Genomic DNA, 72,089 nt, shown 5'->3' with positions numbered 1-72,089 from the left:
ATGAAATGTGAGTTCCACGAGAGGTCTGAGTCAAAAAGAATACCTAAGTATTTTACGGTGTTCGAATAAGGAATGGGAGCACAGTGGCAGGCGACGCATTGTGATGTGTGAAGTAGAAGAGGAATGTCTAAAACGATAGTCTTAAGTGGATTGTGAAAGCAAACTAATTTTGTTTTTGAGACGTTTATATCGATTAGATTTTTGCCAAACCAGTCCATTAATTGGATGGAGCATTTCTGTAGCATTTTCATTGCTATGGGAAAAGAAAGATGACTCGTTAGCAGAAGAGTGTCATCAGCATATTGATAGATGGTACAGTTTGAGATGGAGGTATACATGTCGTTGACGTATATATTAAAGAGAAGAGGGGATAGAATCGAGCCCTGAGGCACACCTGCTTTTAGGGAAATTTTGTTGCTACATATTCCTTCTATTGAAACCATTTGTGTTCGGTCTTGTAGAAAATTTTTTAACAGGGCCAAAAAAGGCCCTCGGAAACCAACAGCTGAGAGCTTTTGTATTAAAATGGAATGGTTTACAGTGTCGAACGCCTTGGAGACGTCGAGAAAACATGCACATGTAAAGAGGTTAGATTCGAAACCTAAATTTATGTTGTCTGAGAAAGCTTCGAGAAGATGTTGAGTACCACGCCCCGGAATAAATCCGTACTGAGTGGGAGATATGATGTTGTATTTATCCACAAAGGAAGCCATCGTTATATAAATAAATTTTTCTAATATCTTAACCAAACATGGCAGAATAGATATTGGCCTATAGTTTTCTATTCGGTCTCGTTGTCCTCCTTTGAAAAGAGGTTTAACAATGGCGGTCTTGAGTTCGATAGGAATTGAACCAGTTAGGATTATTTTGTTGATGATAGCAAGAAGTGTGTATTTTATATAGTTGAAATTTCTACGAAGATCGCTGAGGCGCATCCCATCGTATCCTGGGGACTTGTTCGGTTTCAAACTAAAAGTTATTGTCTCAAGGTCGGAAAGGGTCATTTGTGGAAGAAATGCCGACGCCATATTTGAGTTAGGGAGATGAGAAGCTGATGACTCATTTTCTCGGGCTTTGCCTGAAAATGTTGCGAAAACATTGTTGAAGGCACGAGCCGTAGCCATTGGATCAGGTCCAAAAGAAGCGTTGAATGCATTCCCTTTTAGTTGTTTGGAAGGAATTCCACGTAATTCATTTATCAATGACCAGGATTTCGCAGGATTGTTTCGAGATTCTAGCATTTGTTTATGAAAGTAAAGACGCTTTGCTGAACGAATCAGGGCGCTTACTCTGTTGCGAATAGTTCTGAACTCACTTAGGAAGTTCGAGCTCTGTGGTGATCGACGACATTTTTTCCAAGCAATTTCTTTCAGCTTTATGGCAGATAGTATATCCTTATTTAACCATGGCAGGTTTGCTTTTCTTTGTTTTATGAAGATAACCTTTTTTGAGTTCTCATAGAACTGCCTAAATAGCTTAACAAACGAGGGGTATATGTCCAAGTCTGTTTGTGTGAAAGCCTGCCAGTCGTAGGTGGATATATATTTGTCAAGTTTTTGATGGTCAGTAATTTCAACTCGACGCACTTTATTTTGCATTATTTTTGATGTAACGCCAGGAAATTCTATGTGGCATGCCACGAAGTAATGGTCCGATAGTTTTTGAGTTATGACTGCTGCTTTTGCATTTGGTAATGGCGACCTTAAATTAATGTGATCTATCAAGGAGGTAACCAAATTGCCTCTGAACAGTTCCTCCCTTGTAGGACCAAAAATTGACGGCTCGATGCCATGATCTGACAAGAGAGTAAGATATTCGCGCACAAGGGGTTTCGAAGACTTCAGTAAATCGATGTTAAAATCTCCTACTAGACAAAGGGCTGCTTTATCTGGCAGAGCTGATAGACATTCTTGAAGCTCGGCTAAAAATTCGGAAACTTTTTCAGAGGGTGGTCGATAAAAAGCCAGCAAGCATAGATCGGAGACTGGTGTAAGTATGCGCAGTGCTATTGATTCAGATGACCGAAACGCTACTTGTATATCCGAAAAAATTAGCTCTTGTTTTAAAAAAACTGCGATTCCACCGCCGCGTCTATTGTCGCGAGTGTAAAAAATGCTTTTGAATCCGGGCAAGAAAAATTGGTCTGTATTTTCATTAGAAATATTGATTTCTGTTAGAACAAATGCGTCAGTTATTGGTAGGACAGAGTTAATAGCCAATTGAAATTCGTCCCAGTGCTTCCGGAGGCTACGGATATTAACATGAAATAAAGTGAAGGAACATGCGCTTGTTGTAAAGATTTCTAGGCAAGATTGAAGGTCGTTAAGCCGAAAAAAGCTAGCCATTCGTTTCTAGGTGATTAGCTCCAATGCTTCAGTATTAGTGATGTGAAGTGTCGTGAATCCGTGGCTTTGTTTTGCAAAAATTTTGCCGTGTCGTACCCAGATAAACTTAAAGTTCTTCTCTTTTCCTCTAATTCGGGCCATCCAGAATAGTTTCCTGTTGGAATCTGTGAGGTTATCATTGAAATATATTCGAGGATGAGAACCGTCACTAGGTAGGGAGCCGAGCTTCCCACGGCATGACATCCAACGTTCTTTCAGAGCAACAGACGAGAACCTAACCATTATAGGAGGTATAGCAGCCGGCCTAGCAGGCCTAGCAGGCAGGCGATGGGCGGACATAACATGACCAGCCTGAAAATCCTCAACTTCAATTTTCTCCGCGAGGTCTGACATGATATCGCGAATATTTTCCTGAGTTTTCAACGGAATACCATGTATCTCCATGTTGGAAAGACGATCGACTTGCTCCTTGTCGTTTTGGTATGATTTCAGCCGATGTATTTCGAGCGCCTGCTCCGCGGTGGAAGATCGCAGGGCGCTCAGTTCTAGTTGCATGGCTTTGATGGTGTGGTCTTGGGATTTCGCTGTTGTCACGAGCGAATCGTATTGAGCGGAGACAAAATTTACGGATTCCTGCAGCGCATTCAATGAGTCTTGCATAGTGTCGACCACCTGTTTCATTGACAACAGAGCGTCGACTTTTGGGTTTAAATCATGAAGGGTGTCGACGGTGTCTTTCCAGGAGAGTAGGAGGTCTAGCTTTTTGTTTACTTTAGCCAGCTCTGACAAAAACGAACAGGGGTCTGATTGAGATGACGTTGTTGGATTGGAGTCTAAGTTTGACTTCGCGAGTCCTCCCCGACATTCAAGGCAACACCATTTCTCATGTTTGGAGGCGCTCATGCCTTTAAAGGTGTTTTCAGAAACCCCCGAACATTTTTTTCCAAGGTGGCTCGATCGTGCACAATCGGCACATTTCATGAAGCGGCCGTTGTTTGGTAGAGATTCAGAGCATACAAGGCAAGTGTCGTCTGATGACATGGTGGAATGCTGCGTAGAATGACGTTGTTGCTGGTACAGGTAGTAGTTTACAATAAGACAAAAAACAAGATAAAGAATTAGCTCCAGGCTCACCCGCAAAGATTAAAAACTACAACTGCGCGTGCAACCGGGTGCAGGGAAACACTGCATCAGATGGTGCTGAATGGGCTTGCACGGACGATCCGGTAGAGATACCGAGTTGATGGTGCCGGTTCTGACCGTAAAATAGGAGGCTTGTCGAAGAAGCTTCGCACGGCCTGGGTGAGGACTTCCAGTGGGCGTTTCGAGTCGTCGGCATAAGATGTCTTGAGTTACCGGTGTCGTCACTCAGAGGTGCAGAGATGGATGATTCAAGATGGAGGTCTTGACCGGTAGCGGGCGATGGATCATTCTTGTAACTACTTCAATCGTCTTGTTGCACAGAGTTGGAGTTGCAACACCATGGGCTGGGTTTCTCCAGGGATGGAACTTCGGATGAATTACGATGGAGAGAGCGATAGAAACCAATATTTACAGAAACATTCGAGCAACTCGAAAGTGGATTGCGGTGCTTGCCCACTTCGTCTTCTTCCTGTCTATCATCCTGCATAATAATAATAATAATAATAATAATAATAATAATAATAATAATAATAATAATAATAATAATAATAATAATAATAATAATAATATTGTTATTTACCATAAAAGTATAGTGGGAGCTGAGGATAAAAAGCTGTCCGAGCAGCTTGACTGGTGTTCAGCCTCCTTTAGTACAAGCAGGGGTAAGAGAATAAAATAAAAAGAACACAATAAACTATACAATAACACAAGGTACTTCCATCACAAACGCCACAAAAACAGAAACAAAAAGAATTAACCACAGAGACGTTTGCCTACACCAAAAAAAAAAAAAAATGACTGAAAAACTGCACAAAAAAAAATTAGCAAAGTTATTTTGGCACATCTCAGTAGCACCCACATAAAAAAAAAAACAACTTATTTTTATGTTTTCGTAGATTGTGCGAAGTTCAGTGTACCTGCAAATATATACATCAATATTAAAAAGGCGATAGCTTTTTAATAGAGATAACAATGAATAACAGAGGCATCTCTCTTCCGAAGTTTAGCCGAGTTGTAGGTACTGTCCAGTTCTCTTTATGTCTTGTGGAATGACTAATGCTTTAGTGCAACCCGCCTCTGCTGCGTTGCGCGAGGACAGCGAATCAGATGTTAGTTGCACTCGTTCTCCACGGGGCGCGGTGCCGTCGATGCCGAGAAGCGCTCCGATTGCAAACCGAAACTTAAAAACTTGTCGAAGCTGTGCTGTTTTTCAGAAATCTGTAAAATACGGCGCGTGCCTTCTAACGCCCTCCAATTTTTTTACTTAGTGTTTGTCGATGATGCTCAGCAAGCTTCCAAATGAAACCATGTCCTTAAACTGAATAATAAAAATATTAATTACGCGAAAATAATTAACTACTTAATTATCCCAAACTTTAAAAACTTTCCTAAATAGGCCTCTTACCTTGGACCAAAACGACACAAGCCTTGTTTTGTTATGATGCGCAGTTTTCGCAATGTAGAATTTGTCCACCTTTCGTGATAGACCTTGTATAACTGCCTTTGTTTTGCTCATCTGCCTTCATAGAGTTAGATACTGATGATTTTTCTAGTGTTTTCATTGCATCACTACATTCATCCACAAACTTATAAATGCCATTACAAAAAAAAAATAAAAAATAAAAGAGGCTCCAATCCACGCAGTGAAGATGGTTGGCTATGGCATCACCTGCCGCGATTGCCCACTCCACTAAAGACCCTTTTTACGGCAAACGCCACCAGGTGGTGCTCCACTCTTTGACGTGCCAGAGAACTTACGGTTTATCAAAAGAATGAACGAAGACCACCTTAACACCGGTGCTTGAAATGTAGATGAAACGTTTAACCACCAATCATCCAGGTGAATGCCAAAAGAACGAAGGAGTGCGAGATCTGTTAAAATGCTTCGAGTATTCTTGTATACCAACTTGCCTCCTCCAAGATGTAATATTGTACAGCCGAAGGCCCTCGTTAAGTCTCCATCTTTGTTGTCCGTGTATCATTTATGATAGCACCGGTGACATAAGCAAGCTGAAGAGCTTTGCGAAGACTGTGCGACCGGAAGTCCCTTGGGACGCAAGCAGCAGTTCATGTTTATACCAAATGATTGACGTAATAAAAGTAATTGCGCTGTACGAAAACATTTTTTTACCTATGAAAGACTTCGTACGCTGCCGTTGCCGCGGCAGCTTATGCAACCAAAGTCTTTACCGAAAAACGCAAGCGGGGTGCGCTGCGTGCTTCGCATTGCTAGCGGGGCTAGTGACGTCGTCACTCCACATTTCGTACTCTGCCGTTGCCGCGGCAACTTATTCAACCGCAGTCTTTACCGAGAAGCGCATGCGGGGAGCGCTACGTGCTTATCAAAGACCTATAAAATTTAAAAGCGCTAACAGAGACGAGGACAAAAAAGGAAGGCGAACAGGACAAGCCCTCGTCCTGTTCGCCTTTTTTTTTTTGTCCTCGTCTTTGTTAGCGCTTTTAAATTTTATAAATCATGAACAAACTCACCCGCTTCGCCACTTTAGTTATCCAAACCACATGGTAAATGATATGGCGTGCGCGAAAGATGATAAGGCACGCGCGTGGGTTTTCTGTCGACAGACACGAAAAAATCCCACCTGCGAGTAACAGGCAGCTTCGCCGTAAAAAGGTTGTAGTATCATCCTGATATATAAGAAAGGTGTCTCTACAGCTAATATTTACAATAGCGTTAAGATATATGTTGAGGAGGCCCTAATATGCTACGCTGTGGTACACCCCAAGGCACAGATTGATCCTTTAAGCGCATATTAGTTATCTTCACGACTTGTTTTCGATCAGATAGGCACGATTTCAAAAGCAATAAGACCCGTACCCGCATACCATAGTAGTTTAGATTTTCGTGAACGGTATCACTGCATGGTCTCTACACGGCGTTCCTCGAAGGCCGTTGAGCGAAAGAAGCCATCACTCTGCTGAGGCTTTGCCGGGCTACTGATGATGCTGAAACATATGGACAGAAACAAGTCAGCCGAGCTGTCCCTGCAAACTGCAGAGAAACATTACGAACACGACCGAAACGCGACTTCAGAGGGGCATCCACACGAAGGAGAACTCCGCGGACAGTTGTTATGACGTCATCAACCCGGGAAACTCCGTCCTCCCCACCGGCGGAGCTTTCGTGCTGACAGAACAAAGCCACCGCGTAGGGTGACCACCTTCCGGCAGGCGAAATGCGGGACACCCTGAACGGGGGAAGGGGGGGGGGGGGGGGGGGGCGGGTGCGGTGCGGGGAGGGGGGGGGGGGGGGGGGGATGGCGGGAAAGGTAAAAGGAGAACGGTATTTTCATAACTCCAGAAAAAAATTTTTTAGAAAAAGTCACCATCACGCGCACCCCGATGTCCTGTGCTCTCCGAAAGCATATTATACACCTGAAAATTGTGTGGCGGTAATTAAGCTAAAATAATTTTCATTCACAGTGATATATTTCTGTGTAATTGTAATGGTAAATATTTCATTATGGATGTCTAAGTTGAAACCATAAAAATTGACTGCAGCAGACCAAAATGCATGAAAGGGAAATAAGAAATCGGAAATCTTTTTCGGCTTATTGTTTCCTGTCGATACTTACTCTTATACTAACATACTCTTACACAAAATTAGAACCTTATGTTGCTGTTTTTTCGACCCTTGCGAGGCTGAAAAAAAGCTTTCCACAACAACCCTTTCGTTTGACACAGTATGACTTGCAAATAAATACAATAGTTTATTTTTCAACTTTTGGTGAGCAATTTTTGCTCGCAATATTTTGCCATCAAGGGGAGAGGCACAACGGCACATGTGCGTCTTTTTCCTGGAAAAACGACGGTCGCTCCCCGCAGTGCTTGTATAGAGAATGGCGTACCATCGATATTCACATGTTATCAGCGACCTCCGCGCTACCCCCGTTGCCCGTTCTTCGGAAGCGCCATAATTTGCGTAGTGAATGCTACGACAATGTCAAATGCGGGACATTGTAAAAATTTTGGTATTTCTTGAGGGACGCGGGACACGCGCTCTCAATGCGGGACAGTCCCGCGAGTCGCGGGACGGGTGTTCACCCTACCTCCGCGCCTCCGCCAAGGAGGACGGCGGAAGCGAGGCGCGTGGCAGATTTCTCCTTCGGGTGGATACCCCAAAAAGGGGTAGTGCAACGATTTTAATGTTGAAATATTTGGCAATTTGTGGTTTTTATATTGTCTATCCAAGCACAAGTGACCAAAAACGCGCCACCTTGCCCCGAAAAAACTGCAATTCCACTAAATATTAAAAAAAAAAAAAAAAAAAAAAAAAAAAAAATATATATATATATATATAATGGGATTGAGTGAAGATTGACAAGTGCAGCCGTAGTAATATTGAGAACGAAGAGGGGAGAAGGTGATTATTGAATTTATTGCATTAAAGTTAGGGAAAGGGAAGGGGAAAGAGAGCTGGCGAAAAATTGGGCCAGGAGCGGGGATTGAACCCGCAACCTTCGCCTGACCGGGGCGACGCCTTAACCGATTAGACCATCCTGGCCACTGGTTTCGGCGGACTCAATTTCTGACCAGCTCTCTGTGTACTGTTTTAGTTTCGAATTCGCTTAACTGGGTAGACGACAACCGTTGCTGATTTAAGGCCCGCGCCCTTTCCGACATTTGCAAGCTGAGATGACGTGCCACGTCACTGCCGCATGTCGGAAATAGCGCGGGCCTTAAATCAGCAACGGTTGTCGTCTACCCACTTAAGCGAATTCGAAACTAAACAGTACACAGAGAGCTGGTCAGAAATTGAGTCCGCCGAAACCAGTGGCCAGGATGGTCTAATCGGTTAAGGCGTCGCCCCGGTCAGGCGAAGGTTGCGGGTTCAATCCCCGCTCCTGGCCCAATTTTTCGCCAGCTCTCTTTCCCCTTCCCTTTCCCTAACTTTAATGCAATAAATTCAATAATCACCTTCTCCCCTCTTCGTTCTCTCTCTCTCTCTCTCTCTCTCTCTCTATATATATATATATATTTGCCGATTTGCAGCCGCGTTATGCGGTTACGGGACCCACGATGACAGGTTCTTGTCCCCCTCCGCTGCTACACTCGCCATCAGCCCCGTGGCGAACCGTCTTTTGTGTCGATCACTCGCAGCGACCTTCGACGAGGCTAATCCTTTAAAAGTCGGCAATTGCGGAGGAAGCGGCTGGGGTCTCTGAAGAGAGAACCCAAGTGGAAACCACGTGATCCCCCGAGTACGTCACTCGAAAGGCGACGCGGAGAGTTGGGAAACACTTTGACTTTCAATTTGTGTCATTTTTTTTAAATAAAAACTATCGCTCGCGATAAAAACAGTTTCCTGTTCCTCGTTCCATAGGTGACACAGACTAATTTCCGCCGTTAATTGGCTAAAGTATGAAAATCGTTGTAGTCCGAGTTGAGACCTCATCTTTTTAAAAAGCCACTGAAAAAAACAAAACCAAAAAAAAAAAACATTTTTTTAGGAGTCTGGTTGGGACACGCGTGTCAAAAAAATAAACTTTACGCGATTTCTTTTAGAACAATATTGACGGCGTGAGACGCGATTTAGTCGGTAGTCAACTCCTTTCCACTTGTTTTCCTCTCGGCATTTCGGGCGAGTGGAGGAGGGGTGTAACGGCTTGGCCTTCACGGTGAGGAACGGGGGGGCGGGGGGGGGGGGGGGAGAGAGTGTATGACCACCAGGTTGAGGTGGAAAGAGTGTATGACCATTCCGTGACGTCATGGACTTTGCGCGCAGAATTTCAAATAAATCTCTTCCCCTCAATATTGCTCTAATTATTTTTTTCGCGTAATATTAATTTCTTGACACACGTGTCTCTACCAGACTGTTAAAAAATTTTTTCTTTTCAGTGGCCCCTTAATGGTAGCTGAAAAAGATAACACTTTTTGGGAATACAAGATAAGTCGGAATGGAAGACATTTAACTGCTAAAATGTGAGCAATACAGATTTTAACAAAAGCAAACTGTGGCGAACTTTGACGATGTAAGGCATGAAGGCCAAGTCTTGTAAAGGAATTGAGAAAGTATATTTACATTAAAGGTACACGTTAAGCAGTTGGGCTAAGAGCGAGTTGGTGGTGGCTGGTTGGAATGGCTGAAGGGTCGACAAAAGCTCGCGACAGGCACCAGACAGGAACGCACGAGCCGTTCGGGCCGCGCATGAGGGCGGCTTCTTTGTCTTCCGTCACCAGGCACGCTCATTTGGGGCGCGTCAAAGGTAAAAGAAAGAAGAAAAGTGGACGGAGAATACCACGCGCTCACATCCCACCGTAGCCTTAAAAGACCGAGTCTCTTGGTTTAGAGCAAAAGAAACAAACGACTCGGTTACGACAAAATAAGACGAAAAGAACGCAGAAGGCAATGGCTATCAACTAATATTTAAAAAAAATACGCAAAAGTTTACCACTAGAAGCGCTAGGCTATAGCTAAGATAAAAAAAAAAAATATGCGAAATGAGGCCTAACATTTGAAACGCATAGTCACTCTCACAGCTAACCTCAAATAAAGGTAAATGGTTGACGCTGGATTGCAAATTTAAGGCTTCAAAAGTAAGCGGAAGAAAAAAAAGAAAGAGACAAAACACACTCACTCCCCGCCGTATTTATAAAAACAGAGTCCCTTAGTTTGTGTGAAGCCAAATTCACATACTAGAACAAGAATAAGAACTTGAAAATAACATCCCTTCAAAACAACATGCATGAAACGTGCAAAACAAGAAATGCTAGGTATATGGTTAGAACCGAGAAGGACATGATATCTTTTGAGCTACTTTCAAGTGAAGGCCCGTTCACACTCTTGCAACCGAGTACGACTGAGAGAGACGAGATCGGTTTTTAAGCCTCTTGCGATCTTTTAAAACCAGCCCCGCTGCAGCGCATCCGGTCCTAAGAAATCGCAAAAGGCTTAAAAACCGGTCTGGTTTCTCTCGGTCTTACTCGGTCGCAAGAGTGTGAACGGCGCTTTCAGGTTTGACAAAGGAGGACATTTCTCACGGCTGCGCCAGCTGCCATAGGCCGTGCTCTACTTGTTCTGCTTCTTGGAGCGACTGCGTCGTACTCGTCTTCTTCGTCCTTCTCCTTTTCCTCTTCCTCCTTCTCATCGTCAGACAAATCCACTGCAAAGGAAATGATATTTATCAAGTTTCCCGAGTAACAAAGAGCACCCCTGAGATTATCTCCTCACCCATTGTAAAACCCCTGGAAATTATTTTGCAGTAAGGCCAATGTCACTAGGTCCCTTGCTGACAAAAGCAGCGGTCTTTCTGACAGTCTTTATTGGTTTGAGTACACCTGCCTTTAGCATTGGACATTAATTTCTACTAGGATCGACAAGGCTCATGGTCTATGAGAAAGCAGTGTGCCAAAACAGTTTTTGCTCAAAATGTTTTTCTCGGAGGAAAAAGAGTAACCGTAATCACAATTTTGATGGACCACCAATCCTCCGAAGAGACTAACACGACGCCACGCTTGTATGTTATGTCATGGCTAGGGTACAGGAAGGAGTGCACTGTCTTAAGTTTTGTGACGTTTTGCTCCAATTGTAAGCCGCTTGCTCTAGCCCAGTCTTGCAAAAGTCGTTTCTCCCACAGTGTTAATTGAAAAAAAAAAAAAAATTGGGTTGTGTGTGTGTTTATACAGCCTAGAACTTGGTCTGCCTCACAGGGGCGACGAGTCTCCCAGCTGTAGATGAGAAATTTAGCCAGTGCGGTACAGCCGCTAGCCTGGGGTCTTTAACGTGCACCACGCAGTAGTGATACACGACCGCACGCCGGTACGATGCTCATCCAGATCGAGACGGGCAGGGGTGGGGCTCGAACCCAGGATCCCTGGGTTCTGCAGCGCGAGCTTTCGCTCCACGTGCTCCGAGCTGGTGTGCGCTAGACCACTCGGCCACCGATCCCCCCAGTGTTAATTGGATGTCACTCTACTTAGGGTCCTGTACATAATGAATCGATTTGTTTGGCGTGCAAGCGTCACCTCAAGTTAAAACTTCGGCTACATTGCTTGAGGTACACATAACACGTGTCTAAATCGCCCCTTAGAACTTTCACATAACATTGAATGTCCCAACATTGAGCATACTTTGAAGCTTATCAAACTTGGATTACAGTCGGCGGCAATCTAAGCCAAGAGAGCCGAGTGCTAGCCGAAATGGGTAAAATGCTACATCGGGTACTTCCAGGACGCTAGACCATGGAACCTGCTGTCACGTTGTGACCCCAGGGAATCCGGCAGTTAATTCAAACTTTCCTTTTAACAGCGTGATACAGCATTGACTCCGAGCATGGCATTTTTACCGAACCAGGCGATATTGCCCTGTACCAGCTCATATTTCCATTGACTGTCACTGTACACCACTTTTACATGTTACGAGAAAGCGTATACCTAGAAATATAAATGCTTACACGTGCATGCGCTATAATTACATCCATATAAAAAAAAATCAACGAAGAAGCAATTCAGCAATTACATGACCTAACGGTTCGCTGAGGAAAATGTGGTGTCGCATGCAATAACTGCGTAAGACAGTACAGGCCAAAACAATCTGACAGCAAACCGGCGGCTTACATTGCAAGACCGCTTCTCAAGACAAGATTCCGTTGCCTCGACGACCGAAGGGGTTGTCGAGGCAACGGAATCTTGTCTTGAGAAGCGCAAAGGTCCGCTCGATGACTTGGCGCTTCTCTGTGACTTTTGTTGTAGGACCTTTCAGATTCGTCCTTTGGAATCCTGATGGGCGTCATCTGCCTGGGCTGCAAAGAGTAGCCAGCATCCCCTGTGCCAGATAAAGACAAACTTGGAATATCACCTCTCGTGAACAGGTTAACGGTTACCCTAATGGACCTTTCTGTGTTGTGTCCTAGTGCACTCTATTCAAGTCAATGAATAACACGCAGCAAAGATAATTAAATTGCTATGTTTCGATCATTACTGCTTTGGAGATGCTGTCCTAAGCAGGTGAATATAGAAGGGACTCCAGGAGGAGAAACACGGGTTGAGCTGGTGCTTACGCGCACAGTGGCAATTATTTGTGGTAGGAGTTTTAAAAATATACGGCGTATAAGAATGTGTTTAAATAACCCTGTAAATTTTATCATACGTCCAGGGGCGCGTCTTGCAAAAACGCTTCAAAGCACGTATGTCATTGATTGTTTGCATACAGTGTAACTTGAAAAAAAAATAAAGGTTTTTAAGGCAAAATAACATTAAAACATTTAGTCAGATTTGAAAGTGGAAGAAAACATGAAGGGTGAGCAAGCAAATAGTTTCAATTTAAATATATACTGCAAGTCTGTCTCAAGGGAGTGCATGAAACAAGCATTGGTATTAAAAAAAATAGCAGATTTGTTTTTTGATGACCGTCGTTTTGCATAAGGGTCTTGCAGTTTGCACAATAATGCTCTGAATCACATTTTGGTATGACATAATTTTACCAAGCAGGCAGCCATCCAGGGCAGTGCGTTCCACAAACTGGTCGTGGAGGCTGCAATTTCGCCACATGAAGTATTGTGGGTAGAGCACTGCACGGGCCGGAATTTCTAGGCCCGGCCCAACCCGGCCCGGTAGAGACACGGCCCGGGCCCGGCCCGAGCCCGACAGAATTTCTAATTTCTAGGCCCGGCCCGACCCGGCCCGGAAGAGACACGGCCCGGGCCCGGCCCGAGCCCGACAGAATTTTTAATTTCTAGGCCCCGCCCGACCCGGCCCGATGGCTGTAGCCCGAAACAACCCATTCCCGTTTGAACCCGTCCCGTTCCGACCTATAATTATAATGCAATTAAATGCAAAGGTGCAAGCGAGCTGGACAAGAATGACGAAAGTAAACCCTGGAGAAGGGGAACAAGAGGGACAAAGGACAAACATAAATCTCCAAACAAGGCTAGGTGACTGGTGAGCGACCGAAAAAATCCGCCTGGTCCGGGTATCGAACCCGGGACCTCTCCACTTGTAATGGAGAGGTCCCGGGTTCGATACCCGGACCAGGCGGATTTTTTGTCCCGGGTTCGATACCCGGACCAGGAGGGTTTTTTCGGTCGCTCACCAGTCACCTAGCTTTGTTTGGAGATTTATGTTTGTCCTTTGTCCCTCTTGTTCCCCTTCTCCAGGGATTACTTTCGCCGTTCCGACCCCTTCCCTAAACGAGCTCCCCATTTGAACCCGTCCTGTTTCGACCCATCCTTTAAACGCCCTTCCCATATGAACCCGACCCGTTTCGACCAGTTCCCTAAACGCCCTTCTCGTTTGAATTTGTCCTGTTTCGACCCATTCTCTAAACGCCCTTCTTATCTGAACCAGTTTCCGAAACACCCTTTGCGTTTTAACGCGTCCCGTTTCAACCTACTTTTATAAGGCCCTACACATCGCAACCTCTTCGCAAAAAGTCTCCATCGTTCTAAGCCTGGTCTGCGCACCTTTTCTGTTTAAGAATATGTTCTGAAGTAGCTTTACATGTCAACGCGTTCCTAAAATATACAACCCTTTCAGGCAAGCTTACGTTTAATATATTACTACTTAACCCCTTAAAACGTTTTTTTTTTTTCAAGATGGTTCCCAAAACGTGCAAGCGCGGAACGGACTATGTACACTGCGCGACACTGATACCGCGAACACGACGTTGGCTCTTTTTTCGAATTTTACTTCGAAATGGTGTTAGTAGGCACCAAAGTATACCGCTTAGGTCTGTGGCCCAGATGAGCACTTCTAAAGACTAATAGTTTTGAAAACAGCGTTTTGATTCTATGAGATAAACATAAAAACACGACGATCGCTTGTTCGCACTAATATAGTGTCGCGCTCTGTGCAATAAGGGAGTCTTAGAATAACGTACTGAATCACTTTGGGAGAGCTAAAATTAGCATCGCCATAGGTTTTACATCGCAACGCTATTTTTACGGTACCCAAAGCGCTTGCGTACGTTTTTCTAAATCTTCCTAATAGTGAACTAGATAATTTTGAGAGCGATGAATCAGACAGGTTGACAAGCATATGACTGGGACTTTATTTGGTTTACAATTTATAACACTGAACCCTCGCTCACACGGAAAAAAGCTTGAAGGTTTTCTAGCTTCAATACGTATTTTAGTTATTTTTTTAACGACGCTGTAGTGAATTTGCACTTCGCATTTTTTGTATTCAATGAACCTAAAAGATTAATAACCAAACTTCTTGCTATCAACAACAATTTATGATTTACGGCACAAGATTGCCCAGGCACGGCCCGGGCCGGCCCGGGCCGGCGCGGCCCGAGAACTTTTTTGTTCAAGCCCGAGCCCGGCCCGGGTACGAGAAAATACGTGCTACCCGGCCCGAGCCCGGCCCGCGGGCCGGGCCGGGCTCGGGCTTTCGGGCTGGCCCGGGCCCGTGCAGTGCTCTAATTGTGGGTGCTTCCTGGCCACTTGGCAGTGAGCTGAGTGATGTTGTCGTCGTCATTGCAGATGGCTTGCAGATTGATAGAGGTGTACCCTTTCCTCTTGAGGTATACCGGCTTGTCCTCTTTGGACACTTTGACAGCAATGTTGGGGCCGTCAATGCACACTAATGCCCGCGGAAATCCTGCGATGGCTAGGAACCCTGCATAAAAAGCAAAAGCATAACAAAACTGATCCTACCAGGTACCCAACAATTATGTGCAAACTGCTATTAAATAAATTGGCTACACATGAACTTACAACGTGCTTTTAAGGAACAGTGAGCAACTGAGTCGAGGTCGACTTGTTGAAAGCCAACCTGCCAAAGGGCAACTTCACGAAGGGCAATTCCGCAAATAGTCGAATTGTTAATAGGGCATTTTATAGAAGGAGCGGTTCGTCAATGAGGCCTTTTCGTCGGCATTTTTTGAAACATCATTTTTTGTTCAAGCAAAAATAATTTAAAGTGTGCCGCAAGTTTCCATAGCAAGTGTGTTTGAGTTTTAGTTTCACATACGCTGCGGATTGTGGGCTGTGTGGGTGTATGCTGAGTAGGATCTTCGAAGTGAGCTCCCAGCTCCCGGCAGTGTCAGGTAGCAACATAATGATGACAAGGCGTAAGGAAAAAAACAACAACAACAAAAAGAAACCATTTCCGTTGAACTTACCTAACCCAGTGCAATAAACTGCCTTTCAACATGTTGCTTCATCTGACGAGTTGCCCTTTCTCTTAATTGACCTGTGATGAGACTATCCAACAAACTGGCCTATTTGATGAGTTAGGCTTCGAGGGGTTGGCTTTCGACGAGTTGGCCGGATCCCGAACAACTTCATGTTTGAGAAAGTCGACATTGCTTCTTGTATATTCAATGATGGAGTCATACCCAACATAAACAGATGAATATGCTTTCTGACTCATAGAAATTTTGTTCTCTATAATACAAAATTGTGAACCTCCAAGCACACTGTCTACTTTTTTATTTTAACCAGTGATTGTTTGCTGCATGTTCACCATGAAGACATATAGAATCCACATAAAGCCTGGACGTTTCATATTCCGGTGTTCCGGACTTCAAGCTCAGAATTGTTCCTTTGACCACCAACCCGCGTGTTTTTATGCTATAGGATGCCCTGATGCATTCCAAGTACCAGGAGTTCCCAAGAAACGGGGACCGTGCTTTTGGGCTCGGGGAAATAAATTAAGCGTCGCAGAAAACTCAAACTTCTTGAGAATGTGACGCTAGCTGTTAGGATAGAACGCAAACATTTGAGAACATGACGAAGCCTGGATAAAAAGATAATCGAGAGAAACGAAATTTCTCTATTAGCCGATGTCCAGCTAAGCATAACATCTTCAAAACAAGAAATGACACTCTGGGTGCCTGTATCGATTTCAGTGAAAACAACAACAACAAAAATCTTGTCACAAAGAAAAATAATAATATCATCTTTCTTGCTAAAAAGGTTTTTCTTTCTTACTGAAATAGACGCTACATGCTCCCCACCGTGCAACGTTACCAGAACCCCTCAGTTGGAAAACTGCCATAGAGACTGCTCGTAAAAGGGGGCACCGATCCGTACTCGAGAGCCGAGCTAATGACGATCGCAACGCCGCCATTTCTTCCGCAGCGGCCACTTGATTTAGTGCACGTGACTTCTATTTTGGCTTTAATCTGCCATTCAGGCGCCCAAACATATATGGTGGAAGGGGTTTCAGGGTATACCACCCCCGTCTCCCAAGCAGGACGTGCCGTGAATTGCTACCGAAGTTAGGATGCACCTAGGTCGGGACGCGCTACCTGAAATCACCGCTGAGATATGTTCGTATAAAAACAATAATAATTGTGCCGCAAAACTTTGCAAACTAAAGATTTTAGAAAACGTCACGCGCCCTTCATTTTGTACTAAACTCCATTAAAAGTTACGACAAAAAGAGTTTTTTTTTCGTTTGTTTTTATGCAATAACATGCTTTTAAAAGTTCAAGGTGACCACAATAAAAACAAAAGTTTAAGAGTGGCGCTGTTGTCGTAATTAGCTTGGTCTCGGTGGACGCCAGCGGCCCAGGTTGCAACGGTGAGTTTCCCAACTGAGTGTTCTGTGTAACGTTGCCAGCGTGTCTTTTCTTGTTTTACCGATATTAAACTTAGGTGGACGTCAGCTCATATAGAAATTTCGATTTTGTCAATTATCGTTTGGTCAAGGTAACGTCCTGTTCTCAAGCTTTCGCGTTCTATCCTAACCACCAGCGTCACATTCTCGCGGAGTTTGTGCTTTCTGCGATGCATAGCTTTTTCCTTCCTTCAGCTGGCATATCCCTTAAGCATAGTTTACTTACACGGGCCGAAAAACACGTTTCTCGGGTTCTCGTTTCTCGGAAACTCCCTTATACTTCGTTTTGGCACGAGCCCGTGTCTTGATTTAGGGAGATTTCCACGCTTTCTCAGGGAAACGAGAAGCTCGATGAAGCTTTGTTGTAGGGTCGAAGGCGTCGAAAAGCATTGTATACACGAAACAGAGTATAGTACACCGCTCAAAGCCATCAGCGACACGTTTGTCGCCGTCCCAAGCACTGCCTTTTTACTATTATTTAACGTTGTTGAAAAACGATCTGAATGTGCGAAATACACTACATTTTATACGGATACGGAGGGACGGCGTCCCGTGAACATGGGCCCACACCGAGGCCGTATTCACCGAGTGAGGTAAGCGCTGTTGCCCGCGACGTCGCTCCAGGAAGGAGCCTCATGATAACAAATTGGCCATCAGCCAGAAGGAGGTCGCTGTGGAATAGAGAGTGCATCGATTTCATCGAAGCCTCCCGGCGAAATCACTGGAATCGCTTGGCACGTCTCCGTTGGGGCTGCCGAGCGGAGAAAATAAATGCTGGTTTGTACTCGTTATCCTCCATCATTTACTCGTTCTTGAACTGCTAACCACTGCCCCGAATCATTGTTTTTGAAGCCTGACTACACGACGTGGACGAACCACACCGACCGATCGCACGATCGGTACCGATCAGGAAGCGGAAATAGGCTGTATGAGGCGATGCGGGTGTCACGGAGGCGGGCATACGCAAAGTGGAGATAGTTTGTCGGGGCGCGCTGGACCGCGCCGTGCTGGACTTGACTGGACTGTAAAGACGGTTGTTGGGGAGCTTCTTGGCGCGGCGCGGCGGGACGTGGCGCAGTGGCCGACGAACGTCAATTTGACTTGGCGTGCGTCGTGTTCGTCGAAGTCGAAGTATAAACAGCCCTTCAAGCCGGAGAACGACCTGCAGCAGAACGGGTGTCTGAAGCGTCCACCGCCGCCGCGTCTGTGACTCTATGACGTCATCAGACGGAAATTCTATGACGTCATCAAGGGGAAATTGACGGATCACGTCTTAGGACGCGGGAAACACACCGGTCGCAGACGCGTTCTAGGCACCCCTGATAAACGATCTTGGACAAACCCCCTGGCTACATTAAAGGGGAGATGCAAAAATTCTTGTGCTTTCAATAAATACCGCTTAGAAATATTTTTTGACATAGTCGCAAGAAACGTTTAAGAAAAAAAAAGCAGCGTTCACACTCTCAAAAAAAAAAAAGAACCGTCACGTGATTTGGAGTTGATTTTTTGGCGCCAACGGTTATCCTAGCCATGCGCTGGGATTGGTAAAGCGTAGGCACGAGCTGAGTTCCAATGTAGGTTCGGTCATTCCCGTCCTTGCAGCGATTGGGCACGTGCCACTAGACGAAGGCCTGTCTAGGAATTGATTGTCACGAGCCCAAATCGAATGCTCACGGGGTGCTTGTGTCCATTGTATTAGCGGCGAGATTAAAGCCCCTTGATAAAAGCGTTTTTTACAAGTACCGCCAACCATTGTTGTGGAAGCGCGCGAGACACGTGCCATGAGCAAGTGCTCCGCCGCCATTCGCTTCCAAGGCCCGCTCATTTCAGTGCTGCGCCGCCATTTGCTTCCAAGGGCCGCTCGAGACATGGGCCTCGTGCACTCGCACATTTGACGCTACTTCCATAACAAGCGCAAACACATCGAGGGGCTTTAGGCGAGATGTTTCGGTGGCGCCCTCGTTCGGTTACGTTTCGTGACGTCATTACCTTGTGAACAACAAGTTCGATGGTGTTTGTAATGGGCATGGTGGAAGCCTGAACTCATAGCGCTCTCAAAGCAACAAAACCAACACCGTCAAAGTTGAAGTTCTTACATTCCTTTTATTTCCGTCGACCAGACATCCTTTGCTGACGTCATAGTCAGCATTCGGCCAATTGTGGTGGGCCGACCACAGCGACGCTTTCGATCGCTCACGTCGCCAATAGACGATTGCAAGCAAGGCCGTGTACTTGCTGCCCGCATGTCTCTGCTCGTGAGGACACATGCTGATGGAATTTCAAGCAGCTATGTTCACGCGCAAGCTGCACGTGCTTGCACTCAGCGGGCAACAGTCGGGGCGCCAAGCCGAGTTAAAATAAAGCCCCTCTATCCTGGGAAAAGTGGCGCCATTCATTGTTATGAAAATGCTCGAGACACGTGCCGCGCGCAAAGCTCAGTGCTGCGCTGCGCTGCCATGATCTTCCCGAGGGCTGCATGTTGCACGTGGCTTGTGCATCGGCGCACCTTGCGCTACTTTTGAAACATGAAGGGGCTTTTCGTTAAAATATCGCCACCGAGGGTATGGCAAATCTTGATGACGAAATCATAAAAATTGCATAAAAAAAAGAAAAAAACAAAAAAACACGCTGTCGAGGTTGGGTTTGCGACGCGTAATTCTAGTTTTTCTATATACGAGCTGTATTAGAGCCTTGCATCATTTTTTTCACGTCAGGAAGGCGTAGGCAAGCATCTTTGTTATGAAGCCGATCATCCAGGAGCTAGGGAGCGCGATTCTCACAGCAGGGTACCACCATCGCTGAAAGGGGCGAACGCCCACAACGATTGTCATCAAGTTCTCCGAATGAGGGACAGAAAGAAAGCGCTCTCTTTTATTCCTGGGATTAAGTGACGGCAAAAAAACGTCCTGGTCAGTGGCGTTGCGTGCGAGTTAGCTTGTGTAAAGTGAGAAACATTCCTACCCAATATCGATGCACGGCTCCTTTGAAGTGGTGTTTACGCAATAATACCTTGGACGCTTCTCATGTCACGCGGGGAGTGGCCTCTGGCGAGCCATCAATGTAAATAATGTCCGGCCTCAGCTGCGATAATACCCCACACACACGGGAAGAACCGATGACTGGGTGCGCGCTGCGCGCGATTTCCGGAACAATATACAGTCGATGAACGGAGTACTTGAGTTCTCTTATCTTCCCGTTACGACAAAGGCCGGTAATATCTCCCGTTCATCGAGACGCCGACAAGTTCAATTAATCCATCTATTATAATTACCTTCTCCCTCCAGAAACTCGCCTGCTGGAGGTCCTTGCCCTCCAGGGTGCGGTAGGCGGAAAAATCCCCAACCCTCGAGTCCACGAAAAACATAGATAACCCTACCGTTTTTGGGGGTCCAGGGGTGGCGACATCTGCGTCTGCAGCCTGGAAACTTCCACGTTCCCGCATTGTATGCCCGCCTGCGGTCTCGTATAATCTAATCTCACGCGGATCGAAGTACACAGTCCTCCGTACGTGAGTGTGTGTGCGAGTGCCGTTGGTGATCCCTCTCGCCGCCAGGCGAGGCAGCACAATACCAGCTGCCTCGCCGCATGTCTTCCTGTCGGCTGCTCTGGAGGTAAACACAACGGCTGCGGCATGATCCTCGACGTTGGATTCCTTCTGCGAGGTCCAAAAGGATGGCCAGGACAGGGAGCGTTGCTGGTCTTGGCGTCTGTCTGGTTGAGCGCGGCATGGGCTGCGCCGCTACGTCGGAATCCGCCCTGCCGGCGTCATCTGGGTGAAGCACTTTTGCTTGTCTTGCTCGCATGCGGTCGTTTGATTGAACTACGTGCCAGGATAAAATCCGGTTGTGTGTATGTTTATCCAGCATAGAACTTGATCTGTCTCAACGGGCGACGAGTCTCCCAGCTGAAGATGAAAAACTTTGCCAGTGCAGTACAACCGCTAGCCTGGGGTCTTTAACGTGCATCACGCAGTAGTGATGCACGTTATGCGCGATGCTCATCCATATCGAAAAGGGCGGGGGTGGGAATTGAGCCATTGGATCCTGGGTTCTGCAGCGGGGGCTTTCGCTCCACGTGCTCCGAGCTGGTGTGCGCTAGCCCACTCGGCCACACCCGCCCTTTTCGATCTGGATCGTGCCAGCATAATAGACCATTTGCTATATTACCCAAGCATCAAGGAGAATGCAGGGATTGGTGTTCCACGCGCCACACGCGCATGCCTTCCCCGTATTAAAGATTCGAAGTAAATAACCAAAAATAAATCGTAGACGAACGCGCGTGCAAGATGACATTTATTTTAGGTATTTGCTTTAAAAAAGTTACTACTTTTGAGGCCAGTACGTGCGGCCCGTTGAACACCAATCCCTGCATTCTCCTTGATGCTTGGGTAATCTAGCAATATGTCTATTGTCATAAATGTTGCCTGTCCTCCGTCGACTATAAAAAAAAGATTGACGTTGGCAACTGATTTAAAGTTTGTATCACTGTACAAATGAAACTAAACTGGCTTATGGTATCGTAATGTTTTTGTTTCGAGGGTTCACTTTATCGTACTCCAACTGCGGTCTCATACGTGCACAATGAATGAGTTGTCTAGTTTAGATAAAACACAAGTCTCAGAAATAAAACGAATGCCAACTTCCCCACATAAACACCCTTGAACTTTACACGTTTAATCTACTCACAGGTGTACACCCTCCGAAAGTTAGTGTTCTTTAATCGCAAATATAAACGTTCAGTCTTTGCCGAAATGTCGCGTTAGTGTTTCGAACTAGACGCCAAAGTATTCGGAGGTACCCGTTATTTTGTAAAAAAGTTATGAGCGATTTTCAGGTATTTTTAATGGGAAAATGGTAGCCGACAAAGCCCACGAATACATGGGGCTGAACTGCGCAAACTGCCGATTGTCCCATTGCAGTTTCTTGAAAATCACTTCGAGCTTTTGAATAAGGTAACGGTTAGTTCTGAAACGTTAACATCTGGTCCGGACCGCTAGCGCTACAATTGGCCGAAGACTGAGCGTTCGGCTGTTCATACCTTATTTTTGCTATGAAAAAACAACACTGGCAATGTTTTTGGGGACTTAGGCTAGGTGGCGCAAGCTACCGCCTGTTACAATAGGTAGTCGTTAACATTCATCCATCCATCCGGAGACGTTCTAGATTGTGAATAATAAATTATACGAAGGAAACACGAAGGTCCTTGTTGTACGACTTTAGTGGAAAATCTTGTTTGTATGAGAAATGTATTGGTCCTGTAAACGCATATGACCAAATAAGATCTTATAATAACATACAAAGACCTACATGAGTATGTGAGAGGTTATAAGAAATTGATAATAACTCTCTTACAACTGCTTATATAATCTTATATTGATCTTATATTTTCTTGTAAGGTTCTTATATGACCTTATATATTCTTAATTGAATAATATGTGCTTATTGAACGAATAAATTTCTCATAAGAATTAGATTTTTCACTAGGAGAGTGAACGACAAACCGCAATCTCTAAAATCGTCAGCGAAAAGCTATATTTCTTCTTTACTTTCTCGTCCTTTTACGAACATTCTCTATAAAACCTTCAGCGTAAAGGTTAGTAGTTCTAAGCTAGAAATTTCGCTTAACGTTGCCTCCCAGTTGGTTTTTTCGTCCTTAAGGTCATATCGCATTTCGCCAGAGAGATATGTATTTTGTTGTCCGGAAGAACTCGCATGAAGTGATGCTCGTACGCGTTTCATGTGGCAACTTGAGAGGTATCAACGCAGAGGTTGTTGTGAATTTTGCTACGTTTCAAGAAGGATGCCTCACGAAGCAAGGAGAGTACTGGCTTTCCTTTGGAAAGCAAAACATAGGAAAACGATATTTGCTCGCTTTGTGAGGGTCACAGTAGATATCGCTATCGTGGTGAACAAAATGGTACACCCGGGGACCTGGCTGTTATGACACACTTGACTAATTTTACTCGTGAGACGGCGAGTTTGCCGAGTTGGGTTTTAATTAATGTTTATTTTTTGGTGAAAATGAGCATGTTGAAGTAAAAGAGGATACTTGTTCTTTGTTCTAGCTTAACCATTCAGAATCGGTTGGAGTGAAAATTTAATACAACCTGAAAACATATTTTATGGTTTCTTTAACGAGCAGAATTTGCACGGCACTTCAATTTTAATCCTTTTCTCGTCAAAACTTTGCCAGTAGATATATTAGGATTCTTACGGAAAATACGAAAAGTTATACAATTTTGATTTAAGATGCTTAAAGATTAGTTATAATCATGAGCAAGGGACATATGCTTTACATCATTACGAAAATTATAGATCGAGAAAACAAGAAATACTTTCAGCCTTTCCACTTCAGTGAAGAAGGAAGCGCAGCGGAGCTGGTACTATGTGCCGTCATCTATGAGCGACGGCGGCAAACCAGACAAACGGCAGGTAGGTTGTCTGGTTGCAGCCGTCGCTCATAGATGGCGGTAGCTGTCGAGAGCGTTGTATTGAGATTTATTTGTCCACGGACGCGAAACTGGGAAAACTAGCCGTTAAGAGCTCCGCTGTAAAAATAAATATTTTTTTTTTGTTTTTTTTTTAAATATACACAAAAAGAAAACAGTGCATGTCTAATGGCTGACTCTCCTTCCGATGTCACAGGCAACATCGCCATGGAGAACTACGGGCTTTTCGAAGGCGACATCCTACTGCCTGGGAATATGACTGACGTACGTAAACCAATCCACAAACTTTGACGACCCCTAAAAATAAACTTTTGCCGCCAGCGCAGCTGACTAAGTAGGCAGCGCGCCCGCGGCCTAACGATTATCACGCTTGCCTTCCTTGCAGGAGGCCAGGGTTCGACTCCTGGCCGCGTTTACACATTCTTGTTTACGCTGTAATGTGATGTTCTGGTAAATTCGAGAACCGTCTTGCTAATTCGAGGTTAGAATGTTCTACGCGCCAAACCTTCTACGCCGCATGTTCGAGAAGCCCACGCGTGTACAAAATGGGCTCCGCCTGGCGAGCCGAGTCAGTCTCGCCCCAGCGCTCGATCCTGCGGTTTCGCCGACATCGACGCCCGCGACGCTCTGCTGTTTTCTTTTGTTCCCTTTTTGTTTTGGGCACAGGTTCGCCCCATTAAACGTCTAGTTTCTACAGTTATCATCGCCTCATCAATTGACATTCGTGACACTGTATATTTAGAGTTTCTGAGTACCCGTGGGAGCTTTCACTATTCAACAGTAGATTGCGATCTGGCTTGCATACTCAGCAAGTGTTACTATTATGGAGTCTAATTCCTCCCCGACTTTTCAACCCGAAGAAAAATACCCCGGCCAAGTTTATTCCATAAACTATATTACAACATCACACTTCGCAGAAGGCTTATTACACCTCCTCTTTATGTTTCACATAGACTTGACCCTCAACACTAAGTTTGCATCCCATATGATCGCAACAATGTCTTTCACCACACCTTCATACCATCTACAGCCTGTGACTGGAACCACCCTCGTGCTCCCATAGTTTAAATACCAAATTTTAAAACAGGCTTGTGTCATCATCTAGCCAATGCTTACTTTCATGTAATGCACTAAGAATAAATAGAGTAAAAAATAAATAAAAATGAATAGGTATGGCGGAATGAAACTAAGTTGAAAGGGGTTGAATTTGAATGCTATAAAATAAGCGGCTATGATCATAGAGTAAAAGAAAACCAGTAGTGCATTGAAGACATGTCAGTGGTAGCAGCAAATCACTCAACAAATAACTAATGTGTAAAAGTTGCCAAACTAAACTTTTTTTTAAATTTTATTTTCGACAAAGGAAAGTTGACAAGTCACCGTATTGAGTTGCGAACGAAATAAACAAACTTGTTAAAAATAAGAAGCGTGGACACTAAACGCGTCTTCTTTCTTTAGCGTTCCGTCTGCTTCCTCCTCTCCGGTCCGTCTTACCCTCGCCCTACCTTCTTGAGTTGCAACGGACTATAGGCACATATGGCACGCCCCAGCAAATGACTTAGAAATAATTTATATAATCCCAGTAAGAGAGGGGAGATAATTCGAAACAGGGCATTAAGCTACAATATATTCCAGACTATATATACCAGCGTCATGTCACTTGCAACCGCGTAGGTCCCCAAGCCTATTCCTTACGCCGTAAGCTTTCCGACTGCTCCTTCTTCATAAGATATATCAAAACACTTCGATGAAAACGTCCCTTCACTTCACACTTGACCAAGTCTCCGCCGGAGGTGACAATTTGAGCAAAATCAAATATATTTAGGATTGACTTTAGTTTTTCGCAAACTTCACACTACAACTTGCAATTGAAAAATTAAATCTCCTTCCGAATGAGATTGTTACAAAAGTTGACATAATACGTTATATGAACTTCTCAGAACTTCTTAGTAATTTTACAAACCATATAGTAATGAGGCTTAAAAATTATTAAGCAGTTTGTACCTTCCACTGTTAATTGTATTCGCACGCCATACATTCTTCCTACTGTTTTTGTTATGTTTTTTTTTTCTCACAAAATTGTGAAATTACATTTTTCTCTCTTCTTTAATACCTGGAAGCCGATACTCAAGGTAAATAAATTAATAAATACATAACATATGTTCCAGCACTATCGCAGTTATACGACACTTTAACATTTAAATTAATGATTTTTGCAGAAATATACGCGATAAGCTATATCCAACATAAGGTCCAGCTTCAGTGCTGCTTTGTTTTAATATTTATTCAATTGGTGCGTCAAATGGTCCTATGTATATTCCAATATAATGCTTTTAATATCGTCGTCCTCATAAGGCGACAACTCCAATCGTCGTCGTCATAAGATTCCAATTGGTTGGAATCGATTGGAATTGGATTAGAATCGGTCAGAATTGACGATTGGAATTGAAAGGATACTTTTCTGAAGCTCCTCCTGTAAGCTTGAATTTTCCCGATTTTCCGCTAGTTTTCGTGTCATGGATGATCCTATTGTAAAGGAAGCGTCAACCAGTGCTCCACGAAGATATCAATGTGAATCTTGTAGAGCTCGTTTCTACCCAAAGTAGCAATACCTTGTCAGCTTCCCTGGCTGCAACAGAAAATTCCACTGGAGATGCTTAAACATTGGCCTCGAGGAATACAATATTTTCGTAAAATATGGGACCAGCACTTTTAAACGCACGGGTTGCGCCCGGCGCCGTAGTAAGTCATCGAAAGAATAGGTTTACATACTATACTCTATTTCACCATATGATGTACCACAGGGAAGGCTACAAGCGCGAGCTCCTTGCTCTAGGGAACGTCTCGGCGGCACAAGCTCTTGTGCACTAAGGGCAGCTGCCAATGCTATGAGCTCGCGCTTCTAGCCTTTGCTGCGTTACAACATAAGGTGAAATGGAGTGTAGGGAGTATTCACCGGACGGCCATATTTGTGGGTGCTGTTTAGAGCGCATGCTCAGAACGAGCTCACATCAATATGCTGCTAAGACCGGCACTCTTGATGGTGCGGAATGCACGTTCCAAAAGAACTGTAGAAGCTCGCCGTCAGCACGCGCTCAGCATTCGCGCACACAGCTATGGCCGCCAGTGAATACTCCCTATAGACCCTTTGCAGCAGCTGTGAATGGACGCCGCCATAACTGACCTTCAGTTTTTGTTTCCTCTTATTCCGTTGATTTCACTTCATCATTACCATAGCAGGCCAGGTTATTGCCATATTAGATTCAACTGTGTCCCTTTCTAAAGCATCGGCCTTTGTAGAGGATCGTCAACTACCGTTTCAGTTGCTCGGCATCTCGGTAAGACAAGAGAAGGTCAGCAATGGCGGCTGTAATTTGGCGCGTGTGTAAAGCGTCTATAGATACGTCGTATGACATGGCGAACGCTTCCACGTGTGAGCTAGCTTAGGCACAGGATGGCCTTTACGTCCCCGCTGGTTTGCTGCGCGTGATCGACACTATGGCAAGAAAACTTGACATTTTGATCGCCGAGTTCAAGTGCTTCGGAGCGGAAAACCAACACCTTTCCTCCGAAGTGCAGCAACTGCGCAAAAACCCTGTGGATTGTCTCCCACTTCATCAACACCACTTTATGCTGCCGCTGCTGCCCCGACATCCCGCGTGTCTTCAGCGGCAAGCAAGGCTTCGTTTGCTCCACGTCTCCTTGAGCACCCAAACAACTGGCCTACTCTTTCAAGTTCAAACTTAACGACTCTCGTAGAACCTGCCCTTCCTTCACCTCCGTCTGAATTTCGTGGTGGGGATGAAGCACATCCCGCGAGCTTGACGAATGACGGCTTCACCGATGTCAAGTCTCGACGAGGTGCCAAGCCGCCTATTAGCGGCGAGATGTTTTGGTGGCGCCCTCCTATGGTTCCCCCTTGTGACGTCATTACCTTGCAAACAGCAAGTTCGATGGTGTTTGTAAATAGCATGGTGGAAGCTTGAAATCATTGCGCTCTTAAAGAAACACTGTCAACACCGTCAAAATTGAAGTTCTTTCATTCCTCTTATTTCGTCAATAATAAATCCCCTTTCTTACGTCATTGTCAGCGTTCGGCCAATCATGGAAGGCCGACCACAGCGACGCTCTCGGTCGCGCACGTCGCCAATTGGAGCTGCTAAATATGCCACGGTGGATTCTGTTGCAAGGTCCGAACACCGAATGGCTTTTTTTTTGTATCTCGACTTCGACCGAATACGTGGGTTGCCGATATCCAGGCGCTTGTCGAGCCGGTTTCTAGACGCGAAGTCAATGTTTGCTCCGGATGGTAACTCGATTTCACTCGTATACTTCCTTCCATTTGTCTTGTGACCAGGCCTTGTTTGACACGATTTACAAACCTGGAGTGTTGTCCGGAGGGCAGTATTTTTCATAAATTCTTTGGCCAGATTGACCATGCTCTCGAAACGACATCGAGATGAAAATGGCAGCAGTGCTGAGCATTTTTGCTTATCAAAACGTTGGAGGACTCGGCACAAAGGCTGACGAGTTTATGTCCTAGCTTTGAATGACCACCAAATTTGATGTTATTTGTTTATCGGAAACGTGGCTCTGCGAAGGCATTTCGAAATCGAATTATTTTACACCTAATTTTAATGTCTACCGCCGCGACAGTGACTATATTAACACAGGGCAAAGACTAGGTGGTGGCGTATTAATACCGCTTCACTCTACGCTTGAGTCACACCGAAGGTTCGATCTAGAATCGTATTCACAATGCTTACGGGCAGAAATTAAGACTGCTGGTGTCTTTAACTACCTTATTGGGAAATACTATTTTCCACCGCTATGCGAACATTAGATATTTATTGAGCATCTTGAGACGCTGTGAACAAGTAACCTTCGATAGGTGCCGAGTTCAAACATACGAAGGTTTTAACGTTCCTGGAAGAGATTGATCATTGGGCGTTGTAAACGGTGGCTATTTAATCACGTCAAATAAGGCAGCTATCTTTTACATTTTGTGTAGTGAACCAACTTAACAGTTTCGAAAACTCCGCGGGTTATGTTCTTGACGTAACGTTATTATTATTACAATCGAATGAATGAGTAATGTTTCGATCCCTCTAGTACAAATTAATGGATATCATGCACATCTCAAGGTTCAAATATGGCTTCCAAACAAGTTGCACGTATCAAACAGACCTTTTCCTTACTGTTATCTCAAAGGAGATTATTCCGAAATTTATAGATACCTTCATAATTATAACTGGAGCGATGTTCTTGCATGGATGATACCGATCTCGCAACATAAGCTTTTATTTCAGTTGTGTAAGATGGGGGGGGGGGGGGGGGGTTAGCATTTTAGAGCGCAGCTCTTAGGCGCCCGTTCCCGGCTTGAGCGGCGTCGCCGTCGCCGTCGCCGTCGGCGTCGGCGTAACCGCGCGGTGCATTATGGGTAAATTTCCCCGCTAAATCTAGCGGAAAAATTTCCCCGCAAAATCTAGCGGAAAAACTTCCCCGCTAGATCTAGCGGAAAAATTTCCCCGCTAAATCTAGCGGAAAAAATTTCCCCGCTAAATCTAGCGGAAAAAATTCCCCGCTACATCTAGCGGAAAATTTTCCCCGCTAAATCTAGCGGAAAAATTTCCCCGCTAAATTTAGCGGAAAAAATTTCCCTGCTAAATTTAGCGGAAAAACTTCCCCGCTAAATCTAGCGGAAAAACTTCCCCGCTAAATCTGGCGGAAAAATTTCCCCGCTAAGTCTAGCGGAAAAATTTCCCCGCTAAATCTAGCGGAAAATTTTCCCCACTAAATCTAGCGGAAAAAATTTCTCCGCTAAATCTAGCGAAAAAATTTCCCCGCTAAATCTAGCGGAAAAATTTCCCCGCTAAATTTAGCGGAAAAAGTTTCCCCGCTAAATTTAGCGGAAAAACTTGCCTGCTAAATCTAGCGGAAAAAATTCCCCGCTAAATGTGGCAGAAAAATTTCCCCGCTAAATCTAGCGGAAAAATTTCCCCGCTAAATGTAGCGGAAATTTCCCCGCTATATCTAGCTAAAAACTTCCCCGCTAGATCTAGCGGAAAAATTTCCCGCTAAATCTAGCGGGGAAGTTTTTAGCTAGATCTAGCGGAAAAATTTCCCGCTAAATATAGCGGAAAAATTTCCCCGCTAAATCTAGCGGAAAAACTTCCCCGCTAAATCTAGCGGAAAAATTTCCCCGCTAGATCTAGCGGAAAAATTTCCCCGCTAAATCTAGCGAAAAAAATTTCCCCGCTTATCCTAGCGGAAAAAATTTCCCCGCTAAACCTAGTGGAAAAAGTTCCCCGCTAAATCTAGCGGGGAAATATTGGTCACGTGACCTGGGGGGTCACGTGACCCCTCCCCGAGGTCACGTGACCCCTGCCCGAGGTCACGTGACCCCTCCCCGAGGTCACGTGACCCCTGCCCGAGGTCACGTGACCCCTTCCGAGGTCACGTGACCTGGGGGGGGCACGTGACTCCCCCTCCACGTGGATCCCCTCCCCTGAGGTCACGTGACCCCAACAAGGTCACGTGCCCTCGGGGGGGGGGGGTCATGTGTGACCCTTTCCCCTATGTCACGTGACCCCCGAGAAACCGTGGCCCTCAGTACACTTCCCTCCTCCTCCATCAAGAGCTGCGCTCCAATTCGGCGTTACAGGGAGTGGTAAACGGCTTTCACTTTTTTGTTTCAAAACACATTTCTCAAGTTTTCATTTACCCGGACTGGTTTTCCAATAATTGTAATGTGTACCTCCAGAGAGAAAAAAAAAAAATCCATAAACTTAAAAAAAAGGCTTTAGCTTTTGGCGCATTAAATGGAGTTTTTCGTGCTCTTGCCAAAAAGTTGTGCTCGCGCGATAAACAGGCACATCTAGATGATGTGGAGCGCAGTCTGAACCGCCGCCCCAAAAAATTTTTTTTGGAATTTTGCAAAACAGCTTACTCGTAACAAAGCACATAAAAGTTCACTGCGGGATTTTTCTGATGGAAATGCTAAATATTTTTCGTCTACACTTGAGGTGAAAGATTGTTTTGCAAACCCTTTTAGTCGATGCTACACGGTTGGCCAGCCAATTATTCAGCCTATTAACATAGAAGTAAACTGTCAGGATGTTTGACATGTGTTTAGAGTAGATACGGATGAAAAAACTCGAAATGCAATCTGCTGGGGTAGATTGCATTTCGAGCTTCTTAACCAAAGGTTGTGGTGATTTGATTGCACCGAATTTGAAACAAATAAAAAAAAATTCTGCTATTACTACTACTACTACTGCTACTACTGTTACTGCTACTGCTACCACTACTACTACTACTACTACTACTACTATTTTTATGTACCTGTCACTTTGCTAAAATCAGTTCCCATCGCTTTGGAAGAAAGCGGTTGTCGTGCCAGTATTGAGGGGGGGGGGGGCGATTAATCGATTGTCACTAATCATCGGCCTGTTTTTTTTTACTGTGCGGCCTTTCTAAGGTGTTTGAGAAAGTTATTCATAAACGTATAACTTATTACTTTTATAAAAAAATTAAAGGCGTCGCAGCATGGGTTGATTACGAAACGGTCAGTTAAAACCAACTTGTGCTCCTTTTTACACTATGCTGCACATATTGTTACGAAAGGGGGAGACGGAGATGCTATTCGTTTCGATATGTCTAAAGCTTTCTATTAAGTTTATCATGATTTATGAGCTATATCTCTACAAATTATTGTTCTACGGTTGTTGTTCTGAACTACTTCTCTGGTTTCAAAGCCATGTCGTACGAATAACGTTTGAATTTCTAGTGTCCATTCTGAACTATTTTGCTCAACTCCAAATGTTTACCGGGGGTCTATTGTTGGGCCTTCTCTCTTTCTGATATTTGTTAACTATGTAGCGTCAAGTGTCGAAAAAGTTTTTTTTTTTGTTTTCGGATGCTGTTAAGATTTTTTGCGCGAGTTGCTACTCATCTTGATTGCTATGCCCTTCAGCATGACGTCGTGAATAACATACTGCAATGGCCTTTGGCGAATAATTTGCTCCTAAATACTACCCAAACTAAGGTTATCTCTTTGAGCAAACTTCATGCTGTTATGCATTTCACTTAGTCTCTGGGAGGAACTCCAATCGAACGCGTGACTGTAATGAAAGATCTCGGTGTGTGCCTTGACAGCTCGTTGTCATTCAATGCTCATGTTTTTTTTTATTGTTGGCCGTGCAATAAAAAAACCTTTGGTGTTATATCTCGTATAACTAAAAAGTTCAGGCACCCTGCTAGTATGATATGTTTCTTTTGTGCTTTAGTTTGTTCATGGTTTGAATTTGCCTCTGCGATTTGGAATTCTCTGTCATGCACACAGCCTCTAAGCATTGAATCGGTGCAAAAGGAATGATACGCATATACGACAGACACTTTCAGCGTCGCTTTTATTATGATTATGAATTTCTTCTTAATAGTGTTTTATTTGTGTCTTTGTCAAATAGACAATTAGAGCGTGATTTGATTTTTTTGCACAGGGTTCTAAATGGTTGGATGAATGCTAACCTACCTCTGGGTTCTGTTGATCTTTATGTTCCTTGTCGCGTTACCAGAAATTTTACTGTCTTTTGCGTTCCATCCAGTTCTAAACTCTCACCACTGTCCCGTATGATAATTTTATGTAATAGTATCGCATCCTCTAAGATGGACATTTCCACGTATCCATCAGTTTTTCGCAAAGACTTAAAGAGTTTAATTGAAAGTTGAAACTGGAGTCCATTTTGTGTGAAGTGTGCCGACTATTTATAGCCATGCTAATTTGTACATTTACATTTGATGCTGTTGGTGTGTTTCTTCTTTCATCTTGTTTTGTGCGCCAATCCGCGTGGTCGTTTTTGGACACATAAAATAAACATTTATATTTATTACTATTATTATTATTATTACATTGATTATCTACGGTGTCTAGCAATTACAGAACCTGAATAAGCTGCGTACGATCTGTTCCCTAAATATGGGAGGATACGTAGCCTTGTTGCCATAGAGCAAACGAAATCAGATAGTTTGAAACGTTTCAAACTCAGCTGGTGTGTTCGAAGACACTTTAAATGAGTGTACTGGGTGAAGTTAGTAGAGAAAATTTATGATCTTTTATTTGTAGTTTTGTCGCTATCGGTAAGGTTATGGTTACTTCGTAAAGTATTCATAGCCCATCATTGGAGGCGAACGGCATAATGAAGGTTCCTCAGTTGTCCCATTTCCTGCGCGAGCTTGCTACCTTAGATAACGCTTGGGCGTCACTTGGGATTTGAACGTGCACGGCAGAAAAAGCTCGACGGAAAGCAACGACCTCGTACTGGAGGTCAGACATACGAAAGAAATACCCTGCCTTTCTCATTCTGTTAGTGAGCGTAGGACGTTTTGCTTGTTTACATTGTGTAAGATGTTTCATGTATTTTATTTCGTTCTTTAAAGAAAAAATGAAACCGGTTACCTTTCACCTTTCTTTTCGAAAACACCCTGTTCTGAAGTAGATTATAAAGTTCTATACATTTTTGCATGTCCCAATCAAATACTTAACTTCCCATGGTTAGTAGGCCAGATAGGCATAAAAAGAATTCAAAAGAAGTGATCGAGAGATAATTAATGATACTAGAAATATCCCGATCGATCAAAAATTATAAACACGCGTGCCTTATGCATTGCTGCGACCTATATTTACTCTGGAAGAACTTGTAATAGGGCTAATTGGTCAATGTTAGGACGAAAGAACAAAAAAAGACGCGTCCAATGTAAAAGAAATGAACTGTAGAAGAACTTGTAATTGGTCTGTGATCTTTTGATGGCGCCTGTGCGCGTCCTCTTTCTTGTGTCGGTTGTTTTTTGTGCTTTATACTCCTTAATCTATATTCATTGTCAACGGGAGAGATTCCAGACTCGTACCTTTCACTAGTTTCACGGTATCCGCGTAGTTCCACCATAGTAGTACCGGACGCTAAGAATTAAAAGCGTAGCTCGCGGGGCTTTCGGGGAATGTTCTTGTGCCGCGGTCTACGCTCTGAGGCGTGTTAATTTGATTCCTTGATAGAAGGTCGTTCACTGATTGACACACGCAGAGGACTGCCGTGACCAGCGATACTGCCCTGTGGCCTGACGGAGTGATACCCTTTGTGGTCGAATCCAGCCTGGGTAAGTTTCTTCCGGAAACGTCGCATTAGACCTATACTAATATTTACAAAATCTGGGGCGTGCGCCCCTATATTACTGCGCCGCAAGTGTGGAATAACGTTGTCGGCAGAACGAGCACACTAAAGCCGGTGTCGCACCGCTCGTACATCTATAGCTTCCTCTAAACTCACAAAGCCTGGCAGTTCGACGACGGAGCCATGTAGAATGCCTGGTCGCAGACTTGGAGCGCGAGGATCTGGTAGCACATAGCATGAAAGAGCCGTTTCGCTGGGAACCTGGACGTCAGCGCACAGCTTTTGCAGCGGCGACGACCCGAAACACACGCGTTCGCTCGGGAGAAGTGTGTTTCGGCGTCTCGCCGCAGCGGGGCGCGAGTCACGAGGCTCTCCTCTCATCCGTCGTCTGCCGCTCCTCCTTTTCCCTTTCGGCGGCCGCTTCTCGTAGCGAACTGCCAGGCTTTGTCAGTACAGAGAAGGATATGGTAGATCATACAAAAGGCACGGTGTTGACAGCAGACATGATAGCAGAGTGATGCGCGGACACTCCTCGAGCATCTACGAGGAAGGCTTGCCTCACCAGGCATACCTGTGCCCAAAACATGTCTGCAAATATTTTTTTACATGACCAATGTTACACGAGACTAAATTTGCCGCAAACAGTGTCTGTAGGCTGTCTTTTGCACGATGGATTACCGGCGCGTCCGAGGCTTAAAGGACTATCCTTGCTGTACGCGACTTTTGTCGTCCCCGACCTAAAAACTCTCTGCGCCTTATATAGAAACTCACGCGATCCGGATTAGTGGCGAGGCGAAAGCTCGGCGGGCACTTATAGGGCGAGAGTAGGATTTTTGCTGTGGGCGAATCAAGTCGTGTTCTGTGTGAATAGCCTTTACCATGCGCTAACATATCGTCATCTGAGAATGTTGTTTCGTTGTCAAGTAGCGATTCATTTTTTTTTGCTGCGTTGTTTTTGACGTTTAATTAATTTTGTGACATAAAATGAAGAAACGAGGCGCGGTAAAAGTTGTCATTTTGCTTAAATTATATGGCGTTCTGCAGGGGTACACACTCTGTAGCGTAAACGCTGCATAGTCGTCAGTATATGTCGGTTAGAATGGAGCTTAAAATTTGAAATCCACATTTTTTAGTAGAAAAAATTATTAAACCGAGGCGAGACTTTGAAAGCGTAAGGATATTATTTAAATATATAAAAAAAGATAAAGAACTCTAGGGTTTTGTTTGCTCAGGTAAGCTGGTATAAATTCCTCCCGCAAACACTTTCCCACATGGGCATCGATGAAAAGTGGACATCTTGAATTTCTTATGAAGAGTTTGTTTCACATGCACTGGCACCGTTTGAGTTCTCTCCCAGAAGGCATCACCCTCGCAGAGTGTCGCACAAAGAACCGATCCCGAACGAACTGGTGCTGCAGCCAGCTATGTTGTTGTGGCAAGAGTAGCAACCTCAAACAAAAAATATCGCCCTGTTGTTCGACATGACAGGCGGCAACATGAAACAGTGCAGTCGCTGCAATGTTTATATTTGCGATGACTTAAACAACTCGATTGTCGTGAAGATATTTCGAGACCTCGTATGTTTCCGCCACAAGCTGACAAAATAAAACAACTGTAAGGAATAACAAAAAGTGAGAAATCTTTCATGGTAATAAAACACGAGATTCAGGAACACAGAATGGGACGAACACAACACAACGTCTCAAACACAGCTCTGAGCTGTGTTTGAGAGCTGTGTTTGAGACGTTGTGTTGTGTTCGTCCCCTTCTGGTGTTCCTGAGTCTCGGGTTTTATTACCATGACTCATCACCAGCTCGCTTGTTTTTGAAGTATTATTGAAATCTTTCAGTTCTTATACCATGTTTGCAATGAAGAAAACAATGTTTATACTATTCGCGCGGAAGCTTAAGCAGTTTTAAGCGGAAACCACGGAAAGGATGCGGTTTCAAACTATTCTGTTGGAATCTCCAGCAATACGTTTCGCGACACCTTCGATTTCGATCCTTGGTTGCATATATACGTAGCTGTGTAAGCTCTTATTTCTATTGAGAGCGATAAAATCAAAAACTTCCTGAAAAAAAAAGCAGGAAAGGAAAACGAGGGTGCGGAATAACTGGTGTAGGTAAATGTGAAACATACTGATTTTACTAAAGCCTTGGTTAAAATCACCATGTTCAGCTCACTCGGCTACTAATTGGATGCATCACAAGTACTTCTGGGAGAGTATTCTTGACAAATGTCGGCTCGGGAGTTCACAATCGGCCATATTTCGGTGATAACTTCTTCTCACGCGTATACCTATATGAGCTGTATCTGGCGTATTTTAACCTAATTTTTTTTTTTTTTGCGCCACAAAGCTTCAAATCATTAACCTATATATGCGGAGCGAAAGTTCGTCTGCTCGTTGCACAGGGGTTGCGATTAGGTCAGAGCGCCAAACTTTTATTGGCTGATTGAAAAAAAAGAAAATAGTGGGTAGACCTCAAGGCGTCTAGCCTTGTGGTCCACTCACTATCTTTCCATTCAAAGCCAATCAGAAGTCGGCGTCGCTCTGACGTCACCACAACTTGTGCACAAGAAGCAGACGACTTGCTCTCCGCATACCCACGAGAAAGATCTCGCTGCCGCTGATGCGTTTTTCCCGCACCTTTTTACTCATTGCGTAGATTTCAGCGACTGTACGGAAACAAAAGAAATCAAAAGTGTGGGTTGTCAATAACCCGTTCCCTCCATGAAAAAACGGGAAGTCACAATTTAAGCTCGCGTTAAATCCCGTCTCTCGCGGGACGCGATTTTTAGCAGAAAATTGCGTCCCGCTTCGTAAGAATGCAGTTCGTAGCAGATCAGTAGCGGACGATTCCCTGTCGTCTGCTGTCGCACCTCGTCTGCCTCGCCTGAGCGATGCACGACAGGATCGCATTCTTGCGCACGTTAGAATCTCTCGGTGCAGCGAGTGCATGCACTTTTGGAGTGCCGGTCGGAACGAACTCGCTGCACGCTGCGAGTAGGCACGCGGGGGCGCGAACTCGCTATGGTAGGCTAGATGAACTCTCTGACGTTACGGCACTGCGGTGGCTCTGCTCTCGACACTGGCACACGCTTCACTTCCCTGGAATCTGGTTTCTGCGAACGCGCTCACCTGATGGGTGCAAACGCTGACTTGTTTGTGCATATGTAGTGCATTGGTCGAGAGAGTGTATAGCGTCGCGCTTGCATACGTAAAACACGCGAATCGGAGTCAGTATCCCTGTTCCCTTCCCTGGACGAAAAACTACTTGATTTCACCAACCGCGACTGGTGTCGGAAATATTGGAACGTCTTTTCCAGATGGGTCGTGGCAAGAAGGGCGGGGGTCTCTTTCGGGTTTTTGGGAGGGAAGCCTCTAGATAGGGAGGATCACTGTAGGAAGCACCGAGGCTAAGCTGAAGAGGCAATGGACGAGCGCTGGCGTACAACAAGGCCTCTATTAGCTTTTAGAAAAAAAGCATTCAATACGTAGGAGCAGAATATCAGGAACACTCTTATTTATTAATTCATTAAACGATGGAATTGATTGCTGTAAAGGCTTTTAAGAAACACTTAAAGATTACAAAATAAGCACACACAGGGCGTACCATATTTACAATATGTCCCCCCCCCCTTTAAAAAAAAAAAATAAAAAAATACAAGTTATTTTTACCTTAGAAATAAACTACGCATTCTCGAACGCTCATTTTCCGCCCAAGTGTAGAGCTAACGGTCCAGACAAGTTGCCACAGTTTCGGAGCAAACCGTTCTCATATTTAAAAGTTATAAGCGATTTTCTGCACATTTCATTGGGAAAATCTGGCCCATTTTTGCCAGTTTTTGATTAATGGCGCCATTCAGTTGTATGTATTCAAGATCTCCGCCGGTCGCAATTTATCTCTTGAACATTTCAGAAAATAACATTACTTTAGAGGGACATTTAGTTTTGAAACTTTGGCATTGCATGCTTCGTACCGCTAGCGCTATATTTTCGTGCACAATGAGCGTTAGGCAATAAATAGTTTATTTTTGTGCCAAAAAAGTAAATAAACCCTGCAAACTTTTTGGGAAAACCCCATTTACGCTTTCTGCTTCGTGATTCGTTTTTCTGCCTTCTCATCACCCGATGCAGCAACCTCGTTGGCTCCGGAGCCACAATAAAATACACGAGACCCTTTACGGCATGCGTTTCTTCTGCTGTCAGTGAACACATTTGGTTGATCGTATAACTTCTTCCATATTCCCACGGATTTATATTGGTTATAAACCGCAACCTAAATAAATACTCAAACCGTAAAAATAAATACACAGAAAACAACAACGCTTTTGTTGCAGGTAGGAACATAGCCGCCATCGAAGACGCCATGAAAGGCATCGAGTCGCAGACCTGCCTTCGTTTCGTTCCCAGGACCACCGAGCGAGACTACATCACCCTCTTCAAGGGACCAGGGTAAAAAGACTCCCTTTTTGCAGACGCCATTTTCGACTTAATTCTGTTTTACCGCTCTGCTAAGCACGTTTGGATGACGTCCTTACATCGTAATGGTGAACTACGCCACCTTTGAGCCTGCTGTTCACCGCACGGGCTCGTAGCCTGCTGTCGTTTGTTGTCCTTGCGGTCTACCAGCGTTCTTTCGTCAGGAGCTGGCTCGGCTGGAGCAAAATCGCGTAGAGCAATCGAAGCCGCTGTGACGTCATCACAGATAGATCAAGGGCGTGCACAGATTGAACACGAGTGCTGCAGGTCATCGTCGGGTTTGGCCTCGTGTCCAATGAACACGCATAAAGACGCTCGGCAGAACTATGCGGAGGGCAAGTTCGTCTGCTTCACGCGCAGGGGGTAGCGGTGACGTCAGAACGCCGAGCCCTGATTGGCTGATGGCGACCCCCCTATCTGAGCGTCGTCTGCTCCTTTGCAACGTCGTCTGCTCGCAACGTCGTCTGCGTCTGTCTTACCTTTCCTGCGGCTTTCGGAAGTGCAGAGGCCAGATTCACGAAACGATCTTACGCCAAAAATGTGCGTAAGACATAACTTAAGAACAAATTCGTATTCACAAAACGAAATTTTCGTGAATTTTGCGCAGGTTACGACGAAATCCTACGACAGCTCCGAAGCTGTCTACGCACTTCTTACGATCAAATCAGCATGGCCGACAGCGTCGCGGTCGCGACGACCCACATGGCTTGCATTGACGTCACATCAGCCGCCATTGCTCCGTACCGTTCTCCTGTGCCGTGAATTCTGCAGCCTACATTTGACACCATCGAATTTGTTTTTCTGGTCAAGGCTTGCCGATAAGAGCAGATTCGATGGTGCCAAATGTATGCCGCAGAAGGCTCCGTACAGGAACCTGGTACGGAGAAATGGCGGCTGGTACGGTGCCATATGACGTCACGTGCAAGGCATGTATACGTGCGCTTCTCACGCGTCCCGACTTCAAGCAGCAAGAAAAAAGTAAAAAGTACTTGAAACAGACCACGACGAACGAGAACGCTGGATCCACAAACACCCGGGAAAAGCTCCAGTGGCTACGATTCCACCGAACGCGACCAAGCGAGCAAGGCAGTTAGGCCTAGCAGGCACTCCGCTACTCGGCGACCGTCTGTCCACGACCGGCTGGCGTGCTGAATGGAATATGCCCGCGCGACCCTTGTAAACCCTTCCCGTATTATACTTTGATCGCTGACCTCAGTTTTAGATTAAGAGGTGAATTTTTTCCTCTTGTTATCTCCTTGTTTCCCGAGGCAACGGTGACTCTCGCCGGTGAAAAAGCGGTGAATCTCCGACAGACGCAGGGAAGGTAAAGCAGCCATCGGTTTGACTAGCAGACGTAAAGCAGACGACGTTAACTGCGCCAACCCGCCGACGCCGTTAAAGAATGAGGGGTCTCTCCGCACACGAAAGGAGGGAAAAAGTATTTGGGAGAGAACTTGCGGATACTAACACGCTCTCTCTCCGTTCTCAGCAAACAAACCTCGGCGCCTCGGGACACCTCGCTAGTAAGTCCTTTGACTTCCCTCCTTGATGCGCGTCTGCTAGTTGTTAGACAAAAACAACGTACCGCTCGAGTTCTTTCGTCTGTCCTCTCTGAAAGGCGAAGTCGAGCTCGCTCGTAAAGGCCTGCACTTCCGAAAGCCGCAGGAAAGGTAAGACAGACGCAGACGATGTTGCGAGCAGACGACGTTGCAAAGGAGCAGACGACGCTGAGATAGGGGGTCGCCATCAGCCAATCAGGGCTCGGCGTTCTAACGTCACCGCTACTTCCTCTCTCATGCGCAGAAGACGAAAATGACCCCACTTGCGGGGCGTATTCCAAAAGCACGCGGATTCTATAGTTGGCGACAGGTCAAGAACGAAGTGGAAGCTCCTCCCATTTCTTTCCACTTTTGCAGAGCAAACGCTGCAGAGGAGGCGACCCCCTCTCTTCCCTTCGTTCTGCTAAAGTGGAAAGAGGTGGGAGGAGCGCCTTTTCTATAGGAGCTGCTGCGTCAATTATCCGAGTCCGATTGTTTCCTCACATACACTGAGCATGTATTTGACACGAAGGGCTTTGTCAGCGTTCGACGTAAACTCGTATCCAATCACACGCTTCGTGCCCCAAAAATGGCTACCTCCAACGTTGCTTGATGGACTTTCGAAAAAAAAAAAAAAGAAAGTCAAATTACCGAGTGTTGCGCCATTATACTGTGATGGCGTCATGTTCCATGGAGGGAGAGGAGGGTGTTTGCGGGTTTTGATTTATCTAGGTGGTGTTGGCTGCGGTGACCGGTGAATGGCGCCGTACAAGAACTGCAGGGAAGGGTCCGCCACCAGTATTAAAACCGGGCTTTTAGAGCGCAGCTCTTAGGGGCCCGTTCCCGGCTTGAGCGGCGTCGGCGTCGCCGTCGCCGTCGGCGTAACCAAGGTCATCCCAAGGTCACGTGACCCCCAAGGTCAGGTGACCCCTCCAGGTCACGTGACCCCTCCCAAGGTCATCTCAAGGTCACGCGACCCCACGTGACCCCCTGAAGGTCACGTGACCCCCCAAGGTCACGTGACCTTGGGGGTCACGTGGGGTCATCTTGGGATCACGTGACCCCAAGGTCACGTGACCCCTCGAGGTCACGTGACCCCTCCCAAGGTAATATCAAGGTCACGTGACCCTTTGAAGGTCACGTGACCCCCAAGTCACGTGACCCCTCTGAGGTCACGTGACCCCTCCCAAGGTCATCTCAAGGTCACGTGACCCCAAGGTGACCCCACGTGACCCCCAGGTCACGTGGGGGTCACGTGACCTTGAGGGGACCCCCATGTGGCACCCAAGGTCACGTGACCCCCCGGTCACGCCTCCCCGAGGTCACGTGACCCCCTCCCCGAAGTCACGTGACACCCCCCCCCCCCCCGAGGTCACGTGACCCCCCCCCGGAGCATATTAAAGAATGAGGGAAGGAGGAGGAGAAGGAGGAGGGGTCTACCCTCCCCTCAGTACCCTTCCCTACTCCTCCTCAAGAGCTGCGCTCCAATTCGGCGTTACAGGGAGTTGTAAACGGCTTTCACTTTTTGCCTTGGTGCATAGAACCTAATGCCCAATGCGCCAAGGCGCATTAGACATTTAGGCGGAGCTTTGCTTCTGTGCCCGCCAATCTTGAAAACAGAGAGCGGTGACAGATGTTTCTCTCTCCTTTTTGGTGGCGTCAGAAAAAAAAAAAAATGCTTTCATATTCCGTGGTATACGTGCTGACGCCATTTCTTAGCAGGAATTCAAAAGTAGAGACTCTCCCGGAGTTCTTCTGCTACTGCGAACGGTGCCTGATAGTTTTCGTTTAATTTGTGCTATTCTGCAAAAAAAAAAAAAAAAAAAAAAAAAAAAAAAAAAATAGCTGTGAGTACGTGCTTACAATGGTAAACGGAAGCTGCATTTTTAGTCTTCGCATTTGGTGATTTTAACTAAATTCTGGTTTAAAAAAATTTATACGGTTTGTGAAAACTACGAGAAAGCAGCCTAGTTATATTTTTGATTGTCGCTTTCATACACTGGTGAAGTTTGAGTATTCTTTCGATTTTTAAGTCATATTTTACTAAGTGTTAGTGTCCCGAATCGGTCTTTTTGTTTAACAACGCTACTCTTTTTAATTCTATGGCTAGGGCGTTTTCTTATTTTACCGTCATAGTTGCCTGATCTATCCCGCAGTGTGGCTTACGGAAATGAAATGTTTATAGCGGCGAGAACGTATCTTTTGCGTTCGTTTCACTGAAGAGAGAACGCCATTTTTGTTAGTTTTGTATATTATTTTTTTTTGCTTCCAAATTTGCTTTGTAAATATTTATGTAAACCATTCTGTCCCCTCTCTCAACTCTGTTGGATGTAGGAACGCTGCTGAAAAAAGAAATTACCTCTTTATTTGTCTCACTTCCAAAGAAAAGGCGAAAATAAGTAAAAAAAGGCAAGACAAAAAAAAATGACATGGTCCATATATTATGATACATCCGGTGCAACGATTGAACAATACAGCCCTAAAAAGACGGAGTGTAATTTGATACAGTACACGCAGTGAGCAAGTCACTGCGAGCGAAGTTAAAAAAAAAAAAAAAAAAGTAGCTCCAAGCAAATCTTGAAAGAAAACTAGACGTTTCGAAACCAATTCGGTTTCTTCTTCAAGGGTAATTGAAAGCACGCGCAGCAACAACACCTTCTAACCTCTTCGTCTTCAAAAAAGGTGATGAGGACTCTAATTTTCACTCAACAAGGCGGATTTCTGCCGAATATGTTTACTTACGAACCAAGAATGCATCCGCAGTGGGGTATGTACTTTGGTATGTACCTGGGCTAGTTGGTGAGACATTGTTTAGGATAAAAGGGCTAAAGAAGACGACGGACAATTTATAGGACGGCGAGCACCACAGAGCGAGTATTGATTCCTGTGGATAACGAAGGTTGGGGGTACTATAAGACCCGAAATAGTCACATGTACGGGAAGAGTGGACAAGTGAAACCTCATACGGTAATTGTCCATGTGTGGATCAGATTTCTAGGTTTAATCATATTCTGTGTTTTGGTCTTCCGCAGTGATTGGCTCGGGCGTGATCTGCAGTAAACTGAACTCGCCAGCTTTTTTTAGAGTGTGCTGAATGTCTCAAAAGAGAGAGAGAGAGAGAAAAAAAGAGACAGAGAGACAGAGGAAGAGAGAGAGAGATTCACGTCACGTTAAGAACGACCCAAATCATTGCCTATAAATAGGGCGTTATATACTATTTATATCATAAAAACTTTCAACCTTTCCACTGCAGTGAAGAAGGAACACCAGTGAAGGTGCACTATGGTGGGAATGAAGTAATGGCTGGCCGCAAGTCGGCAAGTCAGAGTGGAAAGGCTGGAGGGGTTGCCGCCATCTATGAACGACGGCGGCCACCAGACAACTGGGAAGTCGGTTGTCTGGTTGCCGCCGTCGCTCATCAATGGCGGTAGCTGTCCAGAGATTTGTATCATCATTTGTTTACTGGCGGGCACGATCCTGGGGAAACTAGGCCTTAGCAGCTCCGCTGTAAAAAACTGCGAGGTCAAAAAGTTGCTTTTAATCGTCCTAGTTCGTAACGTGAACTCGTTCCAAAACGTGAGAAGGAACGAGGAACATAGTTAAGTATGCGGGGAGTGTGTACAACGTACATCTATCTACGGTACATCATACTTTGTTTTAGCACACCTTGGTAAAGAGCGAATAAAGGGACTCTATAGCCATGACCGCTGGTCAGCGCACCCAGCCTCATCAGCACCACTCACTGCGGCCGCCTTGAGCGCTCTCGTTTTCTCTCGCAAAAAGAGCCACTCGCCATGCAGTTCTCGGCGGAGTGCGAACCAGAATCCAGCGGCCGTGGCCACAAAACACCAGCTTATTGCGGACCTTAAACCCTCCAAAGTGTGTCACCGACGTCTCAAGATCTGCAGCTGCTACACCAACTGGTAGCTCTACGCGCAGTATTGAGAATGTGTCCGATGCCCCGATGATACTCGCGAGTGATTTCTTGGTATTGTTTTGCTTTGTCTCTTTTTTCTGCTCAGTGCTTTAACCAGGTGCTAGGGCCCCGTCAGGACACGGTCTTGTCTCCTTTTGCTCTATCCCCTCAAATACTTTTTTTTTGTCTTAAAAAGAAAAAGAAAAAACAAAAAAATTCGATACAATAGAGCATAATTTCGTTGAAACGAAGCAGCGGCGACTCTAACAAGTGTGCTTGCGTTCCGTCGACAGGTGCTACTCGGCCGTCGGGCGCATGGGCAATGCCCAGCCCTTATCCCTGGGCGACGGCTGCGTCTTCCGGGGCACCATCATTCATGAGCTGCTCCATGCGGTGGGCTTCTACCACGAGCACTCGCGCTCGGACAGGGACCAGTACATCAACGTCTTCCTCCAGAACGTCGATCCCCGTAAGGAAAGCCGTCCTCCATAGATCCGGAACGCATCTTCGACTAGGGTGGCTCAACCAGTACCGCTTAGTAGGCTAGGCGCGCGCATGATTTCAACGCTAGCGTATTCCCGACCCACCCGAAACGGCAAACACGCCGAGGCTTGACGAGAACCCCTGCAATAGATGGATGGATAAAGGCTAACGGGTGTACCCTTTATATCGGGCGGTAGCTTGCGCCACCTAGCCTAGTTGTACGTCCCAAATCGGCAGACGGAGGCGTGTTGCCGTCGCCCCAGTCGCGCGCTCCTTCTGAGATGCTGCACGACGCCCTGGCGGCAATGCGTATGCATGGGAAGCGTCGCCGCGCGTATAGTAATATATATATTTTTTTATTTTTAGAGAGGGGGGGGGGGGGGGACGGGAATAGGCGCAGGCCTTATCTTATAAAGACCTTTTCCCCAAGGGCGCCAACACCCTAAATATCGTCACTTGCAGTATATGGGCGAAAACACTGTTTTGCCGTAGCCCCGGCAAGAGAGTACATCTACACTCTGAAACAAGGGTGTCGTCTCACACCCTTTTGTCCCATATAATATAATGTAGCCCAAAGCTTCAGTTCGACATACAGCGCCCTGACTTTGAACAGGCGGCCCCAACTTTTACGAGGGGCTTGATAACGGTGAGATATACCTCGTTAAAAGCTGAAGTACGTATCAAAGTCTACAATAGAATAAGAAAACACTGAGGTTTTGCAGTAGGGCCAAAAAAAAAACCCGATTACTTTTTTTTTTAAATAAGTAAAACGGACGTTAGCTATTTGAATAAGTTGTACCACTCGGCTATCAAAACGCTCGTGAAAGTTGGTACCGTCGGTTCGACGTCAGCGCGCTGTACGTCGAACTGAAGCTTTGGAGTGTCTTCTATGGGACAAAGGGTGTAAGAATACACCTTTTTTTTTCTCCTGAAAGTGTAAGATACGAGCGCAACCGTCACCCGTTCTTCTTTTGCCTTCCCTCTAGTTTACTGCGATAGCGATTCGTAGGACACTTGGCGAGTTTGGCCCGCCGACCGCGCTCGACATCGACGCTGCCGGCCACTTTCGGCACACCCGCCAAGATATTACACATTGACGTCATGCTGCTGACGTCACGCCGCTGACGTCACGCCGCTGACGTCACGCCTCTGACGTCACGCTGCCGACGTCACGCTGCCGACGTCAAGCCGCTGGACACGACTGGGGTGTCACTCCGCGCATCGCTTCACCCGTTACCTGGCGTCATCTGACATCATGACGTTACATTCTTATGTCAAGTCGCGGTGCACAGTGACGCCCCGCGATTTAATGACGTCAGATGACACCGTGAGTCACATGATGTCATGGCGTCACGTGAGATTTAGACGCCGTGCGACAATGCGTCGTCACCCGACACCATCACGGCACGTAAGAAACATAAGCATGAAACAATGAAGACGATGAAAACAAAACGTTGTAGGTTCGCTAATTATGCCAGATAGGTTCTCGGATGATAAAACGAATGAGGCTAGGAGGACGTTAAGCCGGCGAAACCACGAGCGTGAAATTAGCTACACGCTTAAAACTTGAGAGCACGATTTTGGAATTGTTCCTCGGTGAACAGGAGACGGCGTTACTTTCCGTGCAATATAGCATCGCATAAGATGGTCGGGCAGCCACACCAACGACGGGGAAATGTTCATGCATATACGTGCAGCTTCGTAGTTCCCTGGATTTCAAACTTGGGAGCGCAATTTTAAAAGTGTTCTTCAGTTACCACAAGGCAGTCCTTGTTTGTGTTTAGAAAAATTGTTTAACAGGTTCACGAAACGCTCTCTTTTTGATACCCCCTGATTGGTTCCAAAACACTATAGAAATTTCGTCCGGTGTGTTAGTCGGATTAATACGAAATGTCTATGCGGACTCTATGGTGCAAGCTCGCACCTTTACCATTCATTCGGTTCGTCTGCTCCGAAATGGCACCTTAGCGGCTGCGACGTCACACATCAGCTGTCGTAGTGTTTCACCTTAGAGTAGTGTTTACCGATCATTTTTACTATTTGCAGGTTTAACTCTTTTTATTATTTTTTCGTCACCCATGTCGCGTATATGCCTACCAGGTGGCTGGGTACGAGAGTAAACGAAAAAGGCCTGCACTTAGTTTTAGTTCCAGACGCATCCGACGCTACGAGGTAACGGTACCAATCAAGCCTTGGCTGCGTCCGGACTTAAATGGGTACTGAATCGAAACTTAAAATATACCTTTTTCGTTTTAGAAATATGTTAAACATGATCAACTCTATCTGCTAATGACAATCGCACGCTTGTATTTCAAACGGATGGCGGTATTTATCTTTCTAAATGTTCTATTCTGGGGAGCGTTTCAAAATCAGCCACCGAAGAGCGCGATGCGCCTTGCGATATCCTTCGCGCCCAGCACTTCCCCGTGACGTCATCGGCCTCCCTAGGGCCTAGCGTACCGTAGTTATGAGCGTTGACACTTGGCCGTGTCAACGCGTTACCGTCTCGCTTAGTCAGAGTACCCAAGGGCTGTAACATATCACCGGGAGATTGCGGAGCCGGCGGAGTAGTGCGCGTTTATGACAACACGTAATTTACACGTAGTGCATCGTCTGCTCCGCGACTTGGACGATATGACGACATCGGCCATGTCGGTTTCGGGCGCGAGCTAGCTGCTCTTTGAACGGGGCGACATCGTCGCGAGGCGGCTATGGTACATGGCATGCTCTCTTCGCCAACCAGAAGCCAAAAAGAATCCCCTAGCGGTTTTAGCGAGAAACCGTTTTAATAAGAGCGTTGGGCTTAAATGTAGCAACTCCTTCATGGTTGAAAATAGGGTGCATCTGATGTTTTGATTATGATCATGCCAAAAGATGTAAAAACCGAACGTGCCGCTGGAACACTGTTTTTCTCGGACAGAATGTCACCGCTCGGACGGCAGGTTCCCGGCTCTTGGCGCCTGCAATGCGGATTATGCCGATCGTTCCACTAGTCTCGTCTTTCCGCCATGATTTTGGATGGCCATGATTGAAACATCACGTGCACCATATTTTCAGTCACCGAGAGTTACTCCGACGCACGTATTAATTTCGTATATCGCGACCACCTCCAGGGTACTATTTCCAGCTTCTGGTTGGCCAAACTCGAATTTGTGAAGACGCCCTGGAACACGCCCAGCCCGTTTTCGGCCGATGGCGCCTCCTCATCTGCCTCCGGGGTGATTTCGGATAAGGTCGACCAAAGGTGGCTGGTCGACATTCATAAATCACCTGATGTTTTTATGTGCCATCGCCTAAAGTATGGTATAAACGAAACCGCCCTTAGTTTTTACCAGAAAAAAAAATGGGGACAGGAAAATTTGTGAGGATTGAAAGGTGGACAGTTGCAATAACGCGCACTGATGGGGGCACGTTTGAAATTGAATTACTAAAACGATAAAATTAGGAAAATTCTAATACCTTTTAGAAACAAACTATGGGTATAGCTTGCTTGTAATATATAGAAATATTATTTATTTAAATTATATTTCTTTTCTAAAAATTGCTAAACCTGCCTGCCCAAACGACAAATGGCGAAATTTGGAGACCTGTATCTCTTGAAATAATTTAATCACAACTATATACTTTTCAGATACTATTATATTTATATATGCCTAATATTTAATATACATATTAGGTACCTGAGTGATACGATAGTCTTGTTACATTTAGGTAAACATGGAGAAAAAATTAAATTACTAAAAATTCCGATGCGAATAAAGAAACAACACCACCACCTTCGATTTTTCTTAAATTTGGGTACCCTGTTATACGCTATTTCGGCATTCATTTCTATTGAAAGCATGTTGCATTATTGTATTGAGATTGAAGATATAACTCTCCAAAGTAGGGTTCTTTTTCAAAGCCTACACTTAGCAGTGCCCTATACGAGAAGTGACTCTGAGCTCTAGTTCCAGGAAACTAACACGCATCTTTTATATATTTTTATTCAGATGAGGTCATTGACAACTATAACAGTCGGTCACACAGTAAAAGTGAGGAGAAACTACTGTGGTACAAAAAAAACAAAAAACAATTCGAGGGACGAAGGTAAAAGGTAACCGACATGACACAGTATTGTGTCCCGTTGGTTACCTTTTACTTTTTCCTCGTGCGCGCGCTTTCTGTTTGTTTTAGTTATGCTTGAAATGCAAGAACGGATGCCTCCTGCGCCGACTGGCAACAACTGCGCATGCGTTCTCTTGTCTCTTGGCGACGAGGAAAGTGGGCGGAAAGGCGAAGGCGTTTGCAGACGGTCACCGCTTTCTTCACGTCTGATCGTAGCACGTTTTGCAATCGAGGTCCGTAAGACATGTGACTGCGATCGAGCATTTGGAAAGACTGTGGAATCTAAGCACACACTGCCACGCTGTGGAATGTCCCGGTCCTAGCGGCTGGTCGTAGAAATGCTGGGGGAAAAGGCGAGTGGACATGAGAGTAGCTGTCGTCGCGGCGTCCCAACTAATGTCTGCTTATCTAGGCATATTTTCAGCTTCGTCCTTCCCCGAGCTTCGTCCATAGATTGCAGCAATTGGCTCTTCCAAGTGCTTTGCGGAAAAGTAGAAGCTCCAGGTTTTTTAGAGCGGGGGCATTAGACAGCGCAGCTCTGAGGCGCCTGTTTCCGGCTTGAGTGGCGTCGGCGTCGCCGTCGCCGTCAGCGTAACCGCGCGTTGCATTATAGCAAGTTTTCTATCATGACGTCACACGTGACGTCACGAGTAGGGGGGGAGGGGAGGAGGGAAGAGGAGAAGGGAGAAGGAGGCGGGGAAGAGAAGGAGGGAAGAGGAGGGAGGGGGGAAGGAGAAAGGGATGAGAAGAAAAAGGGAGGAGGCAGATAAGAGGAGGAGGAGAGAGGGGGAGGAGGGGAGGTGGAGGAGAAGGAGGAGGAGGAGGAGGTAAGATGCCAGCTACCGGTTGTGCAGGCAAGTGATATCCCCATTCATAAATCACAGGGAGGCACGTATGAAAACGTGGTGTACTCGTTATCCAAGTGGTCTGTGCTGTACCCACCGATCTCTGTGGCACGTGAGACAAAGTTGGTAAATTGTGCGCCGCGAAGGTCGACAACTGCTTGCTCGTGGTAACTCTATATCTCTCGCCTACAACACTCACCAAATAATTCGTGCAAGTAAGAGAAGAACTTCATACGAGTCATGCAGGAAAACATCCCATTGGCCCCGAGGGACATGCACGCCCTGTTCTGCTGCGCCATTTCCGGGGAGCACGTTCAAGACTAATGCTGAGGAAATCAAAAACGCCGAGCAGTCTTCGACAGAGCCCAGAGGAAGTAGGATGATTTGGAGAGAATCACCTGCTTTGTCAGTATTGACCCTAACACTGTCTCGTTCTCCCGCCTTGCCTCTGCTGTCCTGTTTCATGGCACCGGCAGATCAAAGACAGCCTGAAGCTTCCAGATCTGAGAACTATATTTTCTTTCTGCGGACAAGCGATGAGCGAGAATACCACGATATATACATGTAAATATCTTTCTCAGATTATTTAGCACGGTATACCGCAAAATCGAAATACACCAAGAGAGGAGGAGGGGGAGCACGGGAGGAAAAGGGGAGGAGAAGAGAGTATGAATGAGGAGGAGCGGCAAAATCTCCTCTCCGTACCCTCCCCTCCTCAAGAACTGCGCTCTAATTCGGCGTTACAGGGAGTTGTAAACGTCTATAATTTTTTACAATATTTTTTTTTAATGTTTAAAAAAAGTATTTTTTTATTTTTTATTTTTAAGACGCAGTACAATCAAGATATTCGGAAAGCGAGACAGTAGAGTTATTTACCGGCACGTTAAGTATATAAAAAAAAAGATAGTATATTAACGCAGATGATAGTGACAAAAATCGGCGAAGTAGATAGCTTTCTTTTGGAAGTGTATCTCTTTCAAAACATTCGGCATGACGACAGCAATTTTTTTTTGCAACGTGGTAGCAAAAGCTACATTATAATAATGAGCAAGACACCTGTTCGCCAGTGTCTTCGTTTCAATTGAAATAGACAAAAGCAAAACACCTCATGTTCCGTCATATTGTCACGAAGGACAAATGTTGAGGCGGCAGATAACTGTGGAACCAAACGTTTACTCGGGCAAACTTGTGCCCAAAACAAAATAGAAGAAGGTTAGTGTCGCAGGCGTCGATGTCGCCGAAACAGCAGGACCGAACGCTGGGGCGAGACTGATTCTGCTCGCCATGCGGAGTCCATTATGTACCGGCGTTGGTTTCTAGAACATTCGGCGTAAAACTTTCGACACGTAGGACATTCAGAATTCGGTCAGACGACAATGTTCTTGAACGTACGAGTATGCCAAGTTAAAAGAATAAATAAAGGAACATTCTGCTGTCTAGAATCGAACCTAGACCTTCCGCGCGATAGTCGAGCGCGGTAACCATTCAGCCACGCACGCTCGCTCGGCGACGCGCGCGGCAATATCCAAGATGGCCTCTGACACAGCGAGCGTTCATCCAAATTGCCGATGAGCTGCAGTGCGTCGTTGCCGCACCTCAGCAAAAAAGTTTTACAGAAGGCTGTTGTACAGTTTTCGAAACATTCGTGCAAAATACACGCAAAAAAACAACAAAAAAACAACCGCGAGTTACCTTCCTCCGAGACAACCAACCACAGCAAAGAATAGGCAACCAATCACAGCAAATGCCATAAAGTGCCAAAAACAATGTACAAAACCAGGTGAAAAAACACAAGGCGCTCTCAAAGCACTTGTTTATTCACGATAAACAGAACAACAATAAAAAACACGTATTAAACAGGCACCACAGGCCTGCGTAATCACCAGAATATCGATGCCAAGCTTGCTTGATATAATCACACTTTTGGTTTTTGATGGGGCGATTGATGCATCCAGTGTTGTTCCCGTTACCGAAAATAAGAAACGAAACAGCGTTAATCGTTAGATCATCAATAATTAACACGTTACTGAGATTCGTTACCGTCCTGGAAAGGTAACATACACCGTTTGCGTCGGTAATTCGATTACTCCATGCACTGTTAAAACCGACGCTCCTAATGAATCTACCTAGAGCTCAGCAGTTCCGAAGTTGACGCTTGAAGATGTGCTTTCTGCAATTATTGAGCTCTCTCCGAAAAAGTGAGCCGGGAGGACGGAATCCCTGCTGTTATTGTAAAGGGTTGTAAGGATATGTTTGCCTGAATGTTGCTCCATCTTCGACATATCTCTAGAAGCAAATGTGTTTCCTCAAGGATGAAAAAATGCAGTAGTACCTATACATAAATTTGCTCACACTGACTGCGTTAGTAACTACAGACAAATTTCTCTTCTTATCTTTTTTTCTAAGGTATCTGAAAAGGCAACGTAGAAGCATATTTATTTCACTTTTAAATCGTTTTTCTGTCTAGACCTGGAAAGCTTCTGTCAAGGGTGCTCACTGGAAACTAACCTTGTATCACTCTTGGAACTCACTTTACCCAAGGTCACTGGCCGTGGACAAGTTGACGCTGTTTATATCGATTGCACTACTGCTTTTGAGCTTGTAGATCATTAGTTGCTATCTAACCAATTGTCAGCATTGGGCATGACTAGCTTGTTTTGCAGTTGGTTGTCAATTTATCTTGGTGAAAGTCCAACCAGCGTGCTTTATGACGGGTGCTTTTTTTCCTCGTATGTTTTAAATTCTGGAGTGCCTCAGGGGTCCAATCTTGGGCCGCAGTTATTCAATATTTTTGTCAATGATCCGGTAGACAGTGTGCAGCATTCAGAGGTGCTGCAGTTTACAGATGTTGTAAGAAGTATTGCGAAGTTCATGCAACTACTGACTGCCAGATGATGCAAGACGATGTTCACGCAGTTCTAAATTGGTGGTGGAAACATAATTTGGTACTTAACCCCAATAAGACCAAGGTTCTTTCCTATACTCGTCAAACCAGCTGCAATGAACACCCGTATACCATGTTAGGTTCAGCTATCGCGAGGTCGGATACTATTCATAACCTGGGAGTGCTGCCTGATTCCCGCCCTTCGTTTACTAAGCTGGTTGCGAAAATTGTGACTCTTATCAGTTGCTAAGTGTTACTTCCCGAATGACGCGGAATTTTTGTACTCATGCTACCATGATTAATCTATTTCGCGCCCTTGTTTTGTCCAACCTGGAGTTTTGCTCAGTAGTATATGGAACTCTATCGAAATGAGGCAATCATGCATTTTAGGAAAAGAGCAGCGTCGTCTGGTACGTGTTGCTTATAAAAAAGTTGGTTTGCAGGCGCATCTGTTTTGATTATGAATACCTATTGAACCTGATTGATTGGGTACCCTTGCACGAAAGAAGGTTAAAATTTTTGTATAAGATAGTGAACGCTGCGTTTGATTACCCTTGTTTTTAAGTGCGATTTCTTTTTGTGTCCCTCAGAGGCGTATATGATTTTAATTTCTTTTCTGCCTACAGAAAGCTGGTGTCCTGTCCGCAATTGCACGTTTATAGCTCCTTCATAATAAAAGCTGACTGATTGAGACCTGTTTTCACCCCTCATAACTTTTAAACAGGCCATGTTGGCCGCTTGACAAACAGCCGTTCTCAGTTTTTTTTATAAAGTTTTGTTTATGGTATATACTTTTATTTTTTTTTTAAATTACGTCCTGCATGTTTGTTTGTTTGAATTTGTTCTTTCATTGATTGTCATATGTGCGCACTAATAAGGTCTGGAGTTGTTTGTGGTTACATTAAGCAGAATAAATTCAAATTCAAAGCAAATGAACTTTATTTTTGCGGTACTTTAGTTTCAGTATTATTTAGTAGCAAAGCCGCAGATATAAACTTCGTCTTAGTTTTTGTTATTTTAAACTATATATCAAGCAGCCCAATGAACCACTTTGTTGAGTGACGAAGTTTTTTTTTTTAGAGCGTACATGTCATTTGCTAAACAAAAATAAAATCATTTCGCAGCGTTCCATTTTTTTTTTGTCAAACAGACCATTTTCAAGCAACATTGATGATCGACGTTTCATGTTCTTTTTTTTTTTCCCAATCTCCCGAAGTAATCCTTGCACTATCCCACACCACCTGGTGATAGTTACAAAAAGACAGACGGGAATGGAAATTGGCGGGGAGCAAAACTCATAGCTTTGTTTTCTAGGCTAGGTGGCGCAAGCTACCGCCCATTATATAGGGTAGAGCCGTTAGCATCCATCTATTCGTGGCACGAAGCATAGGGTTGTATCCGAGTCGTCACCAAACGCTGACGCAGCACTCGCCCCCAATAGGTACACAGTATACGTGCTCAAGCAATTGTGGATTTCGATAGTTGGCGCAGCGACTATTGGATGGCGTTCAAGTTTGAAAGGGACCTATTGCATTCTTAGGTTTGTCATTCGCGAGGGTTATTTTATTGTTCTTTTTAAGAAATAAAATTAGTTGGTAAATAAACCAAGTAAGATGTAAATACCCTAAGAATTTGGCGCTTCAAGCAGCTCTGCCGCAGAAACAGTCTCCCTCTCGCGGCAACCACGCAAACCTCAACGAAGGTGCGTGACTCCACTAAAAAAAAGAAAGAAAAATGATGAATGAAACCACCCGCCGAAGACCCTTCCTTATCGAGGCGGCCTTGTTTGTGCATCGCGCCAGAAGCAATCATAACAGTCTAATGACAAAGAAAGAGCTCTTCTAAGCGGGCAACGGGAGAACGTCTCCGATCCATTAATCATCCAAGAGGCGCGAATGTCAGGAAAACTTTTAAAATGGGTCAACCCGAAGCGCGCGCTCACGGTGTTTCGTTCATTTGTTTCTTTTGGAATTGGTTTGTTTCAAAGCCAACCAAGATGAACCAAACCAAACAAAACACTTGGACTTTTTTTTTTTTTTGTGTGTGTGTGTGTGTTCTAGTTTGAAGGACGTTTCCTTTTCTCGGCTTCTCGACGGTTTTGAGGAAAACGCCCTCGACGCTCCAGACCAGATAATTACTTTATAAAGTCACATTGAATGACGCCAGCTTATTTAGTGCGCAAGTGGTGGTGGTGGTGTGTGGGGTATGCCTACAGCGAGTAAACTAGTAAAGATAATAACAGAGAAGCAACCAGTTGACAATATCTGCCGCAATTATATTGTACCCAATATAGAAGTGCATGAAGGTCAAGCAGGTGCTTCCTCAAAGCAAAACTGAAGCACACAAAAAAAAAAAAAAATCGGAGATAGAGCGGACTTCTATAGCTTTCTATTCCGTGAATTTAGTTATCGCACTAAACTTGGGCAGAAGTAAACGTAAACCGGATTCATTTTGAAAAATACGTGCAGCGTGTGCCGCAGGGTATGCTGCGAGCACCTCTGCTTCCTGCTATCTTTCTATAGCGCCGTGCCGTCATCGTCAACATCCCCGACCCAGCATAATGACGAGCAAGAATCGTCTGACCATGCCGATGGCTTCACTTTTTCTAGTCTCTCTTTTTGCACCGCAGCGGTTGGGGTTACGTCAACATTTTAATTTTTGACTACGACGATCCCATTAATAAGATCAAAAGACAACTTAAGACATATAACTTTTAAGGTGTCTACATTAGGATGTTCACTGCTTTTTTTAATTTGAAGGACTGGTTTTGACAAGAAAAATGGAAGAGATGAATCCAAACGAAGGCCATATGTTACTCTCTTGTACAAGGGCATTCAAGCTGCAGAGCCTCTTAATTTATTTACATAAAAAAAGAACATGAAATATAAAATAGAAACTTCCTCATTTGTTCACATAATCACCGTGTATTTGTGTAGACATATTTGGCCACGTCGACGCCACATTGCATGGCCGCTGCGATGACTTGTTTGGGACTCTGTCTATATAACCGGGCAGGGAGCAAGATAAATCACTTCAAAGGTGTTTTTGTGAAGAACATTTTGTAGAAGTGGCGGACAGTGAGCCGGAGCACTGTCGTGATGAGAGATAACAACTGCGACCATTTTCGTTAAAACAGTGGTGACGCAGGCGAGCCGGTGTAGATTTACCATTTTCTTAATCCACCTGAGACGAGAACCATTTAAAGTGGAAGAGAAAGGAACAGAATGTCAGATGAGTTAGTCGCGAACTCAGCTGACGCTTTTTTTTAATGAGGGAAAAAGTGGTGTTTCTATGACGACTCTTTTTAATGTAGCCGTCACTGTCGTGCCCTTCGGGATGCAGTGGGTGAGGATGACTCCTTCACTTTCCCAGAACGTGACCATCACCGTCTCCTCCGCTGCGGAGGTAGCGCGAAACAGCGGTGACGGGGAGGCAGTGCCCCCATTATTGTAACAGGCGTTTGGTTTCGTAACTAATAAAAACAAACCAAAACAAAATGGGTCACAATTGCAGCGACCGTCACGCTGATTTTCGAAGAAATGCGTTGGGATTTCGAACAAGGGTTATAAATAATAAAGCATGGTGATTGCAGCCTGTCAGCACTTTTTCGCGGGGTGAACATTTCCGAAACCCCCCTTCTATCTGGTGTAGGCTAGGGTGCATATGGGCCGCCGGCGTGGTACCTGGCCCAATGCGGGTGAATGCTTTGTAATGAGACATCCGCAGACTGTCGCCGCGAAACGGCGTGAACGGGAAGGGGGGGGGGGGGGGATTAACACACGGCCCAGTGATACACCCGCCGTCCCTCACTGCGCGGCGCCGAAATTGACGAAGGGGCACGTCGCCGGCGATCTTCGGTTGCTTGGTGTTACGTCACGGCGTCGTTCCATATAACCATCCAATCCAGTGCGGCCTCCGTTGCTACGCGTCCTATCGCCTAGCCTCTCGAAGTATGCACCCTGCCGCCATCTGTCGGCGCTTGCGGAAGGTGCTTCCTAGCCAGTTTCCACATCCAGTTGGGCTGCGGCGCCCTCCCGTTGGCGACGTTCCGAACTTTTTATGTGTGTTCTCCATACCAGTCCAATGTCAGCGCATGTACCATGGCTCTAATGTTAACGAATTAAAAAAAAATACACACGCACAAAAACTTACATCTTCTAGTTTATCATGGCAGTTGATAAAAGAAAACTTATGCTACTATAAAGTGCCTAATTCCTCACATCTGCAGAAGACAAATAATAGCACTCTGCTCTGCAAATGTTAACTTGTTCTTTTTTAAGGTTTTATTCATGAATGTGGCCAGGTGGCGCCACAATTGTTCGACACTGTAACGATGTTGCTGTCCTCTGCACTCATTCCCGATTGAATTATACAGATTTTAAGATGTTGTTTAATGCTTTACCCAATCATAACCATGAGAGGAAAAAAATAAGGAAACCTTACATTTTGCGTTACTCTCGTATTTGCGGGAAAAAACAAGAAGAATGGTATGGTCACTGAAAATTCGCAGGTCAGTTAGCCATTTCATTCTGCGAGTGAGGTCAGCGTTCGGCGAGGACTCGGAGCCAATCACGCGCTTCGTGGCCAATCAATGGCGACCGCTATTGTTGCCTGGTGGACATTTGAAAAGGGTCTACTGTGTAGTCCCAACCCAGCCAACCACCAAGATGAGGTCGTGAATACGTTATTGGTTTACAAGAAGGTATTAATAATAAGCCGAATAAGAGCGCGATAATTGGTGGGGTGATTCTAACGGCGGCGTCGGAACACAGAGAGAGAGAGAGAGAGAGGGAGAGGGGGGCGGGGGCGCCCCTGTTCTGACATTACGTTACGTTCACACTTCTTGCTTTGGAAATAGCCACGCCTTGCTGTCAGTGACCAAAGTAAGCAATCCGTAAGGCGGATTGCTTAGTCTGGCTAAAGGAACGCCTTAACAATCCGTAAGCAATCCGTAAGGCGGATTGCTTACTCTGGCTAAAAAACTAAAGGAACGCCTTAACGGTAAGGCGTTCCTTTGACATTTGAGGTAACTTAGGTCTGTAACGCGCTCCTTTTATGTCGAAGTAAAGAGTAACGTACTTCGCTACTTTTGTTTTTCGGTAATGCCTACGGCGCTGATTCTAGCCTCCTAAAACTGTGAATGAATCACGGGAAGTGGAGAGTGGGTAATGGAAATCTGTGCAAATAATTTCAAAGTCTTCTGAACGTTTTTAATTTGAAAGAGTTCGTAAATTCGCTTACCAGTGAAAACAATATTCTTGACTCGCTTTTTGTGAAATTTACTAAATACACATTGAGGATGTCGCAGAAATGTTTTGAAATAGGTGATTACGAAGCCATTGCTGATGAAGTATTGCCAACTGTAGGCGAATCGGTAATTCAAGAAAATATATATATTAAAAGTAGACTACGATGCCATTAACTGAAGAGCGTGTTGGTAACAATGACTGGTAGCAGAAAGAATAAAACAAACTCCGGGGTTTGATTTATTCTTTTTGTTGTCAGTCGTATGATGCCATGTTTTTGGATAAAACAATTTATCGAATGATTTCTTATGGCTAGATCCTGATGGTGGCTCTGCCATGGTTCTTGAAAGCGGTGCATCTGTAACGTTATACTACACACCTATTATTTTCACCAAGAGACTGTCTGAGCACGAGCTTTCTGGTATAACTTTAAGGTTGCACTTTTTTCTATTAAAAAAAAAAAGCGGTAACAACAATGTTGTGTGTAAGTATCGAACAATCTTATTGACCTCTATTATACGTAAAGTTATTCATTACTTTATTCGCATATGGATTCGAAAAAAAAAGAACTTAATTTTTTAAAAATAACGCCTAGTACAATGGTTTTAGTTTTATTCCAACATTACGATTTCATCAGAAACCGAAAAAAGGTGTATTGTATATTTATGAACCTTATGAAGCTTGTGATCAAGCCAATAATTGTTTCTGAACACGGTAGAGCATATGTAGACGATTTGAATGTCTTATAACGTCTGTTGAAAACTAAGTGTGTGACGGAGAACAATGCGTCCTTTTGAATGGTAACTCTCTAAATACCGCGACTGTAACATTTGGTATCCCGCACGTTTGGTAGTACTCTCGGAGTTTTGTTATGTATAAAAAAATATTTGTTTCAATATTTTTTCGCTTTAAATTTTCACTTTTGATTTTATTAATTATGTATATGCATCTACATGCAAGCCTAATGCGTCGTTGCGTATAATGCTGGGGTACACATTCACTATGAACGAGGGATATTTTTTGAAAGTCGAATTATAGATGCATTGTATATCAAAGACGTGTGAGGTTTGACAAATAGGACTCAATAAAGAAAATAACATGTTTTTATTTAAAAGTTTTTTTTACAAAGTTAGGGTCTATATCGTGGTTTTTACAAAATAGGTATTCTTTTTAATGCCTTATTTTGGCATAGGCATATTAAATATATTCCTATACCGAATAAGGTAAACCCCATGCTGTGCTTTTTTATTTAAATTTTCGTAATTGTTCAATAAAGGCGAGGAAGCTTTAGTGCAATTCATTTGTCCGTTCAATTCTAAAACAAGCGTGCATAGAATAAAACCTTGGGACAAAATGATTTCAGAAAAAAAAAAGGTTAGTGCAAAGTCATTGCATTGAATTAGTTCTGAAAGCTTATGTTTAAATTATCTGCATCGTTGTGCAAAACAAGAAAACCTGTGCCCGAAATTTGTAATTACTATCAGCCTGAAACTACACATATTTCGAAAGAAAATTATATTCGACGTCAATTCCATGCATCTGAAAAGGTAGATTACAAAAATGAAAAGCAGCAACTGTTAGTTTCTTCTGAATCGAAACGATTCACAACAAGAAAGATGTTCGAACAGCCGGGGTTTTTGAAATACACTTTTTGCAATAATGGCTTCAAGGGGCTGCAGGCCTTCTCCAATCAATGAATCAATAAATCACAAACTGTTAATGATCCGGGAAAGGGGACACATTTCCAGCTTGCCGGCTTATTGCTCTACTTCATTGATGTTTAAGAATATTCGGTCTCATAAATCGACATTTATTGGTATTTCCAACGCACGACAGTAGCTGTCTGCATGAATACAACTTTATATAACATCAAAGCATTTAAGACAAAATCGCGAGGCGCATTGTATATTACATGGTGATACTATTTATAATTACTTAATTACAAGCGACTAATGCGACTGACGAAATATTTAAATCAAAGGAACGCCGACCACTTTCAGTGAGTAGTTTAGGAGTCAGCCTTAAGCCGGCGATCAGAAGCATCATGGAAAGGACAGCCTGCATGCATTCTTTTCCTTCATTGGCGGTCCTGTCACAACTGCCAGCAGACGTTTTCGGAGCAGGGCGTGTCCATAGATACTTCTGTCTTCTTGTCTGCAGCAGGCAGCGTGTATTTTGTACGATCCATGAGCAGCGTGTCTGTAGCTTAGAAGTCTCTGATGACCCGTCCCCTCCTTCTCTGTGCAGGCAGCGTGTCGCAGTTCCAGCGGCTCGAGCCCTGGCAGAATCGGCTGATATCCCCCTTCGACTACGACTCCGTGATGCTGTACGGCTCCTCGGCATTTGCCAGGGGCCCCGGCCTCAGCACCATGCTGGCCAAGGACGGGGCGCGTTTGGCCGAGGTCTTCGACAAGAAGGACATGGACGCCAGCGACGCCAGGAGGGTCAATGTGCTCTACCACTGCAGCCTCAACGGGAAGTCCAACACCAAAAATAAGAAGACGAGACCGAGCCTATCCTGATATTCGTGCGAAGCCTTCTTCCAAGTCCGTCCCTCAGGGATTGCCGATTTACGCTGGTATACAAAGCGTTGTGACGGGCTGTTTGGATGCGTAAGGTACCAACAGGGGCTGGCCTCTTGTGCCTTCCTAAAAATAACAGCGAGCAATTTTAACCGTCGCAGCTTCCGGTCGACGAAATGGACTAGAAAGAGTTTTATGTAGTCGCTGACAAGGTGAGAACGGCAGGGATGAGCCAAAGTTGTCCCGCCTCTAGCGGTAGCTTTCTACTTTCCACAACGCTTCGGCGCACCTCGGGTGGCGTGCTCGCGCATTCGAAGCACACTGGAAAGCATGAGGCACGCGCTGGAGGACGGGCGTTCGAAAAACACGCCCTTCCGTTCTCGCTCTGTCAGGGACTATAACATAACTCATGGAGTTTGTTTGACTGACAGGTTGAAATGTTTACTAAGACAAAATGTTGAACGGTCAAGACATGCTCAACGATTAGAAGGATCGATATGCTCTTTTGGCATTTCGGACTGCTCGGCGAATCTGAAACATTGGCTGTATTACGTTGTCTTCGACATGATGCGGAAAACTATGGCTAGGTCCCAAAAGTGTTTTGGAAAGATAGTCCCGATGCGGAAGTTTGCTCGCTCTACTCTAAACCCATGTCCCGATACGTTAGCATAGCCGGACTGTGTTCCACAATGCACACAAAGCCTCAACCAGGAAGGAAGTGAGATTGGGCACAATGGATACGACGTCACAAGTGTAATGCGAAGATGTCATGATCACTATACTCATGGAAAAGTGGTCACGCCACATGACAGGGAAAAATATTGTATCAGCCCTTTTTCTCACGAAATGATTCCATCAATCAGTGTGTCGGTAGACGATACCCGATATGCGGAAAATCGTCCATCGCTCCGCTTCACAGGGGCATGTGATGAAAAATACATTTCCGCAGCTGTTCAATATTTTTACTCGCATATTATGCTGAATTCTTTTGCATCTTCGAATATGCTATGGTGTTTTCTTGTCCCTGATACCTTTCGTTCCACAGTTCCAAAACTCGGCTATCTCTAACGTGAGACTTGGCAATTTTTTTGTCCAAATAAAGATCTGTTTTAAAATCCACTCCTCATTCACAAGCTCCTTTGTGGTGATTCTTAACTTGGTCAAAACGTTCAACAAGGAATCTACAGCTTGGTACGCTCCGACGTCACCCGATAGAACGTATTTAACATAAAACAGTAAAGCTGATGCCGGCCTTTACTCTGCTTCCTATCGTAACAGGCGCAAGAACGTTGTTCAACTCTTAGATAACAAGGTCACAGTGTACTATATATCGACCAATATGAGCTGGACAAGACGGCGGCTTGGGCGAGTTGGTTATCTATGTCTCAAAATAACAGCGCAGGTGTAGAGTTATACACAAGCACAAGTCACAACTGGCCACAAAAACAATCGCACATAGTGACCTTCCTAGAGTCCCCCCCCCCCCCCCCCCCCTCCCCCGAAAAAAAAAAAAGAATCCTCAAAACAAAAGGGGTGGTTTGACGGAAATAAAGATGGCCACACTGATGCGCAACGCAGAACGGGAAACGACCCACGAGAACAATGCAGACTTCAGTGTCAAGAAATTAACAAATAGAAGAAAATGAGAAGTGGACACAGAAAGAAGACACTTTTTTTGCTTGTTGTATATTTAACCTTACTACGGCAAAACGTCGAGTTTTTGTTTGTTTGTCTTCTTCTTGTCGTCACTGCGGCATGTATAGACCAATTCATTTAGCGCTCTCAGGGCGGCGCCATTTTGTTCGACCGCAGCGCCCTCTCCCTACATCCGGAAAGTTCAGCAGGTTCGGCGGGGTAAAACGAGAAAGAAGGCAGACGCCCGATTCCGCTAGCAGACGAGAAACCGGGAGATTGCCGCTCTCCGTCTTTGGGCTGTACCGGCGGGCTGTACGGAACATCGAACTCTCACTCGTGGGTGCCGTTGTGAAGTGGTTCGCGTTCTTACAATATTTATAACCACCCCAAAATCAGCCTCTAGCGCTCTGTTCTTTTATTTGAAAATAAACTAGCGTATCGTTGTTCCGTTTCTTCAATAGCAGTCGAGTCAGCCGGCAGTATTACCCTCAACCACTGCGTGTATTGCGTCAGGAGAGCGCTTTTTATTTATTATTCCAGACTTACACTCATTGTCGTTAAAGGCCTACATCAGTACAAGATTTGTATAGTAAACAAGCTACAGCAACCAGATTTACTTTTCGTCGTAAGAACTACCACTATGGAACGATTTTTCCATTTTTTTAATTTGCACCCAGGTAACAGCGCTATTGGACCCGGTTAGACTTTTTACCGAGCTTAGCATTACACGATAACTTGCATATCAAAATCCGCGCATCTGCGCTTGAAATTTCCAAAATGACGGGATTTTAAGCCGAATTTGAACGCCAGCCGGATGTTAGGTACGTACGTGGCTCTCCTCTCATTCGTTGTCTGCCGCTCCACCTTTCAACTTCGAAGGCCGCTTCTCGTGGCGATCTGCCAGGCTTTGTCTGTATATAGGAGGCTATGGTTCCACCCACTAATCGTTCGAACAAGGGGTCGGCTTTCTGACCTCCACGCGCGCTCTCGTCTTGTCCTCCTTAGTTCCTTGGAGCCACTTAGAAGAGGCATGCGTTCGACGTAATCGTTAGGACTCCCCGACTTGCCGTATCTCGCAAACACGCTGAAGCGAGACTGGAGACGCCGCAAAGCGGCAAACTCGTTGGTCTTGGGGTCCCCGCCTGCAGGCGATCGCTTTCGTCGCAAGACGTTGTAAGACGCGCCAGCGGCGATGGTGGAACGCGTCGTTCACTCGCCTGTTTAGCGTCCCATCTCGCCGGAAAAGTCTCCCAGCATGGATTGCGCTCGCGCTCGCTGGAAAGCAGCTGCAGGTGGATAATGGCGGCGTACTGTGCGCGCTGCTCTCTACTGCATTAGGGTAGACCGCTGATCGGGAGCCTGACGGTGGCACCACCGGCGGCCATTGCTGGACACCAGGTATAATAGACGCAAGTCTACGGGAGGAATGAATGAAAGAAACTTTTTGAAGCTTGTGCGAAGTATCTTGTGAAGAAACTTTTATCAGGGCTCACAGGAATACAGAATTTGCAGACTTCAGTAACTATTGAGAAGGTTACTAAATTATGTGAAAGCGTGCCAATCTCTATCGACGGATTTTAGCGAGGTTCCAATAGCTTCAAGCGATCTTTTCTCAAAAAATAATTACCTAACCTTTAAATAGAAACGATAAAAAAAAAAGAAAAGACTAGCACAAGCAAGGAGGCATTTACACCGTGCAAGATGTATCAGAACACAGATGACACAGGATGCCGTGCTTAAGCCGTTTCTCAGGCTCGGTGAAAAGAAAAATTTAGCCTTAAGAGGAATCCGCGAGCCCTCTGGCATGCTAGCACGACGGCGTGGCTCCCACGGGCTGCTCGTGAGGGAAGTTAGCGGAGGATGAAAAAGTATTTCACCCCCGAAGAAACTTTCTTGTAGTGACTATATATATATAGGGTTGTCCAAGTAGCCAGGCTCGATCTAAAATGGACCGTAAAATTCGATGCCTGCACGTGGCAATCTACACTTTTCGTCACAGGTGTACTTCACAGGTCGGTTTTTTCTCGTAAAATTGCAAAGCGTAGTTCTCTTTCTGGAAAAAGTAAGGCCAAGAAACTTGCCAAAATCTACGGCGGGCAGCGACGCAGACGACAGGTGTTGAGTAGCGGGGTCTGTTTCGCGTTTGTACTGATAGATTGCGACCTCCTCATCGCGACGGCTCGCGACCACCGTTGTTTATTAAAATAAACGTAATCTTTTTTGAAATATACCTTAAGTGCAGACAATAAAAGCAAAACTTAAAGTAAAAAACGCGTCTGCATAACGGCGGCGCTTTTGCTGCCAACGGATTTCGTCTGCGTGTCGTCTGCTTTCTTTCGCTGGTCGGCTGCACCTTCGGACGTTGCTCCTGACGCCATCTATCAATACGAACGCAAAACACACCCCGCTACTGAACCCCTGCCGTCTGCGTTGCTGCCCGCCGTAGTCCCTGGCAAGTTTCTTGGCCTTATATTTTACAGAAAGAGAACTACGCTTTGTAATTTTACAAGAAAAAAAAAAAAAAAAAAAACGACGTGTGAATTACAGCTTTGACGAAAAGATTAGGTTGCTACGTGCAGGCATCGATTTTTACGTTTCATTTTAGACCGAGCCTGGTGACTTGGATCACCCTACATATATATATTATATATATATGCGGTGTTTCAGAGAAATCAGGCCAAATCGCTCCAGCGAAAACTTCTCATCGCAACGAAAGAAGGCTTGTGGCGTTTTGGTCCTGGGCCAGGGGGCCATTTAGGAAAATTAATAAAGTCCGAGATAATTAAGTTGTTAATTATTTTTGCGTAATTAACATTTTATTATTGTGTTTAAGGGCATGGTTTAAATGAGAAAATTGCTCAGCAACATCGTAAAACACTAAAACAACAAATTGCAGAACGATAGAAGGCACGCGAAGCATTTTACGGCTTTCTGAAAAACCGCACAAAATCGACGGGTTATTATGCTTCGGTTTGCTATCGGAGCGCATCTCAGAGATAGTGCAACCAGCCTCTGCTGCGTCGCGCGATGACGCAGCAGAGGCTGGTCGTGCAATGACGCATATATATATATATATATATATATATATATATACACACCATGGGCTTGCAGAAAGGCTGGTTCAGACCTGTACAACGAGCGCGAAGCGTCCCTTGCAACCGGAGCGACCGGAACGACCGCTCTGCGCCGCGCGTACACACACATGCAACCGCTGCAACAAGCGCAGCGGATCGGCAGCACGGCGACCGCTTCTACGCCGCCGTCAGCTGTTTCAGCGGTGCCTCTAAAAAGGGGACGCACTGCCACTCAATTTCGTAACAGACAGACAGTTTTCTATAGCCTAAAGCTTTATTAATGTTTTTTTTTCCATGATAGGCTTGCAGGATACAGTGGATGAAAAAAAGAAAAGAAAAAGATGGAGTACGCCGTCTTGGACGATCACGGCTCTAATACACGACTTTGCCGATAGTACAAATGTCGCCACATGCCTTTTCTACGATTATAAAAGACGATGTAATCTTATCAGCGATATAGCAACGTAGAAATATGATTTGGTAATCAGATAGACGTTCGTTGCGAGCGTTCAGGATTGCTATCACTAATCACTTTTCTCCGGTGATAAAAACGCGTGAAAATTTGCATCCTTTATACGGTACGCGCCAGTAATACCTTTTACTTGAGCACACGCATGAAATGCGCCAAATCAGAAATTTGGGCGATGTTCGAGGACACAAATGCTTAGAAAGCACCACTGTAGTCGAAGTAAACAAACACGACGGCACGGGCGTTTCTGCTGTTTTGAGAGTGCAACCTCGACTTCGCCGCACGAGTAGGTGGATCTTCCCTTCTAATACGTGCTGGGTTATCATAGCGACACACAACGAAAATTCACAGTCAAGGCTAGCGCTTTTACGCGGAACGATGAGCTTTCACCCCGCCGCACCCGTCGACAATCACCACCGACGCCATGTTTGCAGACAGAAGGAGCCGGCCCGCGACCGGCATGCAGCGCGCGCGACCCATCCTCCTCGACCTGTAATTGGTCTGTCGTTGCGGTCGCTTCGGTTGTTTCCAACGCATCGGGAAAGTTGGGCTCGCTCCAACTCCTTGCGTCGTGAACTACACGTGCGTGCGTCCCTCCGTCGCTATGGCAACTGACGGTTGCAGACCCTTGCAACCGTCGTTTCGGTTGTTCCGGTCGTTCCAGCCGCTACGGACGCATGTGTGTAAACGGGCCTTTACGGCGGAGCACTGGGATTGTGATGCACCGCGATCAACAGAAAAATGGTAGCGATTTACGGGACAGAGACAACGTATTCACGGAAAAACGCCATCTGCTCAGATCGCATTTTTATGAAGAATCGCGTTCCCGGCCTCGGCATTCTCTGCGTTTTTACGCAGAAGGCGATGATTGGGTGTAGGTCTGTACTGCTGGAAAATGGACTCATGCTCATTGTTAATAAGAAGCACAGCTATTGCTCGAGCAAATATGGTATTGGCATTACAACACTAAACTTTCTCACCACTCCCAGAAAACTTTTCGAAGATTGGTCGTCCAAAAATATAACACAAATCAGTAAAATATCATATTTTCACGTTTTTTCCTTAGGATTCAATGCACGCCAAGGAACGGACACCGGGGCGGTGCCACTCGACCCCAGCAAAAATAAAGCCTCGATCCGTGATCCATCCTACTACAATAGACATCATGAGTGTGCGAGAGCGGATAGCCTTCTAGCACTCAGCGCACGGGGACCTGTAGCACCGCGCCGTCGAAGAAGCTAAACAGGTTGTATCATAGAGTTATATACCATATCATAAAATGTGGCTCCTACCATAGGCCGTAGAGGCTCGCTGGACCGTGAGAGCGTCTAGTGGCTGTTATGAAGTTGGTCTCGGCTTCCTCTTTAGGCGCTTCCGTTCACTATAATAACTATAGGAACATAGGCGGTTTCTCTGTAAATGGGCGGATAACTAATATTAGCGATTTCGTTCGTATTAGGTGGTTGCTTGAACCACCAAGTCGTCCTGACTTACCAGAATCTTGAATTTAAATCAGATTGTTAAGACGCAAGCGTAAATTTTTATTCCCAAAGAAGACGGGAAACCGTGCACAATATGCAACATAAAATTACAACCCTTTCACTCAAAAAAAAAAAAGAAAGAAAGAAACGGAATTGAGTGATGCACAAATATTCATTGTGGCACCAAAGACAATTAAAAAAAACTGTTTTAAAGGCACTTGCAGAAATTTGTGACCCTTTTCACTATAAATGCCAGCAAAGGAGAAGCTACGAGAACAACCTCAACGCATTGAACGGGCTCGTAATGCACTTACGCTCGTGAGCTAAAAAAAACATCTTTCAAGATGACACGTCTGTGTTTGTTTCTAGTCAAAGTGGGTCTCTCGTTTGCTCAGTCGTAGCATCTGACTGGGAATCACTTGGACCCAAGTTATTCCCTTTGGGAGTACCCTTGTATTCGTGTTTTAAAATGGCTCTCATAGGACATTTATGTTTTATATAAATTTAACATATTTGCAACGATCGAGCGTTACAGCCGATCGTGATTGTTTTTCGTTGGTAACCGCGGTTATACGCATTATATGTCAAAAGTAACTCGTTGCTTTGAATGGCCTAATTTCGACGCTTATGCTATGTGTTATGACCTAAATTTTCGGGTTTGAGGCCATTTATCTTTTGGTGTGTACTTAGCTTGACCTCATTCGGATGTCGCGTTCCAGGGCAGCGTGGCCTACGTCCCACAAACTGCCAACGTGCTCAACATGAGCGTGAGGGACAACATCTTATACGGAAAACCACTGAACTACGAGGCCTATGACCGCGTGCTGGGGGTCCTGTCAACTGTGCGAGGACATCGGTACATTCCCCCGCCGGAGACCTCACGGAAGTTGGAGAAAAAGTACGTGCTTGCCTTTCATTTTATAGAAGCGTCGTATCGTCGTATCGTCGTAGCTTTGCAACTAAATTGAGTATATCTAATTTATCCGGTCAATGTTTGTTTTTTTGTCCGCATTATTCGGACGCAATATTATCTGGAATATTGAATCCGACCAACACACCACTCCCCAAGTTCGTTTAGTGTCCGTTTCGACTTCTGCTTGGTTTACTAGATTCCGGATAAATGTCGCGGGCATAGAGATGTCCCAAAGGCTGAACGAACTATTGTGCGTGTTCTTTTCTTCTTTCGCGATTTCCTGTTGATTAGTGTTTCGTTGTAATTGCGGGAGATAAGTGAACTCCTCCTAAGTAACATAGCGGTAGTGCTGGCTCTTCTGCGTTAAGTACGGGAAGACAGGGCGGGAACCTAGCGCCCCCAATGTCCCTCCCAAGAAATGCAAGGAACCCCAGTAAAATTTCGGCCTTCTTTGTGGCCTGGTTTAGGTGCCTTTCTTTTTAACTGAGATCCCGGCCAAAGACTAGTGTACAAAAATGATCGGCAGCAGAGAACTGGAGATGACGCTTGGGACTTGTCGGGCGTTAATAATTTCGCAGGATGTTTTGTTAGTGCACCCGTCGAGGCTGCACGGTAATCCTTTTTTTTTTTTTTCTGACAAAAGGGCGAGACGCTGAGTGGCGGGCAGAGGCAGAGGATCAGCCTAACGCGCGCTGCATACCACCAGGCAGACGTCTACCTGCTCGACGATCCTCTGAGCGCCATGGACGCCGTCGTTGCAAAAAACGTCTCCAAGGAAGTGATCGGCAAGGATGGAATCCTCAGGGACAAGGTTTCATTCCCCTCAATGTGCTCGCTGCTGTCTGACTGCCCTCGCCATGCCTGGTTCCAGAGGACTATAAATTGTTTATGAAGAACCAAAATTCCTGGAAAGGAAACTGCCTCGACTCCTGTTAATCTTCGACGCTGTTTGAGCCGTGAGACGTTAGCGTTCAGGCGTTACGAACCAATTTTTACTTTTATGCTTTGGTTTATGTTTCACTTTTGCCTGATGATATGAAGTCTATTGATGTTAGGCGGCAGTTCACCGAGATCCGTTCATAGCATAGATTATGAAAATAAATCGTGAGAGAGGAAAAGTTCAACAAAGCGAGCGGATCTAGTTCAGTCGCGTATATTGGACTACAAATTAAAAAAAAAGTATTCAAACGATGCAAAAAAAAAAAACAAAAAAAAAAAAAAACACCGGGCAATGAATTGGGTAAACGTGGCAAACTTGGCTATATAACAAAGGCTAAAACTAATACGTTGATATTTTATGCATCTACTGCGTAGATCCAATGAATCCATCCAATTTTATATACAGGGCCTTTGTTTTCCATTCGAACAGACGTCTTAAACGATGGGGTGAGAGACGAGTGCCATCTTCACCATTTATAATGCCAGGCGGCCACTATTGGCGACGTAAGCGATCGAAAGCGTCGCTGTAGTCGACTTTCCACGATTGGCCGAATGCTAAATATGACGCCAGCAAAGGTTTTCTCATTGACAGAAATAAGAGGAATGTAAGACCTTCGATTTTGGCGGTGCTGGCAGTGTTCCTTTGAGAGCGCAATGATTTCAAGCTTCCATCATGCTCATTACAAACACCATCGAACTTGTTCGCAAGGAAAGGACGTCACGAGAGGTAACCATAGAACATGTCGCCGCTAATATACTCCGTTTCACCTTATGTTGTACCGCAGCGAAGGTTAGAAGCGCAAGCTCATAGAATTGGCAGCTGCCCCTAATGCACGAGAGCTTGGGCCGCCAAGATGTGCCCTAGAGCAAGAAGCTCGCGCTTCTAGCCTTTCCTGCGGAACATCATAAGATGAAACAGAGTATAGTCGGTGACAGGTCAGAAACGAAGTGGAAGCTCCTCCCACCTTTCTCCCGTTTTGCATGGCGAACGCTGGAGAGGAGGCGACCTCCTCTTCACCGTTCGCTCCACTGAAGTGGAATGGGTTGGGAGGAGCTTCCCCTTCGTTCTCGACCTGTCACCGATTATATATCAAGGGATAATGGTGACGGTACTTTGACTAATTAAATAAAAAAAACATTGGATTTTAGGTATTGGATTAAGGGGTCACGTTGAAAGTGCTGTATGACGGCAATTGCTACTAGTGGCCAGACCAATTTAAATAATTTGTTAAAAAGGTAATGATTTTTAACGTATTTACTGATCATCTTTGTTTTTTTGGTCCAAATTAAAGATTCAAACCGGACCCGCAATGACGCTTGGAAGATTGACGTAGTCGTTTTGGTCCTGTCGTCACTTGTGTCATCGGCGCACCCATTAAGGACGCACGGCCCAGATATATGTGACGACATGCTGAGGCGACGACTGCACTTTTCCAACCGTCATTATGGGCAGGGCTTGCGACACCTTTTTTAAGCGCAATTTTTAAATAGGGCGATAATACGCAAAAATTTATTGACTGATATTTGAAAAACGTGAACGCGACAGAACAGCACGCGACAACACAGTACGCGACAAAACAGCACGCGACAAATCAGCACGCGTCAAAACAGCACAGCTTCAAAACAGCACAGCGACAAAACAGCACGCGTAAAAATAGCGCGCGACAAAACAGCACAATGTCAAAACGGCACAGCGACAGAAGAGCACGTGCCAAAACAGCACGGTGTCCAAACAGCACGTGAGAAAACAGCACAGCGTCAAAACGGCACAGCGACAGAAGAGCACGTGCCAATACAGGACGGTGTCAAAAGAACACAGCGACAAAACAGCACGCATGTAGCGACTTCGACCGCGCTTTTCAGCTCTCTCTGCGCGAATAACTTCACAGTTGTTTTGAGTTAAATTCACAGATAATTGCCGACTAAGGGCCTCGATCGAGTGGAAACCGGTGACGCAGAAGCATGCCACAGCCTCAATGCTGTTGCAGTACAGCATGGGCTGAGCACACCGTTGCCGCACACGCTTTCTGTTTTTTTGTTTTATCAACTAACGACAGAACATTGCCGTGCGATTGATTCATTTATTGTAGACGACACCAGCACACTTGCGTGTCGAAATTAGAAAAAGTGCTCGAGAATTAGCCAGAATAGAAACCAGGGGGACTTCGGTACTGCCCAGGGAGCCTTCATGCGCATCGAGTATACTCCCCGCTCCGAACTTGTTCTCAAAACGAACGGATTCGACAAATTGGCCCTCGACGAGTTGGCTTTCGACAAATTGGTCTAGACCTTCCATTCTTTTACAGTGCCTACTTTGAGAGATGCATTTTTTAACTCCATGCGCTATATTTAGGCTTCAGCGTCTTCGGCTTAAACCGAATAAAACCGGTAAAAGTACGCCGAATTCTATTTTCCAAATTCGGTTTTAACTGAAAAAGGTCAGTATTTTCAAGGGCGTTTGGAGGGAGAAGAGATGTGACTCATTACTGACCGTATGACCACTTTCTTTTGCAGTTTTCAGCTTTTCCCCGCAATCGGTTGCACTTTCAACAAAAGCTAAAGAGGCGCAGGGGTCTTCAGGACGAAATCCGGATTTTTCTCCTGATAGGGATCTGTGTGCCGAATTCTTCGCTCAAAGAAGAGAGTTTAATCGTCAACTGAACAATTAAAATCAAGGACGTCCATAAATGCCGCACCTTTTTTTAACACAGCCAGCTACCATCTACTAGAGGAGGGCATAAATACGATTGTTTTACTGTCGTTTTTGTAGTTGGCGCGAATTTACCACCTCTTACAGTCGTGAAAATGGGGGAAAATGCACTGAGTGCAATACTTTCGAATTTCTGGATTTTGATATTTTCCTCTCCGACCAAAGTGATAGTGAAGCTCATGTTCTTCGATAATGTGAGATCAGGGCCCCAGTGCGTCTTGCAGAACAGGTCGCGTCGGCTGCCACTGACATCAACAGATAAGAAAAACAGTTTCTGGTTTACTCACTATACATTTTTAATAAACGCTCTTAAATATTTGATTTTCGTCAGCATACTGGTTTTCTTCCATGAGCTGAAAATAACCTAGAAGTTTTTTAGTCTACCAATATTCACCGCAACAATCCGAAAACTTCTGTTTGGAATAAAAACCGAAAAAGGTGCGCATAATTTCAATATAATAAAAAACTGAAAACGCCAAACCCTAGCTATATTGTCAATGTCCTGTTTTGACGCTGTCCTGTTTTGTCGCTGTGCTGTTTTGACGCCGTGCTGTTTTGGCACGTGCTCTTCTGTCACTGGGCCGTTTTGACGCTCTGCTGTTTTGTCGCGTGCTATTTTGACGCGTGCTGTTTTGTCGTGTGCTGTTCTGTCACGATGCCTGAAAAAAACATTACCTTTTCACAATTTTTTTAATTGGTCTGTTTATAGGGTGTTGCAGTTAATACTGAAATTCCAGCATGACCCCAGAAACCCATGTCTAAAAGGTAATTAATGTTTTTATTTAATTAGCCAGCTTACTTTGACGATTTCCCCCTCATATAATGTCCGCCGAGCCTAATAAATATATACTAAAGCCTAAACACGCCTAACTCTCATCCCCTTTTAAAAAGAAAACAAGAACGAACGAATAACAAACCTTTAAATTAAAAGTAAACACCCCGTATAAAAATTTGCTCTTCGTGCTACGGTGCTATAATGTATCATAAAAGTGGGGATTTATAATGAATTAGTTTTGTGAAAATGTCTAAGAGAAAGATTGTCTTCTTCAAGCGTTACAAGAAAACAAAAGCTAAATTTTCTAATGATTAAATAGGGATGTTATCGTTTTTGAATCAGCGTAAAAAACATTGTTTTGTGCCATTAAGACGTTTGACTTAACAAAAAAAAAAAAAGAGGAAAGAGTATGGTTTTGACAAAATATATATTTTGCTAAATAA

At 45.0% G+C, this 72,089-nt stretch overlaps 2 protein-coding genes across 2 annotated transcripts in view; one reads left to right on the top strand and one right to left on the bottom strand.

Annotated features, from left to right (window-relative positions):
* The window catches only part of LOC8039073 (XK-related protein 6), a 14,786-nt gene extending 11,538 nt beyond the window's left edge, over window positions 1–3,248 (bottom strand). Inside the window, exon 1 of the mRNA XM_040219569.3 lies at window positions 2,625–3,248. Within this exon, the coding sequence (XP_040075503.1) occupies window positions 2,625–3,248 (624 nt within the window). The remainder of the gene's footprint in view (window positions 1–2,624) is intronic.
* Window positions 3,249–20,321: 17,073 nt separating this feature from the next.
* LOC8026951 (astacin-like metalloprotease toxin 5) lies at window positions 20,322–60,769 on the top strand. Its single transcript, XM_029971736.3, has 6 exons — window positions 20,322–20,785; window positions 23,657–23,724; window positions 33,540–33,612; window positions 37,968–38,082; window positions 43,857–44,032; window positions 59,376–60,769. Exons 1-6 carry the CDS (start codon window positions 20,644–20,646, stop codon window positions 59,648–59,650), a joined length of 849 nt encoding a protein of 282 aa, XP_029827596.2. The 5' UTR covers window positions 20,322–20,643; the 3' UTR covers window positions 59,651–60,769.
* Window positions 60,770–72,089: the final 11,320 nt, after the last annotated feature.

The sequence above is a fragment of the Ixodes scapularis genome, unplaced genomic scaffold (assembly GCF_016920785.2).
Source record: "Ixodes scapularis isolate PalLabHiFi unplaced genomic scaffold, ASM1692078v2 PGA_scaffold8__174_contigs__length_109621045, whole genome shotgun sequence".
NCBI lineage: Eukaryota > Metazoa > Arthropoda > Arachnida > Ixodida > Ixodidae > Ixodes > Ixodes scapularis.
The sequence above is the reverse complement of the archived record's forward strand: the minus strand, read 5'-3'. Positions and strand labels throughout refer to the sequence as shown.

Bases quoted from the DNA above. Each gene is read 5' to 3' on its own strand.
- LOC8026951 (XM_029971736.3), top strand. From the start codon at position 20,644: ATGATCCTCGACGTTGGATTCCTTCTGCGAGGTCCAAAAGGATGGCCA. The intron at 20,786-23,656 runs GTGAAGCACTTT...CCGATGTCACAG, and splicing joins GCCCTGCCGGCGTCATCTGG to GCAACATCGCCATGGAGAAC. The intron at 38,083-43,856 runs GTAAAAAGACTC...TTCCGTCGACAG, and splicing joins ACCCTCTTCAAGGGACCAGG to GTGCTACTCGGCCGTCGGGC.